Source organism: Rousettus aegyptiacus, unplaced genomic scaffold (genome assembly GCF_014176215.1).
Source record: "Rousettus aegyptiacus isolate mRouAeg1 unplaced genomic scaffold, mRouAeg1.p scaffold_m13_p_1, whole genome shotgun sequence".
NCBI classification, from domain to species: domain Eukaryota; kingdom Metazoa; phylum Chordata; class Mammalia; order Chiroptera; family Pteropodidae; genus Rousettus; species Rousettus aegyptiacus.
In genome coordinates, this window is record NW_023416284.1 from 87,143,551 (window position 1) to 87,215,639 (window position 72,089).

At 36.8% G+C, this 72,089-nt stretch overlaps 1 pseudogene; it reads right to left on the minus strand.

The window, feature by feature from the left end:
* Positions 1 to 22,719: 22,719 nt before the first annotated feature.
* LOC118612503 lies at positions 22,720 to 49,061 on the minus strand (annotated as a pseudogene).
* Positions 49,062 to 72,089: the final 23,028 nt, after the last annotated feature.

Below are 72,089 nucleotides of genomic sequence, written 5' to 3' on the forward strand. Positions count from 1 at the left end.
TTATTGTATAAAAGTTTTATGTCTTACTAAGCTACAGTTTTCTATCTATACTTTTTTTTGGAGGTTTTATTGCTTTTGTTCATACCTGTTAGTTTTTCTAAGGTACTGGCCTTTTAAGCTAAGTTTGTGATATGTGAGGCAAAGAAAGCTGAGGAAATTAGACACCATGCCATTTATTCTTTGGATTCTGAGGTCCTTAGGTGATCTGTCTTCTCTCCACATTTCAAAATCTTCTGTTGCTTAATTTATGTATTATTCTCAGGGTTTTTAGTTGTACTTAGCAGAAGAAATAGGGGAAATATGTCTACTGCATCTTCAAGATGCAGAAGTCTAGGTATGTTTTATACTGTGAAGTGAAAATGAGAATAACTACAATGTAGATAAAAATATATTTGTGAAAATTCTGATCAGGGAAGATAAGTGCAAACCAATTTCTGTCTTTCGAATGCTTGACTTTCACAGAGTAGCAGAGAATCCACCCATAGCTTGGTTCTTAGGGGTACAGTTAAAAATTAAAATGACTTGTGTGGTAGGACATCCATTAAGACTAGTGGTTAAAACAAGATCATGTTCATTATAAGAAACATCAGAGAAATTTGGAATGAAGCACTAGGCTTCTCACCCTTCTGCCAGTGGCTTGGGCATTTTCTTCAACAGCAGGTACCTTTTGAAGTAGACTAAAAACAAGAACTAGAGCAGGGAGAAGTAGTGAAGAATAAAAGTAGGAGATTCCTTATTATAACAATTCTAGTCAGATCCTCTGATTGTTTGGTCTCTTTATCCACCCAGTGACACAGAGTGAGCCAATAGCACCACTGCTCCAATTCCCTGTACAGGATAAATATGGAGGTAGATAGGAGGAAAATTGTGTCAAGATTCAAAGTGATAGTATTTATTAGTTCTTTTTGCAGAGGAAAAAGTGCATTTGGGTTTAAAAAACCCAATTTCACACTCACAAAAAAAGACAGTATTAGTGCCAAATAGGATCTCAGAATCACAGTGATTGCCTATTTCACTGGGGCTTTTCAGTCACCAACATTCTCAGGTAGTTGAGATGATACAGCTCAGGCCTCAGCTAAGACAACAAAGAACTGAGGAATGATATGGCCACAGTTTATCTCAGAGTATTCTTTATGGGCTTGATCTGGATGCTTTAGTGGTAAAAATATAAATATCTTTTATTCCTCTCAGCTTGAGTGAAAGATATGTAAAGAGAAGGACTTAGAAATAAGTATAACCCAGATATCTCCTTGAGGTCAACCCATCCTTGAATAGTAAAATAAAAATGATTACAGCCTCTTTCCCAGTTACTGTGGGAAATACACCACTTTTAATGCTTTCTCTCAGAGCCTGATGTCTACTTATTTGTCCACTGCAAGTTCCACTTTTTAGCCAGTTTCTCTAAGTTCCATGGATAATCACAGGAGGAAAAGTCTATGTTGGGTTATCTAACAGACAATTAAAACAAACAAATTCAGAGTCAATATGCTTCTTATCAAAGAAATGTACTGTTTGATTTACACTCAAAGAATAAGAAACCTGATGTCCCTGAAATGATCTTTCAAGGTATTTAAATGTGATATACTTAGCTATAGCCACAACTTACCAATTATCTCAGCCAAAATAATTCCTATTATACATCTAAGATTATCCAGAAGCACAGGTTTTTGTAGAACTAACCTTGACATAATTTTCCTAGCATAAATTTAAATTGGTTTCAAGAGTATTACTAGAAACCCGAATGCCTTTATTTTTAAAACCAAAATAGATTTAGGAAATCTTTCTTCAATTATCATCCATTTATGCCTCTTCTACTATAGACAAAATTCACCATCATGATCTCTTAAGGCAGGGGTCTCCAACCAGTACTGATCTATTAGGAACCAGGCCACGCAGCAGGAAGTAAGTGATGTGTGAGTGAGTGAAGCTTCATCTGTATTTGTGGCCACTCCCCAGTGCTAGCATCACAGCCTCAGCTTTACCTCAGATCATCAGGCATTAGATTCTCATAGAAGCACCAGTTTCTGGTACTAAAAATGTTGTGGACTGCTGTTTAAGGCTGTTATAATATTGGAATGGGGAGAGGGCTTCTCTTGCAATGCAGGAAGAATATGTGCTGTGATCTGAATGTTTGTGTCCCCCTAAAATTTGTCTGTTGAAATCTTAATGCCCAATGTGATGGCAGTAAAAGGTGGAGGTTTTGAGAGGTGATTAGGTCATGAGAATGGTAGCCTCATGAATAGGACTAATATTTTTTATAAAAGAGATCTCACAGAGCTCCCGAGCTCTTTTCACTATGTGAAGATACAGAGAGAAGGCATTGGTTATAAACCAGAAAGATAGTCCTCACCCAACCATGGTGGCATTCTGATCTTGGATTTCTAGCTCCAGAACTGTGAAAATTAAATTTCCATTGTTTATATGTCCCAAAGTCTGTGGTATTTTGTTATAGCAGCCTGAACAGATTAAGATAGAGTATTTCTGCAATATGTGTTTATTGGCTGCCTTGATCAGAGCATAAAATCCTAAAACCATCCTCATACCCAAACGTGGCTTTTGTAATGTCCCTTTTCCTTACCTTCTCTTCAGGAACCATGTTTCACAGTGACAGCAACTGTATCAGTGCTCCACCTCTCCCCTCTTATTCACCAAAGCTGTCAACCTGACAGGCAGGTTTTTTTCCTGCTATTGTCCTTTAGCTCGCAGTGCCACAAAAGAAGAGAAAAATAATTTCCACTGGGTTCATGTGACTCTGACACAACAAATGAGTAATACTTTAAAACCTGTGCTAGTAGCAATATTTTTATTTTTTTAAATAACTTTTATATTTGTTGATCCATTCAATGTTCAGAACATTTCCATAGTATATAAAACAAAGGGTTATTATTTCCATTTTACAGATAAGTGAAGACAAAAACAGATAATTATATTTTTCCAACATTATTCCCCCCATCGAAAAAGAAAATAAAATACAGTAGGGATCTAGAACCCAGGTCTTTTCACTTCCTGTTAGTTTAGTGCTTCTACAAATCACCTCTCTCTCTTCCATCCCCACATGTCTTTTAAAACCACAAAAGCCTCAAATGTTTTCCAAGTTTTATGAATCTGCAGAATTGGTGGACATGATTCCTGTAGCAAGAGTCTATTGGCCTACAGCATTTTGTCTTCTGCTGGAGTAGAGGGAGTAAGTTGGCCTGCCTGAAAATGCTGCATTCTGATATGCCTGAGGACAACTCAACTTGCTGTGGACATATCATCCTCAAAATTTAGGTAGTTATACATTCTGGTTTGCCTGGTATGGGTCCCAATTTGTGCTATTGTCCCAGGGAAATTATTAATGGAGTACCCTTCAAATTTCCAAAGTCTTGGTGGAAGATTTAGAGGCCTGAGTACAATCAATGAGTGCTTAGGCTAATGCTATTCTTTGGGCCAAATGTGATGTGAAAGAGTTATGGCATTTGTCTTCCTACCTACAATTAGAGGGCTTATGACTCTCTCTTCTTGATACCTAGGGATCCAGGTTTGTTCACATCTAACAAGAAACAAAAAGATTCTTCACTGGTATTAGAGCTCACCAGCCTTGTTTCTAGAGTCACGGAAGCCAACGAACAATTAGTCCTACATTGCTGTCATCTTGTTTCTATAAAACCATCCTCTATGGGGGGCCCTCCTGATCATGACTTCCCTCTAACTGGACTGCATGGTCCTGTGTATCCACCGACTGCATTGCCTTCAGTGTTCAGTTAATTTCTCTGAACCTCAGTTTTCTAGGCTGTAAAATATGGAGAATAATGCCTAAATATTGGGGTTGTTATAAAAGTACATGAGATACTTTATGCGACAGTGCAATGCACATTCAAAATTTGATATTGTCTATTAATTTTTTGCCTTTAATGTCTCCAAAAGTCTCTTCTAGCCATAACTCTAAATAAGTGTCCTACTTGGACCCAAATGAATCATCCTGGTGATGAATGGTGTTCTAACCTACAATGCCTAGTCTAGTTCTCAGCCTTCTGTGTTCAGAGTGACACTATTAAATTTATACTAGCAGGAGGTATTAACTTCTCAATCTCCCAAATCAGTCAAGGCTAGAAAACTAATATAGAGTATCTCACCAGTGCTACAACCAGGGGTTTGGAAATAAGAACCCCTTGCTGTTGTTTCAACACTGATCTGGTGCCTAGAAACTGATAAGGTGGCTCTCATTTTGTTCCTGAGCTCCGGAATCCAAGTGGCCAATACAGATGAATCCTGAGATAAGAACTAACAAATGAGAGGTAACCAGAGCATCTTCCTTATTTAATGTTAAACAGATTCCTGGTATTTTTGTTCACTCACTTATGACTCTGGAGCTCTGATGTGCTCTATCCCTGCCCTGATCTCTAAGACAGTCTGCCCTTTCCTTTAGTGAGGAAATGAGAAGGAGAGACTGTATATGAACAGAGATGTTAACCTGGACTTGGTTACACTGGATCTATGACCTTACACTCTTTCTCTGCTCCATACCTTTAAAGCCACACATTTAATATCAGGAAAAATCATCATTCATCCACACAGGAAAATCAGCCATAAAAAAATGAATACAAGACAATGGAATTAGACAGAAAAAATGTCTTAACAAAACTAAAATGACAACTTTGATAACATATCTGCATGATAAGTATCCTCTTTTCAAACACTGCAAACTACCAAACAAAGGCAAAAAGCCTCAGAAAAAAAAAATCAACCACTTCTTGGAACATAATTTCACACTATAATAAACAGAAAAGAGAAAATAATAAATGTATTGCATTGTCAAGTTTTTTAACCAAGGTTTTGATATATTAAAGAGTCCATTTTAGCATGATTGAAAATCACTTTGTTTAGAAAAATAAAAAATGGTTGGGGTGGGGAGCACAGAGATCTAACTATCTGAGGGAAGATATCCTCAGATATAAATATTTAATGTCAATCCTTCATTTAGCCACAAGCTTCCAAAGGACAGATGCAGACAAATTGGTTATATCTGAGGAAGCACAGAAAGAAAGCACAGAACATTAGCAGAAGCAAGAATATCAGCTACTGGGAGAAGAAAGCGACTATAAAGCAAAGAAGTAAAACATATTAATATATAATAATTTTTTAAATAAAAGCACCAATCCCTCCATGAGACTATTTTGCTCCTGCTTTGGTATTTGGTGTGACATCTTGGAAGCACGCCTGGTTTTCAATAATCGACTGGAGATAAGGAGAGGTTTTCATTTCACAACCTGTTATTTCTCCTTTCTCTGTTGGATGCATGGATTCTGTGTACTTATGGCCAAACCACCTAAGTCGTATATGATAGAAAAACACTTTAATCTTAGGGTGATTAGCTTTTATATCTTAGACTCATGATGGGAAAAAAATATAACCACCTTGACCTCTGAAACATAGGAAAAGAGATGTATTTCCTTCACAGTCTCCTCAACACTTTACCACTAGGTAGGTGACTTCAGGAGATGGGCACCAGAAACAGGGACTTCCTGTCCATAGGTTAAGTAGGCAGTATTCTACATGCAGTGGTTTGAGGGGTTTAGGAAATTCTTCTTTTTCTAAATATACCATTTTCTATTCTGGCTCATTGCCTGACATTCTATCATTAAAGTGCCAAAAAATTGAGTATTTGCTCCCCACAGATGTCTGCTATAAGGAGGACATAACCTGAAAATAGTTTAAGGTTTTCATATACTATTATGAATTAAGGCTTCTAGATGCATTCCTATAGGACAGGAAGCAGAAAGTGGTACTCTGCTAAAATGGAATAGAGAATAGATCCATTTTGATTTGGGAAGAAGAAGAAGTGAGGTTAAATAACCTAGGAGACCACCCAAAAGATGAAGTGAGAACTCCTAGACATTCAAGGAAGCATGAAAAGAGTGACTATGTGAAATCACCCAAGGGAACAGAAACATCAAAAGAGTAATAGAGAGGGCCTCAAAGACTGTAAAGGAGGACATAACTCTCTCTCTATTCTGAGTTCTTAAAGCTCTTTTCTTTCCATTCATGGATAATTTTTGGTCAAATTATTCCCTTGTTCCCCATAGCACCAAACCTAATTAAATACACCTTTAGATAACATCATTTTGTTCAGCGTCATTTCATTATAATGTTGATGAAATGCTGTAAGAAATTAACTTGCATTTATATCAATTAGGCTTTGGTAAAATCATTTTTGTTACACGTTGTTTTACTTAAAGTCACAAACTCTATTGACAAAGTTTAGTGAGGACATATACATTTTATTAATGCCCTCACTCTTTTCTCAAACTCCACAGGTCATTACCTTAATGAAATACCTCACACAGGTATCCCATCCTTCATCTACTGTGACAAAGCAGCACATATTTGCTAAAATGTCATTTATGTACTGTGTGGTTTATCTTTTGTACACTTACCACCTTCTTATAGGAAGTTATATATTTTATTATGTATTTAATGAAAATAAATAAGGTAAACATTAACTATGACTTAATAAATGTACTTTACTTAGAATATAACATATTTCAAAAATGGCATCTAGGGGTAAATAAGTGAATAAAATAAGATGAGACTGGGTTAATGGAAAGGTTGGAAATTACTAAGCTTCCATTGCTTTTTAAACATAAATTTTTTAAACATAAAACTATTTGAATTTAGAGATTTTGGAAAAAATAGCATAGATGATAGAGGCTTTGTTCATCCCTCTTGTGTCCAAGTCGAAGTTGTGACAGAAATATGGAGCAAATAGCAAGCAAAGTCACCTGGAATCTAGATGAACAGAAGAACTACAACTAGGGTAAGGAATAAGAAATCATCCTGTAATGGTTGGAGGTAGGATAGGGTGAAGATATAAGGCTGCCTGGTCTCAAGCAGCTGAGTGGGATAGAGGCTGCAGACACCTCTTAAAGGAAACATGTCTACAAGTGGACTTTCATGATGACGGATCTGCTTTCTCTGAACACCAGAACCTGGTCAGCTACTCGGGGAGGGGGTGGCACCAGGGACTTACAGGGGGACACTGAGTTGTCAGAGGGAGGGTGGAAGGTGAGGCTCTCTCCTGGGAAGAAGAGCTGGCAGTGTCTATTGTTGAGCCCTTCCCAGCTCCCAGTGTGTGGACACGGTGCTGCCATAGCTAAGATGACATCAAATTGGATAACAGAAGGATTCCCTGAAACTCCCCCTCTCCCAACTCATGGTCCCACCCAAGCCACATCCAGTTGTGTCCTTGTTGATACCTGTGCAACTCGCGGAGCAAACCACAAGACTCACACTGGCGGCAGCTGATCGCTGTTTCTGGCATGCCCTCTTGAGGCAACTATAAGCACAACATCTGTGGATTGCTCACTGAATCTTAACAGATGGCCCCAGAGGAACACAGTCTAAGTCTAAACTTGGCCGGCTGTCGAACACCTCTCAGAACTGTGCCACTTGACACCTACTACACAAAGCCGTACTAATAAGATTGGGAGATCTAGAAACTTTGCTTAGTGCGTGGAAACAGACACAGAAAGACAACCAAAATGAGAAGACAAATAAGCAGAAACCACATGAGAGGACATAACAGAGATCTAGGAATAATGGAGTCAAGCAATCTATCAGAGGCAGAGCTCAAAACACTGGTTGTAAAGATGCTCAATGAACTTAGGGGAAGTGCAGATGAACTCAGTGAGAACTTTAACAAAGAAATAAAAAAAAAGAAAATGGAAATGGAAATTATAAAAGGGAACCAGTCAGAAAGGAGGAATACATTATCTGAGATTAAGAGTATATTAGATGGAATCAACAGAGTGGATGAAGAAGAGGTCAAATCACCAACATAAATGATGAGGAAGCAAAGGTCACCCAATCAAAACAGCAAGAAAAATAAAGCCAAGAATATAATAATAATTTAAAGTGTCTTTGGGACACAATTAAATGTAAAAACATCCATGTCATGAGAGTGTCTGGAGGAAAACAAGAAGCTGAAGAGTTATTTGAAGAAATAATGATGAAAAACCTGGCTAAGGAAATGGACATACAACCTAAGGAAGCTCAGAGAATCCCCAAAAAGATAAACCCAAAAGAGCCCCACACCAAAACATATCATAATTAAAATACAAAAGATTAAATACAAAGAGAGAATCTTCAAAGCAGAAAGAGAAAAGCAGTTAGTTCCCTACAAGGAAGCACCCATAAAACTAGCAGCTAATTTCTCAAAAGTAACTATGCTGAAAACCCAGGATCTACAACCAAAAATACTTTATTCTGCAAAACTGTCATTTAGAGTTGAACGACAGATAAAGAGCTTCCCAGACAAAAATAAGCTAAAGGAATTTATCAACACCATGCCAGTATTACAGGAAATGTTGGAGGGACTACTTTCAGGAGAAAAAAAACATGTATTAAAAGAGAGAATAAAGAATGGGAATAACTACGTTCCTATCAACAAGTATCTCAAATGGAAAATACTTAAGTATTCCAACCAAAAGATAGAGCGGCTGAATGGATAAGAAAACAAGACCCCTATATATGCTGCCTACAAGAGACTCACTTCATATTAAAAGACACACACAGACTAAAAAAAAGGGGGATGGAGAAAGATATTTTTTTTGATAGACCTAGAGGGTATTGCACCAAATGAAGTAAATCAGATAGAGAAAGACAAATATTATATTATTTCACATACATATGAAATCTATGGAACAAAATAACAACAACAAAAACAGAAATAAACTCATAGAGAATATTTTGGGGGCTACTAAGTGGAAGACGGATTGGGGGAATGACATAAAGGGCAAAGGGATTAAAAAGTACAAATGGATAGTTACAAAATAGACATGGAGATGTAAAGTGTAGAATAAGGAAAATAGTTAACAAGGTTTTAATATGTAAGGGGGAAGGAGGTACTAGATTTAGTGGGGTCACCAACTTTGTGAGTTATATAGATCTCTAATCACTATGCTATACAACTGAAATTAATATTTCATTGTATGCCAACTATAATTGAAAAAACTCATTAAATTGTACAGTGTAAATATGAGCAAATAATTGTCTGTTATATTTCAATAAAGCCAGAAAAAATGATAGAAAACAATAATAAAAAAGTTTATTCTTTTAAATTACATTTCAAATTTTTATTAGTGTGGTTGAACATCTTTTTATATATTTATTAGCCATTTGAATTTCTCTTGTGAATTTACTCACATCTTGTGTTCATTTTCTCTTGTATTATTCTTATTAATTTAAAATAACTTTTTATATATGGTTGCACATATATGTGGAATCTAAAAAACAAAGCCAATGAACAAATAAAACAAACAGAAATAGACTCATAGAAACAGAGATTGAAGAGATGGTTACCAGAGGGGAGGGAGTGAGGGAATTGGTAGAAAGAAAGAGGAGGACGTAGTCAATAATATTGTGATAAGTTGAAAGATGACAGGTGATTACTAGAATTAGTGGTGTGGTCATGTTGTAGGGTGTAAAAACATCAAATCACTATACTGTATACCTGAAACTAATGTAACTAATATAATATTGCATACCAACTATAAATAAAAATTAAATAAAAAGTGAAAAAAATCTGAATTTACCTTTTAGCCTAAAATAACAAAATACGCATGCACACAACATGAAACAATGATTCAAGACACTAGACAGACAAAGGAAGAACAATGATCCTTGAGAGATAGAAAATCACATGGTAAACTCTATTATTGTCTCTGCCTTACTATACTCAAGGTTTTAGCACAGGTGGAGGAAAACCAGGTGGAAACTGGTAGATCCCTTGAGTTGAAGAGAACAAGGTGGCTAGAGTTTACAAGATAGAGTACTAGGAAGGAAAGAATTACAAAGAGATAAAATCTTGAAATTCTACAAAGGAACCCCCTTGAGCAGTCATTAAAGTGCTGATCACTGTATTCAGGTAAAGACACTGACAAACACAGAGGGGGAAAAAATTCAAAAGGATTAGAGGGAATAGTACTTGGTACTTATACAAGGCCAGGAACAATGTTTGTTCACATGAGTTAGACTGAAAAAACAAATTTAAAAACAATGAAATCTCTAAATCATCAAAAACAAAAATATACATAGAAAATCCATCAAACTACACTCTAAACTAACAAGACTCACAAACAATCTACAGTACAGTTGACTCAAAAATGACAGAATATATATGCTTCTCAAGTGCACATTGAGCATTCTCTTGGATAAACCATATGTTAGGCCATAATATAAACTTCAAATTAAAAAAAACCTCAAAATTATACAAAATATGTCCTCAGTTATAATGGAATTAATTTAGAAATTAATAGCAGAAGGAAATATGGAAAATTCACAAATATGTGGAAATTAAACAATACACTAACCAATGAAGGAAAGAAAAATCACAAGAGAAATTTAAAAAATACTTTGAGAAGCATGATAATGAAACACAACATATCAAAACTAATGTATACTCCTAAAGCAGTACTTTTTTACAGCTATAAATACCTAGAATTTTTTTTAAATCTCAAATTGATAACCTAAACTTCTGCCTTATGAAAGTAAGAGGAGCAAACTAAACCCAAAGCAAGCAGAAAGAAGCAAAGAATAAAAATAGACTGGAAATTAATGAAATAGAGGATAGAAACTATGCACAAAATAAACAAATCCAAAAGATTGTTCTTTGAAGTGATTGATAAAATCTACAATTTAGTAGATTCACTATGAAAAAGGAAAGAAAATACTCAAATTATTAAAGTCATAAATAAAAGAAAACATTATTACCAACCTTACAGAAGTACAAAAGGGATTATAAGAAAATACAATGAAGAATTTATGTCAAAAATTATTTAACATTGAAAAAATGGATAAATTTCTAGAAATATATAAATTACCAAAATTGACTCAAAAAGAACTATAACATCTGAAGAATTATATCATTCAAAGAATTGTGATATAATAAATTTATTTTCCCACTCTTGCTACTTCTTTTAGGCAAAAATATAAAAGGCAAGGCATTCAAAGAAAAGAAGTAAAAAGGTCTCTGTTTGCTAATGATATGATTTTATATATACAAAACTCTAAAGAATACATCAAAAACTGTTAGAACTGATATTCAGTAAAGTTGAAGGATACGATATCAACATAAAAATCAATTTGATTCTATATACTAGCAATGAGCTATTTGAAAAAGAAATTAGGGGTGGAGCATCAAAAACAATAAAAGTCTTAGGAATAAATTTAACCAAGGAGGTGAAAATCTGTATACCGAAAACTATAACATATTCATGAAAAAAAATTGAAGAAGACACAAATAAATGGAAAGATAGTCCCTGTTCATCACTGGCAGAATCAATATTGTGAAAATATCCATACTACTCAAAGTGATCTACAGATTCAATGTAATCTCCATTAAAATTCCAATGATATTTTTGGAAAGCCACATGCAAAAGAATGAAAATAGACTACTATCTACCACCACACACCAAAATAAACTCAAAATGGATCAAAGACCTAAATATAAGACCTGAAACAATAAATTACATAGAAAAAAAACATAGTTACTAACTCATGGACCTTGGTTTTAGACAGGATTTTATGAATTTGACCTCAAAGGCAAAAGAAGTAAAAGCAAAAACAAAGGAATGGGACTACATCAAACTAAAAAAACTCTGCACAGCAAAAGAAACCATCAATAAGACAAAGAGACATCATCTGAATGGGAGAATATATTTGCAAACAATGCCTCTGATAAGGGCCTAATGGCTTAATATCCAAAATACATATGTAAAAAAAAACCTCATACAACTCAACAATGAAATATATATATTCTAACCTAAAAATGGGCAGAGGACCTGAACAGACACTTCTCCCAAGAATACATACAAAGAACTAAAAGACATATGAAAAGATGTTCAACTTCACCAGCTGTTAGAGAAATGCAACTCAAAATCATGATAAGATACCACTTTGTACCTGTTAAAATGGTTATCATTAACAGGTCAAAGTAATGACGAATGTTGGAGAGGTTATGGAATAAAAGGAAACCTCATACACTGCTGGTAGAAATGTAAACTGGTACAGCCACTATAGAAAACAGTATGGAAGTTCCTCAGAAAACTAATAGAATTACCAGATGATCCAACAATTCTTCTTCTGAATATTTACCCCCAAAATCTGAAAATATTTATCCACAGAGAAATATGCACCCCAGTGTTCATAGCAACATTATTCATAATGTCTAAGGTATGGAAAGAACCGGTGTTTTGCAATAGATGATTGGATAAAAAGGATGTGGTACATATATACAGTGGAATATTACTCAGCCGTAAGAAAAGATGAAACTGCCATTTGCAACAACATGGATGGATCTTAAGATTATCATGCTAAGTGAAATAAATCAGAATGAAAAAGTTGAGAACCATATGATTTCACTTATATGTGGGATATAATACTGAAAACAACAAACAAACATGACAAACAGACATAGACTAATGGACAGAAAGTGGATTAGTGGTTACTAGAGGTAAGGGGGGATGGGGGTAATTGAGATAAAAGGGGTCAAATATTTGGTGACAGAAGGAAATTTAACTATGGGTGATGAACACAATGCAATATACTTATGACATATTATTGAACTGTACACTTGAAACTTATTTGATTTTATTAGTTAATATCATCTTAATAATTTTAATAAAAATAAATTAAATTAAATTAAAAATTAAGTACTTTACACTTCCTTGGCAAAAAAAATTTTTAAAAATTCCAATGACGTTTTTCACAGAAATAGAAAAACAATCCTAAAATGCATATGGAATCACAAAGGACCCTGAATATCCAAAGCAACCTTGAATAAGAAGAACAAAGCTGTAATCATTACACTTACTGATATCAAAATATATGACAAAGCTAAAGTAATTAAAACGGTATGGTACTAGCATAAAAACAGACAGAAAGTCCAATGTACAGAAAGATAGCTCAGAAATAAATCTACATATTTATAGTCAACTGATCTTCAACAAATTGCTAAGAACACACAATGGGAAAAGGATAGCCTATTCAATAAGTGGAAATGTGAAAACTAAATGATCATACATGAAAGCACAAAATTCAACCATTATTTCATACCATATATAAAAATCAACTCAAAATGGATTAAGAGCTTAAATGTAAGAACTGGAACTGTAAAACTTCTAGAAGCTCTGGACAATGATTATTTTGGGGGGATATACCCCCAAAATACAGGTAAATAAATAAAAAAGAGATTAGTAGGATTGCATCAAACTAAACAGTTCTGCACAAAAAAGGAAATAATCAACAGAGTAGAGAAACAACTTATAGAATGTATTTGCAAAGCATATATCCAATAAGAAGTTAATATCCAAAATATATAAGGAACTCAAACAATTCAATAGCAAGAAAACAAATAACCCAATTTAAAAATGGGCAAAGGACCAGAACATCCATTTTTAAAAGAAAACATAAAAGTGCCCAACGAGTACACCAAAAGGTACTCAATGTCACTAATTAGCAGGGAAATGCAAATCAAAACAACAATGAGATATCATCTCTCACCTGTTAGAATGGCTGTCTCAAAAAGATAAGAAATAATAAATGTTGGCAAAGATGTGGAGAAAAGAGAACACTTGAGTACTGTTGTTGGGAATGTAAGTTGGTATGGCCATCACTGGAAATACAATGGCTGTACTAGTATGAAAAACACTGTATAACCATTATGAAAAAGTATGGAGGTTTCTCAAAACAAAAACTGGGACTACCGTATGATCTAGGAATCCCAATTTTGGGTATAAAGCCAAAGGAAATGAAATCAGTATCTTGAAGAGATAGATGCACTTCCATGTTCACTGAAGCACTATTCACAATAGCCAAGACATGGAAACAATCTAAATATCAACATTAATGAATAAAGAAACTGTGGTATATATATGATGAAATAGTTTTCAGCTTTAAAAAATGAAGGAAATCCTGTCATTTTCAACAACATGGATGAACCTGCCACACAGAGAAAGAAAAATACTGTATAGTTTTACTTATATGTAGAATCTAAAAATGTCAAAATCATGGAAGCAGAGAATAGAATGGTGGTGGCCAGGGTTTGGGGGATGGAAGTAATAGAGGAGATGTTGGTCAAAGGGCACAAAATTTTCATTATGCAGGATGAATAACTTCTGGATATATAATGTACGGTATGATAACTATAGTCATCTATTGGTACTGAATTGTAGACTTGAAATTTGCTAAGTGAGTAGATCTTACACAAGAAAAAATGATAACTATGTGAGGTAATTAGTTTGATTATGATAATCACTTTACAATGCATATCAAAACCACCTTGTACACCTCAAATATATACAATTTTTGTTTGTTAATGATACCTCAATAAAACAAAAAATAAAACATCTCACTATATCAAAATTTTATATATATATGTACATACATATATATGTATGTATGTATATATACATATGTATGTGTGTGTGTATATAAATAGATAGATAGATAGATAGATAGATAGATAGATAGATAGATAGATAGATATAGATTTTTATACCTGGTTTCTGGTTTCTAGTGTGGAGCTCCTAAACTCTTAAAATTTCTGATAAGATAAATGGCTCAAAGCTTCAGGATAGAGACTGGTCACCAAAATAAGCCAACCTCATGATTAGAGAGTTAGAACTTTCAGCCCCATCCCACTTCCTACCACCTCCCCCACCTCTGTGGAGAAGAGAAAAGCCAAGTATTGAATTCAATCATCAATGGATAATGATTTAATTAATCATGCCTACATAATGAAACCACCACCACCACCACAACAACATCAAAACAAATAAATGGATCTGGAAAGCCTTCAAATTGATGAACACATCCAAATGCTAGGAGGGGTGGCACATCCAACTTTGTGGGGAGAGAGGTTCTTATGCTCAGAACCCATCCAGATCCTGTTTACCTCCACCTAGCTGCTCATTTGGACCCTTTGTAAGTATAGGGCTTTCCTAATTTTGAGTTGCTCTAGCAACTTATCAAACATGGGGATATAGGTGGCCATGGGAAGCACCCGCTTGGTAGTCACTGGGGCAGAAGTGTGAGTAGGCGGGAGATCTCATTTAGAGGAGCAGTCTTGTAGGACAGAGCCCTTAACCTGTGGAGTCTGTGCTAACTCTTGATAGTGTCAGAATTAAATTAGATTCTAGGACACTCAGTTAATGTGCAAGAATCAGATAATTGGTGTTGGAGTAAAGAATCTGCTGTCAAAAAACAAACAAACAAACAAACAAAAAGACAAAAAAAAAAAAACACCACAAGAATGAATCCCAATCCTTCACAAACTCTTTCAAAAAAAGAAAAGAAAACTTCCCAACTCATTCTATGAGTCAAAAATTACCCCCAAACAGAGAGAAGCAACAAAAATGGTGTAGATGATGGAGGCCCTGTTCATCCCTCTGGCGACCAAATCAGGGTTGTGGTGGACGCAGGGAGTAGCAGCAAAAAAAGATCACCTGAGATCTGGGTGAACAAGCCATGCACCCGGGGAGAAATCCAGGAAAGCACCCTGCAGCGGCGGGGGATGGGACGAGGCAAGGACACCTGGCTGCTCAGTCCCCAGTGGCTGAGTGGGATGAAGGCTGCAGCAGCAGCAGACGTCACACTCGCAGGTAGATCATCACAGTGGCAGACCTGCTCACTCTGGTCGCCAGTGCCCATTTGGCTGTGCACAGGGGGCACCAGGGACTTATAGGGAGACATTGTCAGAGTGAAGGCAAAAGTGAGACTGCTCTGTACAGAGGTGCCGGCAGTGTCCATTGTTCCCTTTTGAACCTTTCCTGCCTCTTAGTACATGGAACACAGCACCGCCATACCCCTGACTTCATCAAACCGGATAACAGAGGTTGCTCCATCCAGAGGATTTCCTGAAACGCCACCTCCCCTAACTCATGGCCTCACCCAAGCCACATTCAGGTGTGTCCTCAGCAATCAGGTCCTCCATGTTGAGCAGCCCCTAGACTCACACTGGAGGAAGCTGGCCTTAGTTCCTGGTGTGGCCTTTTGAGGCAACTATAAGCACAGCATCTGTGGATTGCTTGTTGAATCTTAACAGGGGGACCCAGAGGAATAGAGGCTTGGGCTAAGTTTGAAATGCAGCCAAACCCCTCTCAGGACTGTGCCACTGGACACGTACTTCACTAATCCATATTAATAAGACCTAGAGACTTGAGAGCTTTGCTTAGTACATAGAAACAGATATGGAAAGGCAGCCAAAAAGGGAAGACAAGCAGAAATCATATGGGAGAACAGAACAGAGGTCCAGGAATAATGGAGTCAAGAAATCTAACAGATGCAGAATTCAAAACACCGGTTATAAAGACGCTCAATGAACTTTTGGTTAAATTCAGGGAGAACATCAATGAAGTGATAAAAAAAAAACATAAAAATGTAAATGAAAATTATAAAGGGGAACCAGTTTGAAATGAAGAACACATTATCTGAGATGAAAAGTATATTAAATAGAATAAGCAAAGGAATAAGCAAAGCAAATAAATAAAGGATCAAATGCCCCATCTGGAGGATGGGAAAGCCAAGGACACATAAGCAGAATGGCAAGAGATAAGATGCCAATACTATAAAGGATCCAAATATCTGTCTGATTGGTATACCTGAAGAAAATCAAGATGTTGAACAGCTGTTTGAAGAAAGAATGATGGAAAACGTCCCTAAACTGGTGAAGGAAATGGACATAAAAACTCAAGAAGCTCAGAGAACCCCAAACCCAGGGATCCAAAGATGCTCACACCAAGACTCATCATAATTAAAATGCCAAAGCTTAAATACAAAGAAAGACTATTAAAAGCAGCGAGAGAAAACAAATAATTACCTACAAGGGAACACCCATAAGACTGGAAGCTAATTTCTCAAAAGAAACTATGCAGGATAGAAGGGCTTGGCACAAAATATTCAATGTGATGAAGACCCAGGATCTACCACCAAGAATAATTTATCCACAAAGCTATCATTTAGAGTTGAAGGACAGATAAAGAGCTTCCTAGACAAAAATAATCTAAAGGAATTTATCACCACCATGCCAGTATTACAGGAAATGTTGAAGGGACTTCTCTGAGAAGAAAAAACATATATCAAAAATAGGAATAAAGAATGGTAACAACTATATTTTTATCAATAAGTACCTCAAATGAAAAAAGAATTAAGTGCTTCAACGAAAAGAGTGGATGAATGGAAAGGAAAACAAGACCCCTACATGTTGCCTATAAGAGATTCATTTCAGATTTACAGACACACACAGTCTAAAAGGAAGTGGATGAAAAAACATAGTGCTTTGATGGACCTAGAAGGTATTTGTCAGACAGCAAAGATAAACACTATATTATTTCACTTATATACAGAATGTAAAGAAGAAAAAGAACAAACTAATCAAAAACAGACTCACAAATATAGTGGACAATTTGGTGATGACAGAGGGGAGGGGTGTTTGAGGAACTGGAAGAATGAGGTGAAAGATTAAAGAAGTATGAATTAGTAGCTGATGAGTGGTCATGGGCATGGGGAGCACAGCATAGGCAATACAGTTAGAATTAATATGTTGGCTAGGTGGAGGGTCAGGAGGTGGAGGGAGCAATTGGAGGGATTGTTTTACGAACTATATAGATGTCTAACCAATGTACTGTATTCTTGAAACTAATTAAAATAAATAGATTTTTTAAATACTGAATAACAAAGATCACTCTGAAAAAAATACCCCAAAACAAACAAAGACATCATATACCAAAAACATCACAAAGAACAAACTATAGACAATAACAAGTGTCAGTGAAGATGTGGAGAAATTGGAACCCTTATATATTGCTGGTGGGAGTGTAGCATGATGCAGCTGCTTTAGAAAACAGTTTAATGGTTTCTTAAAATATAAAACACAGAGTTGCCATATGGCCCCCAAACTCCTCTGCTAGAGAATTAAAAACATATGTTTACACAAAAAAAAACTTGTACATGAATTATTTACATAGTAGTAGTATTCGAAATAGTCAAAAAGTGGAAACAGAGATGTCCATCAACTGATGAGTGGGTAAAAATATTTTATATACCTGTACAATGGAATATTACTCAGTTTTAAAAACACGAAGTACAGATATAGGCTACAATATAGATAACCTTGAAAACATTATACTGAGATAAAGGAAGCCAGATTCAATGGCCACATATTATATAGTTTTATTTATATTGAATTTTCAGATTAGGCAAATTTATAAAGGAAGTAGATTAATGAACTCCAGAGGCTGAGAGGAGCGAGCATGGGAAGTGCCTGGCGCTTTGTTGTTGTCATTGTTTTTGAGGATGATAAAAATGTTCTGGACTTAAATAGTAGAGATGGTTACACACATTAAATATACCTGAAGTCACTTTAAAGTGATGAATTTCACGGTTTATGGGGGAAAAAACAATAATAAAAAAATAAACAACTGATTTAAAAATGGACGAAAGATTTGAAAAGCACTTTACCAAAGAAATGGATGCCAAATAAGCATATGAAAAGATGCTCAATACCATTAGTAATTAGGGAAATGCAAATTAAAATTGCAATTAGATCCTACTACACACTAAATAGAATGTCTAAAATTAAAAAACAATTTCCTATATCGTGTTGGCACAACCCTCATATAATGCTGGTGGGAATGTAAAATGGTACTGTCACTTTGGAAAATAGTTTGGCAGTTTCTTAAAAAGTTACGCATACATATACCACATGACCGAGCCTAGTAAGCATTTACTACAAACAAAAACATGCATCTCTACAAATACTAGCACATAAATGTTCACAGCAGCTTTGTTTAAAACAACCAAACCAGAAAGCATTCCAATGTCAATCAATAGAAAGAATAAAGAAATTGTGGTATATCACACAATGGAATACCGCTTAGCAATAAAAAGGAATGAACTACTAATGCACACAATAACATGAGTGAATCTCAAAATAATTGTGCTGAGTAAAAGAACTCAGATCAAAAAAGAGTATATACTGTATGATTCCGTGTATATAAAATTCTAGAAAATGTAAACTAGCCCTATAATGACATTAGGTAAATCAGTGGCTGCCTGGGGATGAGGGGAGAAGCAAAAGGAAGAGGTAACAAGGACACTTTGGGAGGTGGTGGACATATTTGCTATCTTGATTTTGTTGATTTTTCACAAGTGCATACATATATTAAAATTTAACAAATTATACACCATTAATAGGTGCAGATTATTCTGTTCCAATTACACCATGTAAATCTATTTTTTTTAAAAAAACTGTGAGTACACAGTGGTTTGGTAAGCACGGCTTACAGACAAACATGAAAAAGAGGAGTAGGTAAGAAAACAAGGCTTTCTATTTTCCCTGAGATGTGACCACTGAGGCAGGTTCCTTCATTTGCTTAAGATCAGCCTGTAAAGTCATTCTCCCCAGGTGATATGTGTGGACACAGAGTGTTGACTTCCCTGGATGTTCCCACTGAGATAGGAACAGGAGCAGCGGTACTTGGGCCCAACATGTTGCCTCTCAGGTAGGGTAGGTAATAGAACCAGTAAGCCCCACCACCTGTCACCCAGTGCCAACCCTCTGAGGATACCCTCTCTTGATCCTCCACCCCCACCATACCTCACTCAGAAAGAGGGACTCTTTCCATCTGATGTCTCAGGCTATCAAACCTAAGACCAACCAACTACAAAAATGTCTTATATCTGCTTTGCCCATTGTGGTTTTGAAAGTGTACATTTGCCTGAGCCACTATGTTAAGATAGATACTTCACAGACAAAGAAACTTAGATACATAAAAGTTGAGCGAGTAGTCTAAATGTTGGAGCCAGTACTAGAACCCAGAACTCAAGATCTAAACTTAGAGTTTCTGGCAGAATTCCAGTCCTGGCTGTTTAGCCAGGCCCCTCTGCTGAGAGGGCCCGGCCTCCCTTCCATCTGCCTATAGGTTGTCAACAGCAGAAGATACCATTTATTATTTCAGTGAGGTCCTCACATTCCAATATTAGAGGCCCTTAATTTAATGGTCCTCTAGAATAAGAGACCAGAAGTCATTACTGATCACTGTGAGGGCTTTTAGCTTAACCATGAGAGAGAGCCTCTACCAAATCCTCTGGTTTTAATGAAGCTGACTCCCCCTCCTCCATACTCACCTCCTGGATAGAGGTAGCTTTCTGACTAGCCAGTTTGTTTTTCATCTGCCAGGCACAGGCTCAGCCTCCCTTCCTCTCATCACAACCTGCTTCTCAACAGTGGCTCTTACAACCTCCATGACAGAGTGTGGCCTGCCCCCTAGAGGTGTTGTGGAGTCAAAGGAGTCAGCTGTCCTCCTGTGCACAACCCTCTGCACCTAAGCTCTCCCTTTCCCTCCAAATTCTACAGTTGGAGGAAGGCGGTCCTGCTGTATCAGTTGATCCGAGCCCCATGCCTAGAGTTTGCTGACACCTGCTCTTAGCCAGTTGCTAGGATAGGTAGGAAAACCCTGAGTTTGTTGTAGGGAAGGGAGATGTTCCCCCATGGCCCTAGGGCCCAGCAATGGGCACTGGGACAGCCCTCCTGGTTCCCCAGTCTAGGGTGGAGCAGGGATGGAAAGGGTGGACGAAGGCCCCAGGGGCTTGGGCCACTGTCACTGATCCATCTTACCTCCCAGAATGGATCTTCCTCTCCCCAACTGCACAGATATCTTCTTATTCTCTTTCTTTACCCCAGCACACACTCTTGGTAGCACTTGGCTTATGTGGTGTCCAGTGGTGCCCAATAAATGCTCCCTGCCTGGTTGGCTCACTGGTCTGACTGCACTCTCTCTACAGCCCCTTCCTGATGAGAACTTGCCACTCATCTTAGCCCACTGCACCTATCTTGCTTCTGCAGCTCCTGCACCAAGGGCTGATATGCCTATGGCAGGCAGAATCTGGTGGTCTCACCTGAGTGCATAGTGTATACCTGCTACCTTACTTTTGTCAACAAAGATCATCACCCTACCTGCACACCAGCATATCTGAGATAACACAGGTCACCACCCAGGAGTAAGGCCATAGTTTGAGAGAATTGGGAGAAACAAAGAAGCTGCCTCTCGCAACCAGAGCTCCCTGCAGGAGGAAGAAGAGAGAAGAAGGTGCCTCAGGTTCCTTGAACAGTGCTGCCTGAGAGCACCATGAGCTCAGATGTGCTGGTGTGCAGGTTGGGTGTTTTTTTCTTGGGTCTCAGATGTTCAGCTTATTATTGAGTGAGACTGAAGGTAGCAAGCGTGATTGAATATCTATAAGAAAAAAAACGGCATTGAAAACAAACACAAAAATATATGGGGTTCTCAACTTTTTCTGACTTGTTTTATGTAGCATAATTATCTCAAGATTCATTCATGCTATTGCAAATGCAGTATTTCATTTGCTTATGAGTAATATTCTATCATACCATATCTTTATCCAGTCATCTATTGAAGGACACTTTGGTTGTTTCCATGTCTTGGCCACCATGAATAATCCTGCAATGAACATCAGGGTGCACATATCTTTACAGATAAATGTTTTCAAAATTTGGGGGTAGCTACTCAGAAGAGGGATTGCTGAGTCATTTGGTTTCTTTCTGACTTTTATATTATCAATTGACAATTGAATTCTAATTAAAACTTCTGAATATGTTTCTTATGCTTACTATTTTATTTTTATCTAAAAAAATTTCAAATATTATTCAAAACATGCCACTCTCCTTTTTTCTACCCAATCACATATTTGAAATGACTAATTTTCTTCTTTGGATTTAAGGTAAAATGATAAAAACTTGTCTTTGCTATCCTGTAGTGTCTGAAATTTTATTTCTCCCCCAGATCCATCCTGGGCCACTTGCTGCAGAGTCACTGTTTTTTCTTTTTACTTTCTTGACCGATCTTAAACTCATCTTACACTTCTGTGTCCAGTTAATTACAGGAACATTTTAATTAATTGGTTTAAAGTTACATACTAGTATGAGCTTTCCATTGCCTCCAAATTAATAGAGGCTCTATTTTAAAATAAATTTATGAACTCTAAACTTCTACATTGCAGAATTTAATAATAAAAATTATGAAAGCATTTTGCAAAAAATTTGCTCTGAACCTGCTGTTTCTACCACATGATAAAATCTATGATGCAGAGACTCAGTGTGTTGTTCACACTATGTTACATAACCATTCACTGTGGTTCTTAAATTTGTACAAGGAAAATGTGAGTTAACAAATACACAGAAACCACATAAAATGCAGAACTATCTGACCATCTTAAGGAACTTGGTATTCCTTTTGTAGATTAAAAAAAGGGGTTCTATGGAAAGTAACTTCATAGGGTAATCTGATTATAAATTTCTAACTGGGCAGGTCATGATGGGTAGCATACCCCAGGCATAAAACTTTTTAGTAAAAGTCTTATCTTTGCCTTAAGTAAGCCCTGACCATTGTTTGAGTGCATCTAGGTTAACATACTTTTGAATATAAGCAGTAACCATCCTCAAGAGAGTATATAATCTTGTTAATTATCCAGTAACCCAATCTCTGCCTTGCTTTCTCCCACCTTCATGTACTCTTCCTTATGTTCCCTCCTTAATTTCAAATGCATAAAAGAAGCTGAAAAACTGTTTTTCAGGGAGCATTTGAGATCTCGCTTCTGAGCATGTATAATCAGTTTGGCTTAAATAAACTTATAAAAATTTTCTACAGGTTTGAACATTTCTTACCTCTATACTTTCATAGTGGGCAAAGCCCAGCTAGACATACTGAGGTCATGTCTCATGAGAACAAAGGCATTGACTATAGGGAAACATGCAGTTTTTAGTGCATATGTATTCACCAGCCAACAAATGGGCATATGAAAAAGAGCCAACTGTAATGAAAATATGAAAAAGAGTATGTAAAATGACATAAAGTGCTCACTAGACATGTATGCTTTGGGTGATTCTAGATTCAGGGATGGATCTGGGTTAGACATTGGTCCTATGAACGTGCTAGATCTGCCGCTTCTGCCTGCACAGGATGAAAACCATAAAGCTTCTGGTCCACATTATGGGTTCCAAACACAGAACATTATGATAGGATGATAACAGTGATATATGTAGTGATAGCGTAATTCTATATTAATGATCACAGAACAGTCTCCCAAATCCTTTTTCTTTGTGATATTTTTGCTATTCCATTAGCTGGTCACATACATAGGAAAAATGCTATTTACCAGAATATTCAAAGTCCAGCATAGGTTGTTGGAGGGTCCCATGTAGTGAGGAGCTTCTAGAGTTCCTAGAGCTGATGGTGATGGCTAGGATGATACTCAAAAGGAAGTGATGCCAGTGCATATGCCCCATCCAACTCTGAACACAGAAAACAACTTTGCATCCAATATTCCTGAGGAAACGTTTCAATCTTAAAATAGCCATTGTCTGGGGGCCTCCTTTAGAGAGGAGGGACAAGGAGTTGGCTACAGTCAGGTGCTTGAGGATAAAACCTATGGACCTTAAAATCTATCTGGTTAAACAAAAGAAGCTATAGTGGTAAAGTAGGAAGAAATGCTCCAGGAATCCAGTTACGGTCAGATAAGATCTTTTCTATCACCAAATCATTGGAGGCCATTAGTCATTTTCCAATAACTGATACTCCTAATCAGAGTGAGAAGATTCTGCAAGGAAACATGTAGTCTGTTTTACCATGGCAGCTGAAATTGCCGGCCCATAATTTTTTATATCTATTTCTCTTTTCTCTAAGAGTTTTGCTCCAAAAAGAGTATTCCTCCACTATATAACTATTGTTAATGTTTAACATATAACTTTTATAATAATTCAATGAAGTAATGGCTTTATTCTTCCCATTTTACAGGTGAAGAGATTTGAGACACAGGAAAGCTCTAAATGGCATTTCTAAAATCACTTCCTTGTAAGGGAAGAGCTAGAAGTTGACAATGTGCCTTACCACTACACTATGTGTCTCAGCTTTATGTTTTCCTAATATCCCACATTTATTATTTTTTTAATATCTTAACTTATTTTTAAATAATGGTTAATTATTTTAATTGTGTGTGGCAAGTTTTAATTTAAATCTAATTACTTATTTTATAGGCAAATATTTTCTATAATGGTTCAGAGATCCAAATAGAATACAAATGCCCTGACTTTAGTATAATCCTAAAAGAATAACCTTCTAAAACCAAAGGACTTTACTAAGTGTATAAATGATTCCATGTTGGCATTAAAAATGAGACCATTTTCTATCTTAACTAAAAGTAGCATATAAGCAAGGGGTATAAAACATGAATAGGAAATAAAATATTACAGAGAAGAAAATAATTATCATTAACTATACAAAAAAATAATTATCATTAACTATACAATAGCAAATACAATTATTTCAATGTCAGAATTGTTAATGATATTAAAATATAGGTAAAGATGAATCAGGAGGTGTTGAAACTTCTTCACTGAATAAATTCACATATTACTAAAATGATTATTATACCTTGAAATGGCATTAGAACATTATTTGAAATCAGATAAAATATAATTCTGAAAATAATATTTCTGAAAACTTCTGAGGTCTGTGACTTTTTTTCTAATATGAATATCCAAGGTTATTAAGTTGCATTTCCTTGAATGCCCCTTTCTGAGGGGTGTTCATGAAGGAAAACAGTCTCACCATAATCAGCAGAAACCAGATATTACCTTTAATCACATAATCACTGTCTGCATTAAGTATATAATATGCCCACAGGCTGTGAGTATATGGATGGAAGTCAACCAGGTCTGAGATATAAATTTGTGATCCTATGACCTCACCTCTCTGTAGATCTGCTATTATCATTTCACCTGTTGCAGCAATGACAATATATAGCTGGGGTGCTGAGGATTTTTTTAAAAAATCGTCCCAGTTAAAAATTACCAAAAATGATTACAACTTTCTAATGAGCATCTCCAGTGACTCAGATCACAGTCTTTGGGAGACATTCTTCTTTCCCGTGATTCCTAGAAGCAGGCAGGGTCTCACAAGGAAGGTGTGGGAATGCAGAGGTCTAAGACACAAAGATCTAAGACACGAGGGACCAATAGCAAAGCACATATATCTTACTGGATTCTGTGCTTTCCTGAGATGTTCTTCTTATGAAAATAAAATTTTCTGTTAAACCCCAAAATTATGATCAGAACCATTCTTTAATTATGAACAGAGAAATAAGGTCACACAGACAGCTTGCGAAGAATTTGTCAAGAGGTTAGAGTGGAGGAAAGACATGAAGTCAAATATTAGCATGAAAAACAAGTAAATTTATACAATTGAATGCACAGTAATGTGTAAATATAGATGATATATATTCTAAGAATATATATTTTTATCAACATTTATCCTTAGAGAGATATTCTAAAACGAATAATATTCATAGAGTAAATAGAGACATTTATCCAAGAATTCCTTCACACATATACAAAAATCAAAAAGTTCATATAGTCCAAGAGGAAAATTCTACTAATGAACTAATTGATAAGCCAATGCTACTTAAATTATTAAAGAATTTTGAAGTATACAATCACCCCAATAGATTTTAGGAAAGGTATGTAAGAGTGATATCAGAACCTTGACTATCTTGAACCATATAGAATATTACAGACAAATATGATGTACATGATATAAATATACAATATAAATAAAATATTAGATAACATTGGGTAAATACATGAAAACATTAATTCATAATCAAGTGCTTTTTATGCCAAAAATGCAAGTGTGATTCAGCATTAGTAAGTTTATTTACACAATTAATCACATTAATAGAATTAATGACAATATCAGGTGATGCTCAAAAGTGTAAAAAAGGCATTGGCAGAATTTATAGAAAATTATGTTTAAACATTCAATCAATAAGAAATAAGTGTAAAATATTTCTTTAAAAAACATGAAAATAGATTTGTATAAATGAAAATAATGAGACCACATGTTTGGATAGGAAAATTCAACAATATCAACAGGTCGATAATCCTCTCATCAAATTATAAACTGAGTTTGACTCCAATATAAATACCATCTGATTGTATTCTGGAGATAGAAATGCTATTGCCAAAAAGGATAAACAAATAAAAATATTTATGAAAATTCTGAAAAGAAAAAGTTGTTATACATTATACATTATAAAGACTTGGAAATTAAAATACTGTTCTGTCAATTAATGATTAGACTGAGACAAATGGAATACAAAATTAAAAATCGAAATCAAATTTATAGAGAAATTTAATATACCATAAGGCAGCAGTGGTGAAAGAAGACATGCAGACTTGGTGTGTCTCTCTGGAGATCACAGACCACAATATGCAGCTGAGCCATTGTTTGCTCTCTGTAGGGCTGGTATCTCCACATGTGCATGGAGGACATTTAAGGTTTCAGCCAGGAAGCATTGGCTATTGTCTGTGAATGCAGTTTCAGCTGGCTCAATGTACATTGTAACACGTTCTCAAGACCCCCAGTATGTTCCTTGTTGAGCTGAGATGTAGCTATACAAAGATTTTGTTCTTTATTCCGAGAGTCTGTTTCAAGTAGCTCATATCCAGTGTACTAGGTACCCCAAGTCAAAGATTAAAAATACAAATTATATAATATTTAATGTTTCTAATTGACATATTTGTTTCCTTAGAGCTCTAAATCTAAACAGGCTTAACCAGTTCTTGAGGTTTATACACACACACACACACACACACACACACACATATATATACATATATACATATATATACATATATATGTGTGTTTGTGTATATATATATGTGTGTGTGTGTATATGTATATCCAGATTCTATGATTTTAATATATATATTCAGAATCACTATTAAGGAATTTCTCATTCAATGCCATCCTATTATCATTAAGAGACAGTTTTATGGGAAAAGATGGTGGTCATGAAACATTTAATACTATATCCAGTTATATTTTAATAATTGATTAAAATATAACTATTACTATCATTACTCAACTTTAATAATTGGTAAAACTAAATTAAACTTCCAGAGAAATATTTGGACTTCAACAGCATCAGCATCTTTCAAATATAGTCAACTGATGGTGTACATTTAAAATTATGACTTTAATGTCACATTCCTTACAAACAACTTAAATTCTATATTCATTTTATATAATATTTATAAAAAAATTAAGATCATTGATTCAGTTTTTCAATGTTATTTTTTCTTCATTTTATTTATTTTATTATGCATATATAAAATATTTATGTCTCAATAGTCAAAATTATATTATATACTCATTTAACCTCAATTCCAAATTTACCTTTTTCAATCTCCCAATAAATAACCATTTGTATCATTTGCAAATTTATTTCTCATTTCTATACCTAATGGTAAGCTATGCAATATTCTGCATTCTGCTCTTTCACAAACAGTGAAGACCACTTCATCTTAGAATAATAGTCTTTCCTATCTTTTTCAAGCTCCACAGTATAGAATCATGAGTCTCCCTTCTTTCCCAGTCCCCTTGCATCAAGGCAAGGCCAGATGACAAATTTTGCCTAATAGGGTATGAATTGAATTGATGTCTCACTTCCAGGAAAAACAATCTAATATCCAATGTATAACTTCTTGCTCTCTCTCATCCTTTGCAGTCATAATGACTGACATGATAGAAGCATCTGCATCCCTGAATTACATGTGATAGTGAGTATTCCTAGAGTCAAACAACCCAGGGTGGAGATACTGAGAGAAAATAATAATAAACCTGTTGTGTCTTAAGTCTCTGGGATTTTTTTGTTTTGGGTTCTCAGAAATCACAGCACATTTGTAGCTTTATAACACCTGCCATAGAAAATTCTTAAAGCAAAGACATGTTATTTCATTTTAATACACCTGTAGAACATATTTCAAATATGACCTTGTAGTTGGCCACAGAAAAAATCTCAGAGTTGCAAAATTGATCTGTCAAATAGCCCACATGTTCTTACTATAATGGAATCAAAATAAAAAATGATAATCAGATATTAAAAATAAAACTAAACCATAAAAATATAGTTTATATTGTGAGTTCATTACCAAATTGAGTAGTTATTTTTAACGTGTTTTCCTCTTTTAACTTTATGCTAGACTTTAGTGATTAACCCTCTGTTCTAAAATAGCTTTGCCATTTTCTAATTCTGTCACATTAATCAAAGCTTTGTACACTTTTGCTTCAGGTAAAAGACCTCCATAATAATGATAAATGAATGGTTAAAGAAAATATGGTACACACACACACACACACACACACACACACACACACAATGACATACTACTTAGCCATAAAAAGGATGATGTCCTGACATTTGTGACAACACAGATAGACCTTGAGAGTTTTATACCAATGAAATAAGTCAGATGTAAAAAGACAAATACTGTATATTTTATATCTCACTCATATGTGGAATATAAAATAAAAGCATAAATAAAATAATAATAATAACAAACAAACAAAAAACCCTATAGAGGCAGACAGAAGATCAGTGGTTTCCAGAGAGGAAGTGGGTAGAGGGAGGGTAAAACAGGTAAAGGGACTCAGTTATATTGTGATCAATGGAAACTAGATGTTTGGTTGTGAGCATAATACAGTATACACAGATGTCAAATTATAATATTGCACACCTGAAACTTATATAATATTATAAACTAATGTTACAGCAATAAAAAAATCATGCTGAATGCGATTAAAGCAAAAACGTTATATAAATACTGTATAACATATAAGATAAAAGTTCATTGCCAATTATTGAGTCATTTATTATGAAGAATTAAAGGAATAAAACTGTGGGATGTGACCAAAGCAATGGGTTTTAATCAATTAATAGAGATAAAGAAGGTTTGAAAATGAGGAATTGATTGTTTAATTTTGTAAGCTAAAACATGGAGAAAACAAACCCAAATGAACTAGAAGTTTCAAATCATTAAAAATAAAGCAAATATGAATGCACATTTAAGAAATAATGGACTTTAGGAATGAAATAAAGAAATATTATTTAACTCAAAATATTTTTTAAAAAGCAAAACTTTGACAAAATAAAGAAATAAGAAAGAACATATACATACTTTGGGTTCCCATCCAGCATGCAAGGAACTTGGAAGTCATCACTCTGTCCTAACAAAAAATAAAAAGTCGAACAAACTGAAAAATCAACAATTCTTCTTAGATCTGTCAGAGAATGGAGGTCACAGGAAAAAATGCTACTCCCAAAGTTGGAGAGAGATTGATACAGAGAATAACAATTTAGAACAGAAATCTGAGAGCATAAACTTCCACGGAAATCAGGGCTGGTGTAAGAAATCTTCAACCATAATTGTTGAATTACTGGAGACTCAATGTAAACAAGTTATCTCACAGGAGCCCATGCCAGCCCTCAGGTGTCTCCATCTTTTATACCTGCATCCATTTCTGCCCTCAGAAGGCTCTATGCAATATGCCTTTTGCCAATATCTTCTCTTTGTGCCTGGAGCCTCTATGACTACAGCCAGCCCATGTCTCCTTTCCCATATCTCCATCTCCTATTCCTGCAGCTTATGTTTGACTCGAGGTCTCCAGTCACTGTGTCACAGTTTGGTTACCTGTTAACCTGTTGAAGGACACTTTGGTTTCTTTGAAGTTGCCAACTTATGCTCATCGTGGATAAAGCTGCCACATGTATTTTCTTGCTGGTTTTTATGTAGATATAACTTTTCATGCCAGTTGGATAAATACATAGGTATTGTTAATTTGGGAGTTTAAGTCTTTCAAATAGGAATGTATTGCTGTTTTATTATTATTTTATATATATAATGTGTATATATATATGTATAAAATTCAGGGAGTTGTTTTTCTTATCACTACGTTTTGTGAGTTCTTTGAATATTTTGGATACAAGTCCTTCAGATATGTGTTTAGCAAATATTTTCTTCGAATACTGTCTTTCACAGTCAAAAACTGTAATTCAATAAACTCTACATTATCAATGTTTGCTTTTCATGGATTGTGCTTTGGGTTGTATATAAAATCTAATCACCAAACCAAAAATCACAGAAATTTGTCCACTGTTTTTTTTTTTTAGAATCATAATTCTGGAAACATAATTTTATAGTTTTACATGGGCCGTGAATGATTTTAAGTAAATTTATATGTAAGGTGTGAAGTTTGTGTCTTTGTTCATTTTTTTTCCCCAAGTGGTCATCATTTTGTACTGTTACTGTTTGTCGAAAATACTTACTATCTTTTCTTCAATTACCTTGCTCCTTTGACAAAGATCAGTTGATTATTTTTTTCTTGTGTCTGTTTGTGGACTCCCTATTCTACTCTTTTTTGTCTATTTTTTTCTTTCACCAATGCCATGCTCTCTCTTTGGTTACTGTCACTTTAAAATAAATCTCAGAATTGAGAGTATGAGTTCTTCAGGTTAGTTTTTCAGTATTCTTTATACAACTCAATATTTAAAAACAGTTTGTTAAAGTCTGCAAAGATATTTGCTAGGGTTTTTATTAAGATTATGCTGAATCAATCAATCAAGCTGGGAAGGTTGTTTTCTTAAATTTTTGTCTTTGACAGTCTCCTACTCACAGATTTATGCATACTTTGTTGGATTTATACCTCATGATTTCTTCTCTTTTCTGTTTTAGTTCCTTTTTTTTTCATTCATTCCTTCCAGTCTCCCTTTCTTCCTTTCTTCTTTTCATTTTTTTTTTGGTGTTTTTTTGTCCATTACTAGTATATAGGAAAGTAATTAACTTTTGCATACTGATCTTGTTCTTTGCTTCTTGTTATTCCCATCAATTCCCATCAAGACACATGATACTGAGCTCAACTCCCTTTGAGTTTAGCAAATTACAGAAATAGAATAATCCTAATGATGAAAGTCTGTGCAGCGAAAGGCCTGGTGGAGGCGCCAGATGACCGCTAACCAGTGAGCTCTAAGGGTCGTGAGCTGCTCTTAGTGGCTTCTCTTTTCCGATCTGCGTGGAGGTATGCACGTTTCTCTGTGGACAGCGAGGAGCAGAGTTTGGTTTCCTTAGGACCTACCATGGCGCCACCGCGGCTTCAGGACCACTTGGGCAACGTCAAGCGGGGAAAACGCTTCTTACTCGCGCCTCTATGGTTGTGGAGGGGGCTGGACTGACTTCTCGTGGACATTTTTCTAAAATAGCCAGCACAGACCTTCTCATTTTTCTGCACGGTTCTCTCATGCTTTGTTCTTCTTTTCTCGACTTGGGCAAGACTTATTTTCTTTTAAAAAATTTCTTCATTGAGAGTTTGCATGGAAAATTATGTTTTGTTTTGTTTTAAATCGGATTCAGGATTATTTCTTAGGAGCAATCCCAATACAAATTCAGAGAGAGGAAAACCATGAACAATAATAGTACAACGTATAAAATATTGGGACCTTCCAGTGTAATGAGTTGAGGACAAAGCCATGCAAGCCAAGCCACAAAGGTAAGTGGATATCCTTTTACACATGCTTTCGCTAAATTTTGAATGGTTCATGTTTTCTACAACATCAAGTAGTTGGAAAAAATATTGCCAGATTGAAGAATAGGTGTATTATAACTCATGACACTACTTTAAGTTTAAATATTTTATATATACCAAAGCCAAAATATTTTCACTTTCTTTACTTTCTTGGTTTATTTTCAGATTCAGAAAGTGTATATGTTTTGTTAAAGTTTTACATTCATCCAACATACTCACAAAGTTACTTCTTCTCATTGATTGTAAACAAATGTATAGTCTCTCTAATCATCATGATGCTTGACATGTCAGGATTTTTCCTTAGAAAGCTTTATTTTTTATCTCTGCTTGATTCAAATTATTATCATACTCTGATAATTTGTACAAAATGTGTAATCTATATGATGCTTTTGATTTCAGTGTGGTATAGTTCCTATTTGGAGTTATATATATTATTGTTAATTTGAGTGGAAGTGCCTGACTGCTTTTATCCCCGCTCCAGGCTGGCACAAAAGGAGGAAATTATTGCATCTTCTCCGATCATTTCACCAGGTAATCTATGCCAAGACCATATCAATCCTTCATGCTCCAGAGGTACTAAAATTCCCCCAACAGAATTCTAGAGGGGACAGAGCTAGAGGGATGACCCTGAAACTCTGTCTAAGCATTTTTTTACATGACGCTCAAAACATACATGTACAGACAGACTCAGATCAGTGCAATCAAAGACAGAAAATTACAACTGAAAACTAAGCTTGCATCTGAGGAGCACCAGTGAGAAGTAGTGGTATTGATGGGTCATGAGGCTTGATTGATTGGAGGAGACAGCTACACAAGCAAACGGCCTTCTCCTTGGCCTGCCGCCTAGACAAAGGACAGTAGGTATCCATTAGAGAAAGGGCTTCTTGAGGAAAATGGACTTCCAAAATTTCACATTTCGCACAGCATCCTGAAGTCATTCAAGACATCAAAGACAAGATAGCTATTAATATAATATTTATGCAGTACCTCCTTAATAACATTCAGACTCTTATAAAGGCTATTAGTTTCACAACTCTGGCTGAGCTGGATTTGAGTAGGGCTTAGTGTCTCTATCAAAATTTTATGTTGTTTCTGTTTTACTGTCATGGTAAAAACAGATAGTTTAATTTTTATTTTATTTTTTAATTATAGCTCATTAAAGTGATTTCATTTATTTGTTTGTTTGTTTATTTATTTTTATTATGGTGACCATTGGTTAACGAAATCCAGTAAGTTTCAGGTGTGCAATTCAATAGTAAGGTGTGTGTATATATATTATATATTATATATATATAATATATAATATATATACACACACACACAAATATATATATTTATACATATATTTTATATATATACATATATATGTATAAACACACACACGTATATACACACACACATCGTATGGACAGATTGTTTAAAAAAGTAATTTATTTTCAAATAATCTCAAACTTATGGAATAATGCAATAGCAGTACAAAGTACCGATTCCTTCGCTCAGCTTCCTCAGTGATTATTGCTTTGCTACATTTACCCCTTCACAAAAATGATAGTTATTCTGATACCTTTCCCCAAATTACTCTTGGCATCAAAGATATCATTTCTCTTATCAGTGTTTTTTTCCCCCTAAAACAAAGACACTCCCCTAAGTTACCACCATATAACCCCAAATCAGGATATCAACATGGTCTAATACTTAAATCCCACCTATAGACCCATTTCAAATGATTTTCTTCCATTCCTGTTCACTTTTCCTTTTCTGGAACTGTCCTTGAGACTTTTCCGCATTTTTACATCTTTCACAGATTTAAAGAGTACAGATTACTCCAACTCAGATCTGCCCAATGTGTCCTCCCTGAGCAGATGTGGGCCCTGTAGGAGACTCCCAACCTGATGCTGCACTGTCTTCAGTGCATCCCTTCAGGTGACATGAGGTCCATCCACCCCATCAATTTTATAACTGGATGAAAATTCTGTCAGGTTTCTTCACATACAAAAGTGCTTTTCCCTCTGAGTTTATGTCAATATTCCATTCAACTTTCACCTAGAAGACTTTGTATTTATTGATGAGTCTTACCTGTATCAATCATCTCTATGATGGTTGCCAAATGGTGATTTTTGCTTCCATCATTGCTTCAGTATTTAAATTTGGCTTCCTACCATAAGAAAAGGCTCTTCTCCCTTATGTATTTGTTATGTAATAATAAACTGATGATTCTTATTTTATTCAATATGATTTAATCTTTCTTCATTATTTATTTTGATGCTTAAGTTGCCCCAAAGTTGACCACTGGGATCCTCTTCAAGATGATCACATCAGGACCCATGTAAGACATCTGTGCTTGGTTGAGATGGTGTCTGCAAAGGGAAGGTTCCATTATTCCTGTCTCATTTCCCCAAGTTGAGGTGCCATTTCTTTCATCGAGCTATGAGAGCAGCCATCACTGAACACTTAAAATTCACAGTACCTGTGTAAATTTTCTATGGGTATATTCTCTAATATTTACTTCAATTTAGTATGTACCTAAAGGCCTCTTTTACAAATAAGTATCTTATCATGTGTCCTTTCTGCTTTACCATTGTGGTTGATTTCCCACTGCCTTTAGAAAAAGGACCATAGGACCGACCATGGCTTCAAACTCTGAATACTCTGGCATGCAGCCCTCTAAAGTACAATCCACTCCAGTTACTTGCAGTTCAGTCTGCTTTCCCTTTATAGTGAGACAATGATCCACTTTTGTCTAGGGCATTTTACACATGTTCTCTTAATCTGTTAAAACAATTTCTACTCCTACCAAAATTTCCAAGACATTGTCCAGCTATATTCTCAAGGTCTCAGCTAAAATATCTTTCTTTCCAAGATTTTCTTACTGTCTTCACAAAGGAAGCCTTTCAGGAACATGCACCCAAACCATCCTTCTCTTTATTAATTATATCCTATAAAGTAAACTTTAAACTCCATGATGTATGTGGTCTGTTTTATTTCCCAATATAACCCCATTCTCTGGTTCAGACGTGTCTCAGAGTAGACCTGCCATAAATATTCTTTTATAGAAAAAAGGGATCAACACTTTTATCATGAATGTTGCATAGAGATAGATTAAAAAGACAAAAGGTAACATCAAATATAAAACCTACAGAAGGATAAAATAATATCAGGTAAGATTACCTAAAACATCTGCTTTTTAAATAATAAAGACCACACTTTCTTTGTTCCAATAGAGTGTATTTTTAAGACTACCTTTTGGAAATAAAAGCTTGTATTCAAAATATAAACATATTTTTAAATTTTTCTTCAGAAATAATTTATTCTTATATATCACCAGAATACTTTGAGACATTTTATTTTTTTTAAAAAAAATAAGCTAAATACATCCCATGTATAGTAACGTCAATGATATAACCTGGCTCTTTTGTTCTGAGAGTTCTTAATATTTTAATTCTTTGTAATTATTTAATCTTTAGAACATTGGCTAGAGCTGATATGGAGGGAGCCATGCTGGGTGGCCCCTTCTCTTCCTTGGTAGTAAAATAGGGACACTCCATAACTCTCAAAATGGTTAATCCCTTAAATATTTTATATTATCATAAACACTACTCATTATACAAAGCCACACTGAAGCCCACAGCCTGAGAGAATATTGGTAGATAATACCTGCTTATTAGACTGATCCTCTTGCTATAAACTCTGCAATAGTTTCCGGATGAGGTCAAAATCCACAAAGCAGTGAAACCTCTGGGAAAAGTCATGATTGCCTCTTGGATCCTTTGAAACATTGACAAAAGTAAAAACATCACTTCGTATCCCTTTTAGTGAGATGATAATTCACATAATGTAAAAATCATTTCAAAGTGCACAATTTAGACTGATGTCAAAGACATGGTGGAGTGAGAGATGTCTCCAGATCTCTCCCCTTTAAACAACAATAAACTGAACATCTAAAACTGAAGAAAAAACCACTCAACTTGAACGCTAGCACATCTGAGCATGGGATCTGTTCATAAAGCTACCACAGGTCAGAACCTTGTGAGTCAGGCAGTAGACTGGGAGAAATAAAGAAGCTGCCTTTCACAGCCAGAGCTCCTGAAGGAGGAAGGGGGTGGGAGAAGGTGCAGTGGGTTCCCTGAACAGCCCTGCCTGAGAACACTATGAGCTGCACCCAGTGGCAGTGCCCAGGGACCAGGGCAGAAAGCAGAGAAGTAGGGACAGCAGAGAACTACAGACAGCAGAGAAGCATCACTTGATTATTATCAGTCCCGGTTGCAAACATAAGGTTGAGCCACAGGTTCCATCCCCCAAAACAGAGGAATCCCCTCCCCCATATCTTCCAGACCGAACACTGTGGAGCCTCAGGGGAATCTGAACAAACACTATTAAGCTGTCGCTAACACTGACAGGAATTGATACTGAGGATAGCGAGTGTAATTGAAGATCTATTAGGGAAAAAAAGGCATTATTAAGATTGTATCTAAAGCAATAATCCAAGAGGTTTAGATGCCACCTAATGGAAACCAAAAGGAAAATGCAACCTTTGCAACAGGCTAAAGAGATACCTTTATATAATAAATCATTCTGGAAAAAAAAAGCATAATATACTTCCATTAATGCCCAGACAAAGAAATAGTACATTAAACACCATGAACAAGCAAGCTGACAAGGCAGCTCAGAAAGAAAGAGAAAAATCTCCAGAAAATAAGCTGACAGACATAGAAATATGTGACTTAAATGACAGAGAATTCAGGATGGTACTTCCAAAAACACTCTATGAGATCCAAAAAAAAAATCATATCAACAATTTTGGGAACAAAAAAGCAACTAGTTGAGCAGAATGAGTTCACTAGCAAGATTAAAAGCCTCAAAAAAAAATTGAACTTCTGGAGAAAAAGAACACACTGATGAGATGAAAAATGAAATAGCAAGCTTGGGAAATAGAGTCGACCAAATGGAGGAAAGGATTAGTGATATCAAAGACAGAAATCAAGAAATATGTCAGGAGGAAGAAGAAAGAAACTGAAGAATGAAAAATAACAAAAGAGAAATAACAGAACTAGCTGATACCATCAGGAGAGGAAACATAAGAATAATGGGCATTCTAGAAGGGAGAAGAAGGAGCAGGTATTAGAAAGCATTTTCAGACAAATAGTGGATGAGACTTTCCCAAATCTAAGGAATGAGTTGGAGCTTGGAATTCAAGAAGTCAACAGAACACCCAATTATCTCAACCCAAAAAGGCCTCTCCAAGACACGCTGTATTAAAATTATCAAAAATGAATGACAAAGAAAGAATTCTCAGAGCAGCCAGGGAAAAGGAGATGGTACCCTATAAGGGAAAAACCATTAAATTATCATCGGACTTCTCAGCACAAACCTTACAAGCCAGAAAGGAGTGGAACCAAATATTCGAACTAGTAAATGAAAGGAACTACTAGCCAAGAATAATGTATCCAGCTAAGCTCTCCTTTAGATATGTAAGAGAAATTAAGACCTTTCCAGACATACAAAAATTGAGGAAATTCTCCACTATGAGGAAATAATGAAAGGAGTCAGCTCACCTAAAACAAAACGACAAAAAAATACATAACTACGGGTAAGGCAATTAAAGCAGAGGAGTGTCACCTTTACTAAGAACAGGGCGTTATAAGCTTAAACGATGGGAAAATATTTGCCACAGAAAGATAGTATTGAACGTTCAGCACACATAGGGACAAATTGAGACAACAATGACAGAAAAGGAAAGGATGCAAAGATCCAAATTCGCAAAAGGGAATGGAGATAAGGCACATGCAGAAGAAAAAGGGATGAGTGTATATTTATAACTATCCTTTACATATTCGTAATGGTAACCAAATGCCAAAGATTCAGAACCAAAATATGTAACATAAAATGAGAAGGACCAGAGAGAAAACCCACAAAAGCCAACCTAAATAAAGAAAACAGAGACACAAGAACAAAGAAGCAATGGAAACACTGAGCCACCAGAAAGCAAAAGATGATTGGATCGAAAAAACAACACCCAACCATATGCTGCCTCCAGGAGACACATCTCAGCTCCAAAGTCAAATATAGACTGAAAATGAAAGTGTGGAAAATGATATTTGAAGCAAGTGGCATTCAGAGAAAAGTGGGAGTAGTGGTACTAATATCAGACAAAACAGACTTCAAGATAAAAAAGGTAAAGAAAGATACTGAGAGACTCTTCATGATGATAAAGAGAATTATGCACCAAGAACACATAACATTTCTTAAGATATACACTCCCAAACAAGGTGCCCTGAAATATATAAAGCAACTACTAACAGAACTAAAGGGAGAAACAGACCAAAACACTATCACAGGAGGGGACCTAAATGCCCCACTGTCAGATGTGGACAGATGATCCAAACAGAAAATCAATAAGGAAATAACATCCTTAAATGACACGTTAGACCAACTGGACATAATTGACATTTACAGAGCTTATACATTCTTCTCTAGCGCAGATGGCACATTTTCAAGGATTGACCACATACAGAGACACAGAGATCACCTTGAAATCTTACCAGCCATTCTCTGATCACAATTCTTTGAAACTAGAGATCAGTTGCAGAAAGAAAGCAGGAAGAAACACAAATACATGGAGATTAAACAACATGCTACTGAAGAATAACTGGTCAGAGAAGAAATAAAAAGAGAGATCAAGAAATGCATAGAAATGAATGATAATGATAATGATAATGCAACACATCAAAACTTTTGGAACACAGCAAAAGCGGAAATAAGAGAAAAGTTCATATCATTAGAGGCCTATATCATAAAACAAGAACGAGCCCAAATAAGCAACCTAATAATGCTTCACCTTAAAAAACTAGAAAAGGAAGCACAAATGAAATCTAAGGTTAGCAGTAGGAAAGAAATAATCAAAATTAGAACAGAAATAAATAAAATTGAAAACAAACAAACAAATAAGATAGAAAAAATAAATACAACAAAGAACTGGTTCTTTGAGACAGTTAATAAAATTGACAAATCCCTGGCTAGACTCACAAAAGAAAGAAGAGAAAGGACACAAATAAACAAAATCTGGGATGAAAGAGGAGAAAATACACCACGGAAATACAAAGGATCATGCAGGAATACTATAAAAAAGAAGTATATAATAACAAATTCAATAACCTAGAAGAAATAGACTGGTAGTTAGAAATATACAATCTTCCTAGACTGAATCAAGAAACTGGAAAATCTAAATAGGCCAATCAGCAGTATGGAAATTGAAACAATCATCAAAAATCTACCAAAAAGTAATAGTCCAGGAGCAGATGGCTTCACTAGTGATTTCTACCAAACATTTAAAGAAGATTTAATGTCTATTCTCATTAAACTCTTCCAAAAAACTGAAGAGGAGGCAATACTTCCCAACTCATTTTATGAGGCCAATATTACTCTGATACCAAAACCCAGTAAGGAAAACACAAAAAAAGAAAACTACAGACAAATATTTCTCATGAATGCAGATGCAAAAATCATAAATAAGATACTAGCAAACTGAATACGGCAACATATTAAAAAGATTATATACCACGATCAAATGGGCTTCATCCCAGAGGTACAGGGATGATTCGACATACACAAATTGATTAATGTGATACAGTATATAAACATATTTAAAAATAAGTATCATTTGATCATATCAATAGATGCAGAAAAAACCTTCAACAAGATACAGCATTCGTTTATGATCAAAATATTTAACAAAATCGGTATAGAAGGACATTACCTTTATATAATAAAGGCCATACACAACAAACCATCAGCCAACATTATACTTAAAGGTGAAAAACTAAAACCATTTCCTTTAAGACTAGGAACAAGGCAAGGCTGTCCACTATTGCCACTGTTATTCAATACAACATTGGAGGTCCTAGCGACTGCAATCAGGCAAGAGAAAAATGTAAAAAAGCATCCAAATAGGAAACAAATAAGTCAAACTGTCACTATTTGCAGATGAAATGATTCTCTATTTAGAAAACCCTAAAGACTCCACAAGAACACAAGTGAAAACAATAAGCAAATACAGTAAAGTCTCTGGATACAAAATCAATGTTCAAAATCCATAATGTTCATACACTATAATAATGAAGCATCAGAAAAAGAAGTGGAAAAAAATAATTCCTTTTGCAATTGCAACAAAAAATAAAATACCTAGGAATAAATCTAAAAAAAATATGTGAAGGACCTATATAATGAAAACTATAAGACCCTATTAAAAGAAATCGAAGAAGACACAAAGGAATGGAAAGATATTCTGTGTTCTTGGATTTGAAGAATCAACATAGTTAAAATGACCTTATTACCTAAAGCATTATACAGATTTAATGCAATCCCCATCAAAATCTCATTGGCATTTTTGAAAGAAATAGAACAAAAACTCATCATCTTGTATGGAAGCACGAAAGACCACAAATTGCCAAAGTCATTCTGAGTAAAACGAACAAGGCTGAAAGCATCACTCTGCCTGACTTCAAATTATACTAGAAAGCTACAATAATCAAAATGGCATGGTATTAGCAGAAAAACAGACACATGGGCCAGTGGAACAGAATTGAGAGTCCAGAAATAAACCTATGTTCATATGGGCAAATAATTTATGACCAAAAAAAGCCAAACACATACAGTTGAGAAAGAAAATTCTTTTCAATAAATTGTGCTTGGAAAACTGGAAAGTCACTTGCAAAAGAATGAACGTAGACTGTTGTCTATCACCACACACCACAATTAATTTGAAATGGATTAAGGACTTAAACATAAGATCTGAAACCATAAAACATGTAGAAGAAAACATAGGAACTAAACTCGTGGACCTTGGACTTAAAGAGGATAAAAATTTGATCTCAAAGGCAAGGGAAGTGAAAGCAAAAGTAAATGAATGGGACTGCATCAAACTAAAAAGCTTCTGCACAGCAAAAGAAACCATCAATGAAGTAAAGGGACAATCATCCGAATGTATTTGCAAGCAATGCCTCTGATAAGGGCCTAATACCAAAAATATACAAAGAACTCATACAACTCAATAACAATAACAAAAATAAAACAAATAGTCCAATCCAAAAGTGGGCAGAGGACTTGAGCAGACACTTCTCCCTAGAGGACATACAAATGATCGACAAATATATGAAAAGATGCTCAACATTGCTAGCTATTAGGGAAATGCAGATAAAACCACAATGAGATACCATCCCACTCCTGTTAGAATAGCAGTTATCAACGAGACAAGTAATAACAAGTGTTGGAGAGGATATAGTGAAAAAAGAACCCTCATATACTGCTGGTGGGACTGCAATGTATGGTGGGAAATAAGCCAGACAGAAAAAGTTGAAAACCACATATCACTTATATGTGGGATATAAACCTAAAAGCAACAAATAAACTGTACAAACAGAGATTCATGAACATGGACAATAGACTAGGAGTTTTCAGGGGAAGGTAGATGAGATAAAAGGGTTCAAGTATGTAGCGACATTAAAGAATTAAAAAATAATTAATTAAAAATAATAATAAATTAAAAAGTTAAAATTAAAAAAAAATAAAAAACTCAAAACAGAGTTGCTAATTCCTCTAACACCAGTCTTGCGTGATCTTGGAGCAAGATATTGCAGGATATTGTAAGCTATTTCATGCATAACCAGGGCTACATGAGATGCGAGATGTCTGCGAATTATTGTCAGAAAAACCCAAGGCCCATAGGAATAGAAAGGCCTTATGGAGTCTGATAGTAACCACCATCAAATCTCACCCATAATGTAAGAAATTTCTGCCCCCGAGTATATGTCCTGGTATGTTAAATATGTCTTATCTATTAGGCTAGGGGAGTCTGGTAACTGAAGGCAGGTGTGTGTGTGTGTGTGAAAAGTGTGTTTGCATGAGATCTGATGATTTGGCATTCAGTTTCTTTGAGATAGGTCTCTAGATCTGAGCCATGTAGGGAAACATCGAACCAGAGGCAGAGACTTTTGGAGAAAACTCTGCATTGCTATGGTCCAAAGATGCTTGTTTTCTTGAAGCCAGAGCTCATGGGAACTCTTTAGCCTTGCCATCATGTGCAATGCAATGGAGTCAGTTTCTCAGATATACCTGGGGGAACTGACTCCCATAGAGGCCCTGCATATCTTCCCAGCACAGGGCCATAAAGGATCTAGCTCATCAATCTTCCTCACACCACATCTGGAGTGTAGTGGGGAAAACTGCTGTTCCCAGAAAGATGGCTTGCTTGGCTGAGATGCCCCCTGTTCTCATAAGCCTAGAGGTCCTGAATGCCTAAGGCAGGTGCAGCTGGAGCAAAATACTCATGCACCTGTAGCACTGTCTCTGCATCAAGGTTCCCTAGGAACTGTCCTGGGTCTAGGACTAGTAAAGATACAGCCAACTATAGGCAGCGACTTTTGGAAAATACCCAGGGCTACCAGTGTTTATTGCAATCCAAAACAGATTTATTAATTCCCAGGAGGTAGATGTTGCCGATCTTGGAGGCAGATCTAGTAACATCATAGAAAGTATTTTCAATCTGACCAGGGTTCCAAAGGATAAGAGCTAGGAATTGATTGCCAGACAGGTCCCAGTGAAAAAGATAGCAGGCCCTTATGATGTCTGAGGGTAAGCACAACTCAAAAGGCATGATGCAGGAAACTGCTGGTCCCAGGATAATGCCTGCTGGGCTAAGGCAGGCCCTATATGATATGCCTAGAGAACCTGATAATTGAGGACAGGTGCTTGTACTGCCTACATGAGTGGCGATGAGACTCAGCATCAGGATTCCGTGGGATCTTTCCATGTGTTCTGACTATACAAGGAGAGGACTGGCCACAGGCAGGGATTTATGGGAACATGCAAAGCTATAGAGGTCTAGACCTTTCTAGAAAAAGAGATTGCTGTTTACCTGGTGCCAATTCTCATAGGTCTTCCTTAGGCTGGGCAGTGCTGGGAGTCAGCTCATAAGAAACACCTGGGAGATCTCAAACCTACTGGTGCCCTGTGTATCTTCCCAGAACAGTGTCATTAAGGGTCTGGCTGAATCAACCTTCCCCATTCTCCATCAAGAGTGAGGTGCAGAGAGAACCACTGACATCAGGATAAGTTCTTCAGGGCTTGGGTGGCCCTGTTTCATAGGCTGAAGACAGGTCTCTGGGAACCAACTGTGCATGTGCTTGCCTCACTGACTAGGCATCCAGACTCCCTGATATTGATCCCTGGGTCTGGGACATGTAATAATAGCCTAGGAAACAGCTGGAAGCTTCTGGGGAATACCTTTGGCTACCAAAGCCCATCCAGCTTCAAGACAGAATTACTAATTCCCCTGAAGCCAGATTTTGCAGATGGTAGGTTTCTGAAGGCCCTGTACAAAGAAATGAGGGTCTGGTAAGTGAGGGTATATTCTCCAGTAAGAAGTTTCCATGTTTGGGCTGTCATGACTCAACATCCAGGCTCCATGTGAACAGTCCTGAAGTCCAGAATGAGTAGGGACAGACCAGCACACAGGTAAGGATTTACGAGGGGGCACAACATGCTACTAAAGTCTGCACCCTCCCAACAAAGAAGAGGCTGTTTTCCTGAAGCCAGATTCCATGGGAACACTTTAGCTGAGCTTTATATAGGGATATGCTGACTGTAATCACGAGATACACCTGGGAGGCCTGGCTGACAGACATCTAACTATCATAGAGGCCCTGTGTATCTTCTTGGCATGGAGCCATAAAAGAATATAGCTAAAACGGCCTTTCTCATTCTGTATCAGGAGTGTTGAGCTGGGACAACATCTGTTTTATAGAAGTCTTGGACACCTGGGGCTAGATGCTATGTGTTCCAACTGTGTATATATGTGTAGCACTAACTAGGCAGCTGGGGGCCCTGGTATCAGTCCCTGGGTCTGAGCTGTGTAGTCTTAGACACAGCCAGGGACCTCTGGGGGACACCTTGGCTTTCCAAGATCCATCCAGCTCCAAGACAGAGTTACCAATTTGTCTGAAGTCAGATCTCTCAGTCTCAGAGGGAGATCTCCTGACACCCTGGAAGCCATTCCAGGCCTGACCATGGCTCAATGGAATAAGTAACAGCTGGGAATCATAACTGCCTGGGGCCTCAGGGCAGAAGAAGAGCAGGACATTATGAAGTCTGACCATAACCACCATTCAAACCACTTCATTAATGTCAAAGTACTAGGAACTGCTGGCCCCAGAATAATACTTGATAGACTAGGATAGGCCCTATTCTATTGTCCTGGATGTCCTAATGACTAAGGGCAGGTACTCAGATGTGATCTTTGCATGTACGGGGAAGCATGATCCAGCATCTAGGCTCCCTGAGATCAGTCCATAGGTCCTGGTCTTTTAGGGACTTACCTGGGCACAAGTAGAAACTTCAGGGAGCAGACTGCACTAACAAGGTCCTATTCCACAAGAGAGATGCTTGTACACCTGAAGCCTCATCTCATGGGAATACTTTAAACTTGCCATCCTGGGAAATGCTGATAAGTCACCTCAAGAGAAACACCTGAGAAACTTCATTCCACAGAGGCTCCGTGTATCTATTTCCCAGGTAGAGGTTCATAAAATGTCTAGCTAAAAAGACTTTCCCTGCATCCTCATCAGAAATGCAGTGCAGGAAACTACTGGCCCAGGAAGACGGCCTACTGGCCAGGGTGGCCCCTGTACACACAGGCCTATATATCTTGGAGGCCTGAATGTCAGTGGTGTGGGAGCCAATTGCACTTGGCTAAGATAGCTCTTGGGTCTGGCCCATGTAGTAAAGGTGTGTCTAAAAGTAGGTGCATCTGGGGGGACACACCAGGCTGCCTGGGTCCATTCAGCTCCAAAACAGAGTTGTTAATTCCCCTGATCCAAATCTCCTTGGATTGCAGAGCCAGATCTCATAGGATCTAGTACATGATTCTGGTCTAATCAGTGCTCCATGGGTTGAGAAAAAGCTGAAAATCATGATTTCCAGACAGGCCCTAGGGCAAAATGACACCAGGCCCTTATGTGGTCTGATCATAATTACCATTTAAACCTCTCCACTAATATTGAAGTGTGGGGAACCACAAACCCCAGAAATATGGACTGCTAAGCTGTGGTGGCACCCTTTTCACAGGCTTAGAAATCCTGGATGTCTGAAAACCAGTGGGATGGGAGCCAACTGCACATGTGTGTGCTGCACTGGCTGGGCTTTGTAGTCTCTCCAGTATTGGTCCCTTGGTCAGGTCATGTAGGGATATTCTGGGCCACAAGTAGGAAGTTCTAGGGGACACCCCAGTCTTCCAGGGTCCATCTGGCTCCAAAGCAGAGTTACTAATTCCAAAGCCATATCATGCATAATCTTAGAGCCAGATCATGTGCAATCTGCGAAAAAATTCCAGGTTAATCAGGGCTTTAAGGGATACGATACAGCTAAGAATCATAATTACCAGACAGGAGGGCAAAAGGACAGCAGGACCTTATGGAGTTTTAGGGTAAGAACAATTCATCTGTTCATCAATGGCACAATGAGGAGAACCACTGGCAGGTAGACTAGGGCAGGCCTTGTTCAACAGTCCTGGAAGGCATTATGATTAGGGCAATTGGTCTACCATGAATTGCACATGTGCAAGCTATTAAAACTAAAACATTCAGTTTCCTTAGAATCAGTCCTTGGGTCCTGTCCATGTACAGATAGATCTAGCTACAGGCAGGGATTTTGGGGAGACACACTTTGTTGCTGAGTCTAGCCTATTTCAGTGGCTGCCATGCAGTCATCATCAATGGAGAAATTAAAGATGAAAAAGAATAAATTTGGGGGAAACTAGTCCTGAATGCAAGTTTCAACTATCAATGCCTAGTGCAGAGGAATAATGACACTATGTTACCTGAATCATATTACTAGGTTTAAAAGCCCTCTTTCTTTCTATTTCCCAACAGCTTGCTCTGGATGTTGTCTCCTGCTCACACACTACACACACATACATCTACTTAGTATAAACTTTATTAAAATCTCAAACATTCATTGATCATCTACTATCTGCTGAGCACTGGGAGGAGTGCTGTGGAAGTACAAAAATCAGAAAGATAAGGCACATGCCATCAATTTTAAAACTCAAAGGAAGAGTAGAAGAGTAGATTAACACTGGATGTGTAAGACCAGGTAAAATTTTACAGAAAGGCCATATGTGAAGATGATAACTATAGAGCCTTACTCAACTCACTTAGCTTTCAATGTTTTAGTTTCCTTATCTGTAAATTGGTGGTGAAGATACATAAAATGGGTTCAAGGGATAAATAAAATGTCCTCTGAAGGGTTATGCAAATATAAGGGACAAAATTATACACACACTCTGCAGGAATCATTTTAAAAAGTGTAATTGTGGAGAATGTAGCTGAGGCAGGTCCTGAATTCCTGCATTAGACAAAGGGCTGAGAACATATTACAGGCAAATGGGATGACATGAGCAGAATTAGATGACAAAGTGCTAGCTGCTTGGACGAACAGCCAATAGCAGAGTTAAAAAGGAATGTGGGATGACATATAAGGGAACAGAAGGAAGAAGAAATTGGGAAGGCAGGCTGGAACCAACCTTTGGAGGACCCTGTATGCCCAGATTCCAGGGAAATCTGGATATTCTCACATAACTAGATAGAAGACATTGAAGACTTTTGAGAAATGCATTTTTGAGTAAATTATTCATAGCAGGGTTGGTTACAAATTCACAGACCACAGGCTGGGGTCAATGTACACATGTTTGATTTGCTCAGAACTATGTTTTATTATCATTTGAAAATTAACTTTATTAACAGGCCTGCTTAACTCTGATTTGCTACAAGAATCACCCATTCTATTGTTTTATAACCACAGATTTACACATTTATGTTATCTATGCATTTGTATAAAGCACAGGGGGTTTTAACATCTGATTAAGTAAGGCTTTGAGAAAAATTAATCTAGTGCCAGGATAGAAAATTGAAAAAGGAGAGATAGGAGGAATGAAATCCACACATCTGTACATGGACTTCCCAGTACCTGTACCTGGACTTCCTATCCCATTCTTCTAGATAGAACCTGGTTATGGTGTGGCAGCATTTAGACTGGAAAGTCAAGTGTGTGGAACTCTGATACATCAATCATCCATTTATCTAACAGCCAGCTTTGATCACTTACACCAGGACAAGTCCTGTATGGCACATGGGGTACAGAGGGATTTAAGAAGGAATGTTTCCAGATGTGCAGCCCAAATTTAAGTTTTTTATAGAGAATCAAATTGAATAAATAAATATATATATTTTTTGTCCATTACTCCGTTTAGGCCACATGCAGGGATTTGGCCTTCAAGAAACTGACAATCTAGGTGAGGAAGAAGGGCACAAATATACAGAAAAACATGTAAGGAGGGGTTAAGTTATGATAGAAGGGATATCTCAATTAGAGTATTATTAATTGCTAAATGAATATGAGTCCCAGCTTCTCTACTATTTATATATGTAACCTTAGACACAATCTCTTTGAAATTGTTTTTCTAATTTATAATCTGAAAATTATTGTCTTTTCTTCCTTATTAAATAGTTATAATAATCAAGTAAAATTAAAGAAACAGATTTTAGAGTATATGAGGACCTTTATAGTATCCAATCATCTATCTCTTCAATTTCCAGATTTAAAATAAATTGAGATATAGGGGTTCTATAGATATTTTCCAAGGTTACTGAGCTGGCAATAATAACTGATATGATAAACTTATTTTTTAAATTTACACAGATTTATTATATAAGTATTTTTGAAGGCCTGTGATCAGAGTCCTGTTTTAGGCTCTGCAGAGTAGTGAATAAGACTGGCATGATATCTTCTGCCCTCTAAGATCTTATGGTCTCTCTGAGATGACAAACAAACCCATAATTACAACTGGGATAGACCTACAAAACAGAAAATCCATGGCACTAGGAAAGCATATGACAGAGGTACCAGGCCAATCCAGTGAGGTCAAGAAAGGCTTTTTTGAGATGGTACATCTAAGCTCAGAGGAATGGTATTGAAGAGGAATTTTCTACTCAAATGGCTAACCTTGTAATCATGTAGACATGCTTGCTGCATAGGCTGAAGGGCAGAGTGATCTCGAAATCAACTGAGGACTCGCCTTCCCCTTTGATTGTTCTGTCTAGATAACAGATGTATTGCCTAAATTCCTGTCTGAAAATCTTATGCTCTGTTAACTGTCCATAGCCCATAGAAACTGTTCCCTCAACCCACCTGTACCCCATAGCAACTCCTGTGGTCTCTAATCACCTAAGGACAAATCAATCAAACAGCCCAAACCAAGTCTAGTAGCTCAGATAAGCCCTATAAAAGGAAAGTTGCCCCTGAGCTCGGGGCCCAGATCTTCAGAGCGCTAGCTCTTCTCGGATCACCAGCGTAATAAACCTGAGTTCTCTAACTCCTAGTGGTGGTTGGTTTATTGTCAGTCTGATTTTGCAATATTTCTGCAACATTTCAATACACCTGTGATTGTGAATAATTTGAGACTAGAACACATGCCATCTGGATTGAAGTTCAATGCTTTTTCTTTAAAAGTATCTTACAGACTTTGGACTTAATCTCCAAATATATACAATTACAAAACTACACACACACACACAGACACACACACTAATTTTATGTATTGGACATGCAATAGACAACTAATTCCTGAAATAAGGAAATGTATGAGGTGAGCCCTACAATCGCCCTGGCTTTCTCTTTGAAGGCAATTTCAAGACCACAGCACAAACAAAAGGGACCAAACAGAACATGAAAAACTTTTCATAGTAATACAAAATTCAGTACTCGCAAATGTAAAAGTTCCATCAATGAATCAAAAATTATTAGATAGGTAAAAATTAAGAAAATTTGATTCATAACCAAATATCTGGAGATATCCAGAAGGCAGGCAGGCATAATGGAATTATCAGATAACTATATTAAAACAGCTAACATAAACATGCTAAATATATATATGTACATATATATAATAATTTAATGGCAAACATAAATATAATAAGAATAGAAGATATAATAATGAATCACAAGAAACATCTAAGGAGGAGTACTGGGAAGATGACAGACTAGGTAAATGCAGGGTTCACCTCCTCCCAGGTCTGCATTGAAATTACAACCAAATTATAAAATAATGTGGAGAATCACCTGAAATCCAGCTGATTTCACCAATCTCTGATAATATAAAGGAGCCACATTGAAGCCGGTAACAGAGGCAAAGCCGCAAAATAGGCTGGACCTGCACTCACGGGTGGTGGAAGATTACCAGGAGGGAGAGTGAGGCTGCAGAAGTTCTCCTGAAAGAAGAGGATCTTGGCCGCATTTGGGGGCTTCCCAGCCCAGGGAAGAGGATATTTCAAAAACTCTGTAAAAACTAGAGGGGATTTCTGCCACCTGGGTGAGAAGGAAGGAGACTGAAACCTGACACCCCTTTGAAGGACCCACTAATAGGTTTTCTGACCTGAGGATACTCACCTGGGACACTGGCAGTGTGTCAGAGGTGCTCACAGGATTAATACTGAGAAAGTCTGCATTACTAGGCAACAGAACGAGGACTGGAAGGATAGCCACCATTGTGCCTTAATCCAGCTCCCCTTCCAGGCAATCCATAGATCTTGCCAGGTAAACTGTACAGACCCCTCCCACAGGGCTATTAGGAAGCTGCTGGCCTGAGGATTTCAGCCTGCCCCACTCAACCTGCAGATTGCCTGGGGCTTTTGTTGCTGGACTGCTGCCTTGCCCTGTGCCTATTCAGGGCCACACATTCTCAGCTGGTGGCCAGCTCTGTGAGCCCACATTTCCAAGATAGTTTTAGGCAGATCACTGCAGCTAAGGCGATCTTGGGGCAGGTATCAGGGATCAGTGGGCAGGTCCCAGGCAGCAGTTGATCTTGCTGTGATCTGGGACTTCTGCCAGAACATGCGAACAGTTACTGAAGTTGCAGCAAGACTGAAGCTGTATTGATTTGATTGTCATTGTCTCCTTGAGACCCTGCTGCACCACAAATTGCCCCAGGTGGCCCATTGACAGTGAACTGCCACCACCCTGCCTCCCGCCCCTCAATTCACAAGACAACAAACTGGCTAGCACAGGGCTGGCACTGCACGGAAATCAGTTACAGACAGACCTCTGCTGCTTGCAAGAGTTGCAATATTGCATTGGGGGAGGAAAGGGGTCTATGAGACTGCCCCAGACAGCAACTGGTCTCACTGTGATCTGTGACTTCAGTGGGAATGTCTGGGCACAGAAGTTGCAGCAACCCAAGTCTGTATTGACCAGACAGACCTTGGCTCCTTGAGATTCAGCTTCACCCAAGCCAAAAAGTTCCTGCAGCCCATTGACAGGCAGCCTCCAGTGCCCTGCTTGGCTCTGGGGTTGCACAGTCTGCATAGGCAACAAACCTTGGCTAGAGCAATGAGCTCTTTTCAGGGAAAACAGTTGTGGGCAGACCACTGCTGCCTGTATGAGCTACAATATCTCTTGAGGGGATTGCAGGGGTCTGTAGTGGCCTGGTGGCTCTTGTCTCCCTGAGATCCTGTCACATTCTATACACAAAGTGCCCGTCTCACATTGATAGGCAGCTTCCACTGCCCTGGGGTAGTGCACTCAGGCCCATGGTGGGCAGTAGCTGACTTTGCTATGACTGGAAACTTGTACAGGGAACCACAGAGACAAAACTGGCATATAAGCTGACACTGAAATATCAGGGGAAATTTACTCAGTAGACCCAGGAGACTCCCGGGGTCCCTGCATCACCCAACATGTGTATCACCCAGAGGCTTTTCAAGTTTCAGAGACTTATGGGCAACTGACAGGCAGTGTCAGACCTGGAGGAGCACTGGTACCCTCTCCCCTAGGTCAGGGATGGGGGTTAACCAGACTGCTGCCTATAGCATTGTCTCTTTCACTTACCTATAGATAGAGCATAAGCAACAATCATCTGCATGCAATCACTTTGTAGTTCCCATTGGGTAGCCCTAAAAAATCAAAAGCAGCATCTGACTTGGCCTGCTGGGGATCCCCTTCTGAGGGGCCAGAAAATCAATGCATTTGGAGGCTGGCACCAGACCACAAAAGAGCAACTCCTGACAAGCCTCATTAGTGGTATACACAAAGGGTGGTTGCAAAAAGTACATAAGCATGCTCGGGCAAATTCCACTCAGTGGGGTCAGCTTCCGCACAGCAACTCTTCACCTGTGGGTGCAGCCAATTCCCCCAATTAGTTAGCCCGAGTGTTAACTCCATCTACTTATGTACAAACAATAATAAAGTCTTGGCAGCAAAAGAAGATCATGCACAACCCATACAAAGATCAGGTCCAGAGCCCCAGGGAGAGTGGGCCACACAGGATATCTTCCACATAAGGCCATCTGGCTAAGGCTGAGAGATGGAACAAATATTCCTGACACATAAAAATGAACACAGAGAGTCTAATAAAATGAGAAAACCAAGAAACATGCCACAAATGAAACAACAGGAGAAAATTACAGAAAATAAGCTAAATGGAGTGGAAGCAAGCAGACTACCAGAAATAGAGTTTAAAATAATGGTTATAAGGGTGCTCAATGAACTTAGGGGGAGAATGCATAAACACAATGAGAACCTCAACAGAGAGATAGTAAGAGATAAAAAAGGACATAGAAACAATAAAAAAGAACTAGACAGAAATGAAGAATACAATCATTGAAATGAAAATACACTAGAAGGATTCAACAATAGATTAGATGAAGCAGAAGATCAAATCAGCAAACTGAAAGACAAGGTAGCAGAAAACACCCAATCAGAACAACAAAAAGAAAAAAGAATTTAAAAAAATGAGGATAGTTTATGAGACCTCTGGAACAACATGAAGCATAACAATATCCACATCAAAGGAGTACCTGAAGGAGAGGAGAGAGAGCAAGGGACTGAGAGTCTATTGGAAGAAATAATGACAGAAAACTTCCCTAACCTGGCAAAGGAATTAGAAATACAAGTTCAGGAAACACAAAGAGTCCTAAACAAGAGGAATTCAAACAGATCCACAACAAGACACATCATATTTAGAACACCAAAGGTCAAAGATAAAAATAAATTCTTAAAAGCAGCAAGAGAAAGGCAGCTAATTGCTTACGAGGGTGCTCCCATAAGAATGTTTGCTAATTTTTCAATGGAAACTTTACAGACCAGAAGGGACTGGCAAAGAAAGAGTCAACATTATGAAAAAACAAGAATCTACAACCACAAACAATCTACCCAGCAAACCTTTCAATTAAAATGGAAAATAAGGTAAAGAGCTTCCAAGACAGGAAGAAGCTTAAGGAATTCATCACCAATAAGCCAGTATTATATAAGAATGTTAAAGGGACTTCTTTAAAAAGAGAAACTGTAAAAAAGAAAGTAGAAACAACAAATATGAATGGCAGTAACTATGTATCTATCAGTAATTACTTTGAATATAAATAGTTAAATGCTCCAATCAAAAGGTATAGGGTAGCCAAATGGATAAGAACACAAGACTCATGCATATGCTGTCTACAAGGGACTCACTTCAGATCACATGACACTCACAAATTGAAAGCAAAGGGATGGAAAAAGATATTTCATGCAAATGGAAATTTAAAAAAAAGCCAGGATAGCAATACTTATATCAGATAAAACAGACTTTAAAACAAAGCCTATAATAAGAGACAAAGAAGGGCATTACATAATGATAAAGGGATTGATACAAAAAGAAGACATCACCCTAGTAAATATAACAGCACCCAGCATAGGAGCACCTACATATATAAAGCAATTATTGACTGACATAAAAGGAGAGATTAACAGTAACACACTGATAACACCCCATTGACACAGTAATGCCCCACAGACCCAGTAACACCCCATTGACACCAATGGACAGATCTTCCAGGCAAAGAATCAACAAGGAAACAATAGGCCTAAAAGACACACTAGACCATGTGGATTTAATAGATATTTTCAGAGCATTTTACCACAAAGCAGCAAAATATACATTCTTCTCAAGTGCACATGGAACATTTTCCAGGATAGGCCACACATTAGGACACAAAACAAGTATCAATAAATTTAAGAATGTTGAAATCATATCAGCGGTCTTTTCCGATCATAATGGTATGAAACTAGAAATCAACTACAGAGAAAAAAACAGGAAAATACACCAACAAATGGAGGCTAAATAACATGCTACTGAACAATGAATGAGTTATTAACGAGATCAATTAAGAAATCAAAAGATACCTAGAGACAAATGAAAATAAAAACACAATGACTCAAAATCAATGAGACACAGCTAAAGCAGTCCTAAGAGGGAAATTCATAGCAATATAGGCATACCTCAAGAAACAAGAAAAAGCTCAAATAAACAATCTAACCTTACACTTAAAAGAACTAGAAAAAGAGCAGCAAACAAAGTCCAAAGTGAATAGAAGGAAGGAAATAATAAAGATCAGAGCAGAAATAAATGAAATGGAGTCTAGAAAAAAACAATAAAAAAGATTAATGAAACTAAGAGCTGGTTTTTTGAAAAGATAAACAAAATTGGCAGACCCTTAGCCAGACTCATCGAGGATAAAAGAGAGAGAACTCAAATCAATAAAATCAGAAATAAAGGAGGAGAAATAACTATGAACTCCACAGAAATACAAGCTGTCATAAAAAATACTAAAAGTATACAATCTCCCAAGCCTTAGTCAAGACAAAACAGATAATCTAAACTGACTGAGTACCACCAATGAAATACAATCAATAATCAAAAAACGAAAGTCTTGGACCAGATGACTTCATAGACAAATTTTACCTAACGTTCAAAGAAGAATTAACACCTATTCTTCTCAAACTATTCCAAAATATTCAAGAAGAGGGAAGGCTCCTTAGCTCCTTCTATGAGGCCACTATTACTTTGATTCCAAAACCAGACAAAGACATCACAAAAAAAGAAAACTATAGGCCATTATCTCTTATAAACATGCAAAAATCCTCAACAAAATGTTAGCAAACTGAATTCAGCAATTCATTAAAAATATCATACACTGTGATCAAGCAGGATTTATTCCTGGGATGCACGGTTGGTAGAGTATCCACAAATCAATTAATGTGATACACCACATTAACAAATTGAAAGATAAAAACCATATGATCATATTGATAGATACAGAAAAAGTTTGAAAAAATACAGCATCCATTTATGATAAAAACTCTCAGCAAAGTGGGAATAGAGGGAACATACCTCAACATAATAAAGGCCATTTTTCTTCAACATTGTACTGGAAGTCTTAGCCACAGAAATAAGATGAGAAAGAGAAATAAAAGGTATCCGAATTGGAAAAGAATAAGTAAAACTCTGGTTATTTGCTGATAACATGATACTATATAGAGAGAACCCTAAAGATTCCACCAAAAAACTGTTAGAACTGATCGATGAATTCAGAAAAGTAGCAGGTTACAAAATAAATATTCAGAAGTCAGTGGCATTCTTATACACCAATGACGAACTTTCGGAAAGAGAATTAAGAAAACAATCCCATCTACAATTGCATAGAAAATTATAAAATACATGGGAATCTAATTAACCAAAGAAGTAAAAGACCTGTTTTCAGAAAATTATAAGTCATTGAAAAAAGAAATTGAAGAAGATACAAATAAATGAAAGCATGATAGGAAGAATCAACATTATTACTATACTACTGAAAGCAATCTATAGATTCGATGCAATCCCTATGAAAATACCAAAGGCGTTTTTCAGGGAGCTAGAATAAATAATCCTAAAATTTATATGGAACCATAAAAGACCCTAAACAGCCAGGACAATTTTGAGAAAGAAGAACAAAGTTGGAGGTATCATACTACCTGATATCAAACTATACAACAAGGCTACATTAATCAAAACAGCATGATACTGGCATAAAAATAGATATATTTACCAATGGAACAAAATAGAGAGCCCAGAAATAAATCCATACCTATACACTCACTTAATATATGGCAAAAGAGGCAAGAATATACAATGGGGTAAAGCTAGTCTCTTCAATAAATGGTGCTGGGAAAATTGGACAGATACATGCAAGATAAAAAAAAGATAGAAACTGCAATATCTTCTTACACCATATACAAGAATATACTCAAAATGGATTAAAGACCTAAATGTAAGAACTGAAACCATAGAACTTCTAGAAGAAAACACAGGCAGTAAACACTCTGATATTACTAACAGTAATTTCTTTTCAGATCTATCTCCCTGGGCGCAGGAAACAAATGAACAAAATAAACAATGGGACTACATCAAACTAAAATGTTTTTGTTTGCAAAGGAAACCATCAACAAAACAAAAAGACAACTGACTGATTGGGAGAAGATATTTGCTAATGATACATCTGCTAAGAGGTTAATATCCAAAATATATAAAGAACTCATACAGCTCAAAACAAACAAACAAACAATACAATGAAAAAATGTGCAGAAGACCTGAACAGATACTTCTCCAAAGAGGAAATACAGATGGCAAATAGACATTTGAAAAGATATTTGAGGTCACTAATCATCAGAGAAATGCAAATTAAAATCATAATGAAATATTCTGACACATGTCAGAATGGCTATCATCAATAAATCAGAGAGCAACAAATGTTGGCGAGGATGTAGAGAAGAGGAAACCCTCATACATTGTTGGTGGGATTGCAAATTGGTACAGCCACTATGGAAAATAGTCTAGATGTTTCTCAAAAAATTAAAAATAGATTTGCCTTTTGACCCAGAAATTGTACTTCTGGGTATTTATCCAAAGAAAACCAAAACAATAATTTGTAAAGATCTATGCAGCCCATATTTATGGAATCACAATTTGCAGTAGCCAAGATATGAAAGCAACCTAAATGTCCATCAACAGACAATTGGATAAAGAAGTTATGGTTTATATCTACGACGGACTATTACTCAGCCATTAAAAAAAATGGAATCCTACCATTTACAACAACATGAATGGACCTGGAGGTTATTATGCTGAGTGAAATAAGTCAGACAGAGATAGATAAATACCATATGATTTCACTTATATGCAGAATCTAAGAAACAAAAAGAACAAACTAATCAAAACCTGACTCACAAATAAAGAGGACAATTTGGTGATGGACAGAGGTGATAGGGGGTTGGGAAGTTAGGAGTATGGGGTGAAGGGTTAAAGGAGTACAAATTAGTAGTTGATAGATGGTCATGAGAATGGAGAGCACAGCATAGGGAATGCAGTTAGCACTAGTATATTGACTAGGTGGAAAAGCAGAGGAAAGAAGGAGCAATGGATCATTTTATAAATTATATAAATGTCTAATCAATGTACTATATATTTGAAACTAAAAAATGGTTAAAATGGTAAAAAAAAATCTAAGAATAAAAACTATAATGTAAAAAATAAAATTTTCATGGAATAAGAATAGAATTAAGTGGAGATTAAACTGCAGAAAAAAATATAAATCTGAAGATATAAGAACTTACCCAAAATAAAACAGAAAATAAAAAATACTGGAAAATAAAAAAGTTACAGAAATCCATGAGACAGTACTAAAATGTCTAACATATATGTAAGTGGAGTCCTATAGAATAAGAGGAGGTACAGAAATATTTGAAGAAATAATTTTAGAGTGTTTAAAATTGGATGAAAATTATAGATCTACACAACCAAGAAGTCTAAGCAGAAAAGAAAGAAAGAAAACCAAAGCAAGGTACATCATAACCAAATTATTGAAAAACAATAATATAAAGAAAAAATTTTAAAATATCAAGAGAAAAGTTTATTACTTATAATTAGATAAAGATAGAATGGATGAAGATTTGTGGTCACAAATGAGGCGAATGAAAAACAAGTGAAAAAAGATAGTGTTAAAAGAAAAAAATCATTTAGAATTCTCTGCACTGCAAAATATCTCTTAAAGGAGAAAAAATAAAATTTCAAACAGAATAAAGCTTTTGAAATTTGTTATCGGCAAATCTGTCTATAATAAATACTAAAGAAAAGTTTTCAGGAAGATCTATGGCATCTCTAAAAAGAATTTAAAAAGTGCCTGGAATCAGCATTGAAAAGAAATGAGCTATTAAAACGAGAAAGAAGCCAATATGAAAGGCTACATATTGTATGATGACAACTATATGACATTCTGGAAAAGGCAAAACTATGGAGACTAAAATTTCAGTGGTTGTCAGGGATTGGTAAAAGGGGAGGGGATGAATATGTGGAGCATAGAGGATTTATAGGGCAATGAAACTACTCTGTGTGATACCATAATGATGAATGCACATCATTATATATTTGTCCAAATCCATATAATGTACAACACCAAGGGTGAACCATAAGGTAAACAATGGACCTTGAATGATTATGATGCATCAGTGTAGTTTCATTCTTGATAAAAAATGTACCACTCTGGTAGGAGATGTTGATAATGAGGGAGGGCTTGCATGTGTGGGGGTAGGGGAAATCTGTGTACTTTCCTCTCAATTTTATTGTTAAACTAGCACTGCTCTAAAAATTAATTTTTAAAAAAAATCTAATCTCAGTCCAATCCCATGGAGAATTCTGAAGCATCAATTACATCATAAAGATCAACCCGTCTAAAAACAGGTGGCAGAAGTTTACGCGTGGCACCAGTTAATGGACTCTGACAGCCCCCAGCAGGATCTCCTGGCATGTTAAAGTCTTTTCACTTGCTATTTTGGCTCCTTCAGGAACCCACACATGTCATCATGAAAGGTCTGACCTCTCCCTTTGAGGAGATATTACTGCATCCTTCAATCATTATTTTCAAAATCAAAAGTGCATTTCAGGAGCTAAGAGAGTCTTGGGACAAGAAATTGTTTCCCCAGACACTGATTACTGATTAGTATATATATTATACTACCTGACATTGCTATAGAAGAAAAATGAATGGTTTGCTTTTAAGAGAACTTTATAAAACTAAAATAGTAACTGACCAAAATGTGCCAGGGACCTTGTTAATCACTTTAATGTAAGGTATCTTGTTAAATCATGCACTAATATGGAGAAATAATTATTTATAAAGTCAGTTTTTAAATGGAGAAATTGAGGTTCATAGAGTCAAAACTAGAATTGCAACTATGCTGTTTAATTCCAACACCTGGTTGGCATGGGTGATGTGTGAGCAATTATGTTTACCATCATAATGGATACTTTGGCCTTATCAGTCCCTTGGATGCCTCTAATAACCTTTGAAAATGGTGAAGCCTGACAGGTCTATAACTTATAGGGAAAGACTGCGCTACAGATAGGGACTTCTGGAGAACATATCAGCCTCTCAGTGTCCATTCTGCTCCAAAATAGCATTGTTAATTCCCCTTGAGACAGAGCTTATGAGATTTCAGAGTCAAATATCACAGGATTTTGGAAATATCACAGAATTTCATGGCTGCTTGTCAGACAAGGCCCATGTCCCATAAGGACAGAACAGCCATTTTTTGGTGTCTGATGATTACCACCATTCAAAAGACCTCAACAATGGCACATTATGGGAAAGCACTGGCCCAGGAATATGGCCTGGTAAGCAATGTAGGCGCTATCCAACAGTCCAAGAGGGCCTGGTGACTGAGGCAGGTGCTCAGGAGTATACTGACTGTATGTGCCAATGCTACATGACTCAGCATTCAGGCTCCCTAGAGTTTGTCCCAGGATCCACTGCTGTGGGGTTAGACAGGGCCACAGGTGGGTAGTTCTTGGGGGTATACTGAGCTGCCAGGGTCTATCATGATCCAAATCTAAATTTCTAAAATCCATGAAGCCAGATACCATAGGAATTCCTTTGCCTTTATGGCTAGTCATTGGAAGCCCTGTTCATACAAGCCTAGAAGTGCAGGATGCACAAGAGTGTGGGAGCAAATTGCACATGTGTTTGCTGTGTTGACTGGCATGCAGACTCTATGGGATTGATCTCCAGTCCGGATGGACCAGGCTACAGCCAGGGACTTTTGGGGTACACACCATGCTGTCCAGGTCCATCTGCCTCTGAAAAAGTTTCTATTCTCCTGAAACCAGATCTCAGGGGAACTCATTAGCCTTAAGCTGCTGGACATTGCCTAGGAATACACTGCTGATAATTACCTAGGAAATCTGTCTCCAAGAGAGGACCTGTGTTTCTGGAACTGGGCCATAAGGGGTCTGGCTCAAACAACATTCTCTGTTGTGCATCAAGAGTGCTGTATGGTAACTGCTACTTCCAGGAAGATGCTTGCTTGTCATGGCTGGCAACAGTACTCACAGGCCTAGAGGTCCACGAGGCCAGAGGGCATGTGCAAGAAAAGGAATCATTCATACTCATGTCACTTAACTCAATGTCAAGGCTCCCAGGGATCAGTTTCTTTGTCTGGACCATATAGGAATATACAGGGCCACAGGCAGGGATCTGGGGACACACAGATCTCCCAAGGTCTATCTCACTCCTCAGCATAGCTGCTAATTCCAAAAAAGCCAGAAGTCATGGAAATTTCTTAGCCTTGTCCTCCCAGGCAGTGGCAGAAAGTCCATGAATGAGAGACATTTGGAATGTCTTCCTCTTACAGATGGCCTGTGTATCTTCCCAGAATGGACCCATTAAGTGCTCTAACTAGAAGAAATTGTCTTGCTCCTCATCAAGAGTAAATTGCAGGGAGTTACTAACCCCAGGTAAATGGCCAGATAGTTATGGTTGGCCCCTATTACACAAGCCTAGAAGTCCAGGATACCTGAAGGAAAGTATGCTTGAGCAAACTGTGCAAGAGCATGTTGCAAGACTCAGCATCCATGTTAAAGGGTATGGTCCCTTCAGGAATAGACCAGACCACAGGTAGGGACTTCTGAGGAACAAAACTAGAGGTGATTGGAGTCCATCCACCTCTAAACAGAGTTTCTATTTTCTTTTGAAGCCATATCTCAAGGGAACTCATTAGCCTTTACTCTGGGACATTGATGAGGAGTTCATTGATGACAGACAATTGGAAGACCTGTCTCCAAGAGGGCCCTTGTATCTTCCCAGAATCTGGTCATGAGGAGTCTGGTTCAAATAACCTTCCCTACTCTGGAGAACCGCTAGCCCCAGGAAGGTGACTTATTAGTCACAGTCATCCCCTCTCTGCACAGGCCTAGAAGTCCAGGATACCTGAGGGCAAATGGGTGGTATGGAACCGTGCATGTGCTTACTACTCTGACTCTGTAGCCATGCTCTCTGGGATTGGTCCCTGGGTCCTCGCTGTGTAGAGCTTGGATGTGGTACCAGTGGGGATTTGTGTGGAACATGCTGGGTGCTCAGGGTACATACTGCTCCAGAACAGTGTTACTAATTCCCTTGAAGCCAGATCTTGTAGGATTTTGGAAGCTATTCCAGGTCTAACCAGGGATGTTTGGGACGGGAGACACCTGGGAATAATTCCAGACAGTTTCCAAGTTGCATAAGGACAGCTGGGACAAACGGGGTCTAAAAATTACAATTAAAATTACAATTACCATTCAGACCTCATTATCAATGGTGCATTGCATAGAAGCCCTGGCCCCAAGAAGACATGCTGGAGTGCTGATGCAGACACTATCCAACAGGCCACAAGAGCCTGAAGACTGAGACAGGTGCATTGGGGCAAACTTGGTATGTGCATTATATGCTGACTGGGCAGCCTGGGTTGTTGCAATAGGTGTCTGGGTCTGGAAAATATAGTAATAGCCTAGGCAAAAGGAGGAGCTTCTTGTGGACATTTGGCTATCATGGTTTATCCTGCTCTAAAACAGAGTTGTTATTTCCCATGAAGCCAAATCTCCTGGGATATCAGAGCCAGATGGCATAAAATTTCTGTAGCCATTCTTGGCCTGGTCAGTCTCCTTGGAGACACCTAAGAATACTGAATGCCAGATAAATTCTATAAGGACAGCAGGAACATATAGATCTGATGGTTACTACCATTTAAACCTCTTCATCAATGGCAAATTGCAAGAAAGAACTTGCTGTAGGAAGATGGTCTTAGGCAAGGGTAGGCCCTACCCAATATTCCAACAGGACCTGATGACAGATGCAAGTATGCAGGAGTAAACTGTGTATGTGTGTATCATGCTAATTGGGCATGCACGCTCATAGGTTTTGGTCCCTGGGTCTGAGCCATTTAGAGATAGGGAACTACAGAGGGATACACTAAGTTTCCAGTGTCCATATGACTCCTAAGTAGAGTTGCTAATTACTATGAAGACATATCTCATAAAAACTCCTTGGCTTGCTCCCTTGATCAGCACAGGAAGGTCTGGGGATGAGACACCTGAATAATTATCTCCAGAAAGGGCCTGTGTATCTTCCCAGAAATGGGACCTAAGAAATCTGGCTAAAATGACCTTCTCTGCTCATTATCAAGAGTGCAGTGCAAGAAAAATCACCTGCTGGTCATGGGTGGTCACTGTCCACAAATGCCTAACAGGTCAAGAAGCCTGAGGGCAAGTGCTTAGGACTAAACTGCACACATACTTGCCTCATGACTAAGTATCTCAGCTCCCAGAGATTGGTCTTTTAATCCATGTCATACATAGATAGATTGGGCCACAGGAAGACTTATGGATGGCACATCAGGTTGCTGGGGCTGTCCCACTCCAAAACAGAGTTGCTAATTCCCCTGAAGCCAGATCTCATGAGTCCCAGAGCTAGATCTTGCAGTATCTGAAGTTATTTAAACCTCCTCATTAATAGCTCATTTTAAGAAAGAATTGGCCTCAGGAAGACAGCCTGGTGGGCGAGGGCAGGCCTCATCCAACAGTCTAGGAAGGCCTGATTGAGGCAGGTAGGCGAGAGCTAAATAGTGAACCAAGTATATGAGAGCTTTACTGACTGGGCATCCAATATCTCTTGCTGTATTCCCAAGACCCAACAAGTATAGGAATAGATAGGGCCACAGCTAGGTGTTCTAGGGGAAACACTAGGTTACCTGGGTCCATTCTATCCCTAAATACAGTTGCTAATTCTCCTGAAGCCAGGTCAAACAGGAACTTTTTAGCCTTACCCTCCCAGGCATTGCTGGGGGGACTGTACATGAGGGACACTTGGGAGATCTGACTCCCATGGGGCCTGTTTATTTTCCCATAACTGGGCCATAAGGAATCTAGTTCAAACAATCTTCCCTGCTCCACATCAGGAGTACAGTGCAAGAAACTGTTGACTCCAGAAAATGACTCATTTGTCATGGGTGGCAGCTATCCACATAGAAGTAAGTATAGGTCCAAGAAACCTGCAGTGAGGTGAGTGAGAGCAAATTCTGTATGTGCATGTCACATGAGTCAGTATGCAGTCACCCTGAGACCCTTCCCAGGGTCACAGCCCTATAGGAATATACAAGGCAACAAGTGGGAAATTCAGGGAGACACTTTGGTTGCATTTCACTCCTAAACAAAGTTGCTAATTCCCATGAAGCCAGATGTCATGGGAATTCTGTAGTCTTGCTTTCTTGAGCAGTGGCAGGCAGTCTAAAGATGAGAAATACCTAGGAAACCTGTCTCCTACAGAGGGCGTATATATCTTCCAGAACTGGATCATTAAGGATCTGCTCAAAAGACTTTCCCTCTCCAATTCAGGAGTACAATCCAGGAAACCACTGTCCCCAGGAAGATGACCTCCTGGTCTTGGGCGATATTATCTCACACAAATCTAGAAGTCCTGGAAGTTGGAGGGTAGATGTGTGGGGTTGAACTATTAACGTGTGTCCCACGTGACTAAAATCTAGCTCTATTTTTTAATTTTTGAGGAATATCCAAACTGTTTTCTATAGTGGCTCTAACAGTTTGCAATCCCACCAACAGTGTGCAAGTGTTCCCTTCTCTTCACATCCTTGCCAAAACTTGTTTTTTGATTTATTAATGATAGCCAAATGAACAGGTATGACATGATATCTCAATATGGTTTGAACTTGCATTTCCCTGATGATTAATGATATTGAACATATTTTCATTTGTCTACTGGCAATCTGTATGTTTGCTTTGGAGAAATACCTATTCAAGTTCTCCGTCCATTGTTTTTAATTGGATTGTTTGTTCTTTTGGTGTTGAGTTGTATGAGTTCTTTATAAATTTTTGGATATTGACCCCTTATTTTCTCCTATTCTTAAGTTGTCTTTTTAGTTTTTATTTTTTGTCATTTAAGTTTATTGGGGTAACATTGGTAAATACAATTATATAATTTTGATGTGTACATTATAATTTAACATCTGTATATTCTATTGTGTGATTACTACTCAAAGTCCTGTTTCCTTTAGCTACCATAACTTGATCCTCTTAATGCACTTCACCCTTCCCCTACCCTCTAAATTGACCCACTGTATCCCATCTACTTCTCCCCTCCTTCCCCACACCCCACCCTCTGGTAAGCATTAGTTCATTGCCCATGTCCCTGAGTCTCTGTTTCTTTGTCCTGTTCCTTTGTTTCTTTTAGGTTTATATCCCACATATAAGTGATATCAAGTGATTTTCAGCATTTTCTGTCTGGCTTATTTCGCTTATTATGATTATTTTGAGGTCCATCCATGTGGTCGCAAATGGCAGTATTTAATCTCTTCTTATGGCTGAGTAATATTTCATTGTATATATGTACCAACCATCTATCGTAGAACACTTTGGTTGCTTCCATGTCCTGGCCACTGTGAATAATGCTGCTATGAACATCAGTGTGCAAATATCTTTACAGATATGAGTTTTCAAGTTTTTGGGGGTAAATAACCAGTAGAGGGAATGCCGGATCATATGGTAGATCAGTTAGTTTTTTTGAGGAAACTCCATAATGTTTTCCATAATAGCTGTACCAATTTGCACTCCCACCAGCAGTGTATGAGGGTTCCTTTTTCTCCACATCCTCTCTAACATTTGTTATTACTTGTCCTGTTGATTATAACCATTATAACAGGTGTGAGATGCTATCTCATTGTGGTTTTGCTTTGAATTTCCCTAATAGCTAGTGATGTTGAGCATCTTTTCATGTATTTGTTGGTCATTTGTATGTCTTGTTTGGAGAAGTGTCTGTTCAGGTTCTCTGCCCATTTTTTTTTATTGGAACATTTGATTTTGTTGTTATTGAGTCATATGAGTTCTTTGTCTATTCTGAATATTAGGTCCTTATTGGAGGGGTTGCTTGCAAATACATTTTCCCATTTAGATGGTTGTCTCTTTACCTTGTTGATGGTTTCTTTTGCTGAGCAGAAGCTTTTTAGTTTGATGTAGTCCCATTCATTTAGTTTTGCTTTCACTTCCCTTGCCTTCGAGGTCAAATTCATAAAATCCTCTTTAAGTCCAAGGCCTTTGAGTTTAGTTCCTATATTTTATTCTATGTATTTTATTGTTTCAGGTCTTATATTTGAGTCCTTAACCATTTTGAGTTTATTTTGGTGTGTGGTGATAGATAGCAGTCTAGTTTCATTCTTTTACAGGTGGCTTTCCAGTTTTCCCAGCACCATTTATTGAAGAGACTTTTCTTTCTCCACTATATGATTTTGGCTTTTTTTGTCAAAAATTATTTGCCTATATAAATATGAGTTTACTTCTGGACTCTTAGTTCTATTTCAGTGGTCCATGAGTCTATTTTGCTGTCAATACTATGTTGTTTTGTAGTATAATTTGAAGCCGGGCAGAGTGATGCCTCCATCCTCATTCTTTTTTCTCAAGGTGGCTTTGGCAAATCTAGGTCTTTTGTGCTTCCATACAAATCTGATGCTTCTGTTGTTCTATTTCTTTAAAAAATGCTGATCATATTTTGATGGAGATTGCATTACATCTGTATAATACTTTAGGTAATAAGGTCATTTTAACTATGTTGGTTCTTTCAATCCAAGAACATGAAATATCTTTCCATTTCTTTGTACCTCCTTCGATTTCTGTTAATAGGGTCTTATAGTTTTCATTATATAGATCTTTCACTTGTTTATTTAAATTTATTTCTAGGTATTTTATTCTTTTTGTTGCGATTGCAAAAGGAATAATTTTTTCCACTTCTTTTTCTGATACTTCATCATTAGAGTATAGAAACTATGGATTTTTGAACATTGATTTTGTATACAGAAACTTTACTGTATTTGCTTATTGTTTCTAGTAGTGTTCTTGTGGAGTCTTTAGGGTTTTCTATATAGAGAATCATGTCATCCACAAATAGTGAGTTTGTCTTTGTTTTCTACTTGGATGCCTGTTATATCTTTCTCATGTCTGATTGCACTCATTTGGACCTCCAATCTTATATCGAATAACAGCAGCAATAGTGGACAGTCTTGTCTTGTTCCTGATCTTAGGGGGAAGGTTTTCAGTTTTTCAGCATTAAGTATAACATTGGCTGAAGGTTTGTCATAGATGGCCTTTATTATGTTAAGGTACTTTCCTTCTATACCAATTTTTTTAAGTGTTTTGATCATAAATGGATGCTGTACTTGTCGAAAGCTTTTTCTACATCTTTTGATAGGATCATTTGATTCTTATTCTTTAATTTGTTTATGTGGTTTATCACATTAATTGATTTGTGTATGCTGAACCATCCCTGTGCCCCTAGGATGAAGCCTACTTGATCATGGCATATAATCTTTTTATTATGTTGCTGTATTCGGTTTGCTAGTATCTTATTTACGATTTTTGCATCTGTGTTTATGAGAGATATTGGTCTGTAGTTTTCTTTTTTCATATTATCTTTACCAGGTTTCGATATCAGAGTGATACTGGTCTCTACAATGATTTGGGAAGTATTGCCTTCTTTTTGATTTTTCAGAAGAGTTTAATGAGCATAGGTATTAAATCTGCTTTGAATGTTAGGTAGAATTCACTGGGGAAGCCATCTGGTCCGGGACTTTTACATTTTGGTAGGTTTTTAATGACTGTTTCAATTTCCATACTGCTGATTGGTCTATTTAGATTTTCCAGTTCTTCTTGATTCAGTCTAGGAAGGTTGTATTTTTCTAACTACCAGTTCATTTCTTCTAGGTTATTAAATTTGGTGTTATATACTTTTTCATAGTATTCTCGCATGATCCTTTGTATTTTTGAGGAGTGTGCCATAATTTCTCCTCTTTCATTCTTCATTTTGTTTATTTTTGTCCTTTCTCTTCTTTCTTTTGTGAGGTTAGCCAGGGATTTGTCAATTTTATTAACCTTCTTAAAGAACCAGTTCTTTGGTGTATTTATTTTTTCCGTTGCTTTGATTTTCAATTTCATTTATTTATGCTCTAATTTTGATTATTTCTTTCCTCCTGCTGACTTTAGGGCTCGTTCGTTCTTCCTTTACTAGTTTTTTAAGATGAAGCATTAGGTTGTTTATTTGGCCCCATTCTTGTTTTTTGTTATAAGCCTCTAATGACATGAACTTTTCTCTTATTGCCACTTTTGCCGTGTCCCAAAAGTTTTGGTATGTTGTACTATCATTGTCATTCATTTTTATGCATCTCTTGATCTCTCTTTTTATTTCTTCTCTGACCCAGCTATTTTTTCAGTAGCATGTTGTTTAATCTCCATGTATTTGTAGGTCTTCCTGATTTCTTTTTACAGTTGATCTCCAGCTTCAAAGCTTATGATCAGAGAATATTGTTGGTATGATTTCAACCCCCTTATATTTGTTGAAGCTATCTCTGTGTCCCAGTATGCAGTTGATCCTTGAGAATGTTCCATGTGCACTGGAGAAGCATATATAAGCAGCTGTTTTGGAATGGAAGGCTCTTATATGTCAGTTATGTCCAGTTGGTCTTAAGTCTCACTTAAAGGTATGATTTCCTTATTGATTTTCTGTTTCGATCATCTGTCCATATCTGACAGTGGAGTATTTAGGTCCCCTTCTATGATAATGTTTTGGTCTGTTTCTCCCTTTAGTTCTATAGTAATTGCTTTACATATTTTGGGGCTCCCTGATTGAGAGCATAGATATTAATAAGTGTTATGTGTTCTTGATGCATAATTTCCTTTATCATCATGAAGGGTCCCTTAGTATCTTTATTTATCTTTATTTTTGAAGTCTATTTCATCTGATACTAGTACTCCTGCTTTTCTTTCAATGCCATTTGCTTAAAATATCATTTTCCACCCTTTCACTTTGAGTCTATATTTGTCTTTGGAGCTGAGATGTGTCTGCTGGACGCCGCATATGGTTGGATTTTGTTTTTAGATTCATTTGGCAACTCTGTGCCTTTTTATTGGTAATGACATTCAGTCCATTTACAATTAGGGTGATTATTGAAATATGAGGTCTTTTTATAGGCATTTTGTGCTTTGCTTTCTGGTTGCTCAATGTTTCCATTTCTTTCTTGTCCTTGTATTTCTGTTTTTTTGTTTGTTTGTTTTGTTTTTGTTGGGTTTTGTGGGTTTTCCCTCTGGTTCTTCTTGTTTTATGTTATATACTTCAGTTCTGAATCTTTGGTGTGTAGTTACTATTATGAATATAATATGAAAATGATAATTATATATATACAGTTGTCAATTTTCTTCTGTGTGTGCCTTATCTCCTTTCCTCTTTGCGAATTTGGATCTTTGAATCCTCCCCTTTTCAGTCGTCATTGTCTCAATTTGTCCCTATGTATGCTGATCTTTCATTACTATCTTACTATAGCAATTCTCTTATTATTTAAGCTCATGGTGCTCTTTTCTTAGTAAGGATTGTACTTTTATGCTACTATTTGCCTGGTAGTCACTTTACTTTTAATTATGGTTTTTTGCTTGTTTGTTTGTTTGTTTGTTTGTTTTGTCATTTTGTTTTAGGTGAGCTGACACCTTTCAGTATTTCCCACAGTTTAGGCCTTGTAGTGGAGAATTCGCTCAATGTTTGTATGTCTGGAAAGGTCTTGATTTCTTCTTCATATCTAAAGGAGAGCTTAGCTGGATACGTTATTCTACACTGGTAGTTCCTTTCACTTAATAATTTAAATATTGATTTCATTCCTTTCTGGCTTGTAGGGTCTGTGCTGAGAAGTCCAATGATAATCTAATGGGTTTTTCTTTATAAATTACTGTTTTCTTCTCCCTGGCTGCCCTGAGAATTTTATTTTTCTCTTTGATTTGATAACTTTCATAAAATGTGTCTTGGAGAAGGCCTTTTTGAGTTGAGATAATTGTATGTTCTGCTGACTTCTTGAATTCCAAGCTCCAGCTCATTCCTTAGGTTTGGGAAAGTCTCGTCCACTATTTGTCTGAAAATGCTTTCTGGTCTCTGCTCTATATCCTCGCATTCAGTAATGCCCATTATTCTTATGTTTCCTCTCCTGATAGTATCAACTAGTTCTTGTATTTCTCTTTCATTATTTTTTATTCTTTGATTTCTCTCTTCTTCCTTCTGATTTATTTCTAGATTTCTGTCTTCCATATCAGTGATCTTTTCTTCAATTTGTGGGACTCTATTTCCCAAGCTTGCTATTTCATTTTTAAACTCCTGCAGTATAATCTTCATCTCCAGAAGTTCTATTTGGTTCTTCTTGAGGGTTTCAATCTCCTTGCTCTGTTCATCTAGTTGGTTTTATAATTTCCGAAATTGTTGATATGACTCATTTCAGAACTTACTGAGTTTTTTTCAGAAGTACCATCCTGAATTCTCTGTCATTTAAGTCACATATTTCTGTGTCTGTAACCTTATTTTCTGTAGATTTTTCTCTTTCATTCTGAGATGCCTTGTCACCTTGATTGTTCATGGTGTTTAAAGGACTATTTCTCTGCCTGGGCTTTAATGGAAGTGTATTCTGTTATTTTTCCAGAAAGAAGATTTATTATATAAAGGTCTCTCTTTAGCTTTCTGCAAAGAAGGTGCTTTTCTTCTGGTTTCCAGTAGGTGGTGTCTAAGCCTCTTGGATCCCTGCTTTATGTTAAGCCTAATTTATTTTCTTGTAGCTATTTAATAATGCTCACTACCTTCAGTTTTATTCCTTGTCAGTGTCACTGACAGTCTTGGCAGCATTTACGCAGATTCCTCTGAAGCTCCATGATGATCGGTCTTGAAGGGTATGCAGGGAGGGGTCCACTGGGTTGAGAGTTGGAGGCTGTAGCTTAGTCTTGATTTTGCAATCAGGTCCATTAAAAATCAACTGTTGTTTCTCTGCCATCTTGCTTTTCTGCTTTTTGTTCTGATGACTTGGCCGTGCTGCCACCTGCATAGATGTCACAACACTTTCAGGCAGGCTGATCAGGGAAGTCGCCCCACCTTCATCCCTCTCCCTCCTCCTGCAAGGAGCTCTGGCGACTGCAAGAGACAGCTTTTTTATTTGTTTTAGTTCACCACCCAACACCTGGGATTCTGACTTGTGGTAGCTCTTATGCACAGAATCCACGCTCAGATGTGCTGGTGTGCAGTTAGTGTGGTTTTTGTTCATTTTTAGATGTTCGGTTTGTTGTTGTTTCAAGGGGAGAGATCTGAGGACATCTCTCACTCCACCATGTTTTCCTAGTTACACTTATTAATTAAAACAAGCAGTGTCCAATTCTTTATTCCCACCACTTTCCCTATGAATTTATGTTCAGTTTGTTCTATTCAATTTTGTTATCTTTCTATCCTCTTCTGTCATTCGATTTTATGGATCTTGACTTCTTCTTGCTTCATTTTGTATTTAAATTATATGAGACTCCAAAGGGAATATGTAATTTGCCCCAATCATGTAACTGGTACTTTCCATGGCATAAAACAAGATAAAATGGGTTGTGTCTGGCAGCTCATTTAATTCTAGCTCAGAGAAAATTGCATTGTTATGGTATGTTTTGATTCTGGTAGAAAGAAGTATGTTGGAACAATTAAGACAAAGGTTAATGAGGAGATATTTTGTCTAGAAGTAAATCTGTTTTAAACATTTACTAACAAATATAATTTGAAATACTTTTAATGTTATGAACTGGATTTAAATTCCTTTTTAAATTTTGCCAGTTAATTTGTTCATCATTAATCATTTCTATCCAGATTGTACAAAAATACACACGAAATGTTAAAGTTTGAAATAAAATATGGAATTTTTCTATGTTAAAGCTGAAAGTTCCTTAGCTGCAGACTTTATATTTTTATACTTTATAAGGATCAATAAACTACATATGGAAAGCACAAAATCTAGCTCTTATTTCATGTAGTAACGAGACAGACAAGTAAACAATTTAAGCAATGTTTAATTCTACAAAAAAGAAATTTAGTTTATGAAAATTATTCCAGAATATGACTATGTTTTGTTATATCAAACTTAAGTTGTATCCAATTCGATCTGTCACAAGTTAGCAATTCATTACTCTTGTTATTGAAACTATGTGTATTAGCTGTCTATTGCAGCAGAACAACATTAACACAAACTTAACAAGTTTAAAAACACATATATCATCTTGAAGTTTCTGTAGCTTAAGAATTAGTCACCTGTGTTCTCAGTCTCATACAGGTTTGAAATAAAGTATTCCCCACTGTTAGGGTCTCATCTGAGGCTTGACTAGAGACAGGTACATTTCTAAGCTCACGTGGTTTTTGGTAAGAATCAGTTACTTGTGGGATATTGGACTGAGGGCCTAAGTTCCTTGCTATTGGTCGTTGTCACCTTCAATATCCTGTCATTTGAATGATTTCATGTATTCACTTCATTAAATCCAGCAAAGGAAATAGAGTCTACCAGAAAGAATAAAGTTATAAGCAATAATCATATGTTACATAATCACTGAGGTGACATCCCATCTACCATGCCAATTTCTATTGGTTAGAAACTAGTTACTCTCTGGCCCATAATCAAGAGGAGAGGAAGACTTAAGGGTAGGAATACCAGCAGGGGGCAGATTATTGAGGGCCTTTTTAGAGACTATTGTGTTTCCATAGCTCCCTAATTTTAACCCTTTTCATGTTTTTCTTTCACAATTGCCATGGTCAACCACTAAACAATGTGAACAATGGCATATTGTCTTAATATCTCTTTATAATCTAAAATGTCATAAAATGCATCTATTCATAACCAATCTTGGTGTTACTCTTGTTAAGTGCCTTCCTTTTTATGGTAGCCATTTATATTTTTTGTTCAAAGTTAATAAAGTTATGCTTTGTTCAGTACATTAACACTACAACAATGACTAAATAAATTGCTTATAGAATATAATTATGTTATCTCAGATATCTTTCTTAAGAAGTGTCTAAATATGTTTTACATAAAGTACTTAGGACTCTTTGATTGGAAGTGATAGAAATCTTAAATAAAGAAGAAATAAAAGTTATTTTTTTCCCATAAATGACATGATGAGTTTACCAAGCTTTAAGTATTTAAAATATTAGTCAAACTGGAGGGGATCTATTTTCAACCCTAAGTTATTTTATTTGTGTTGGTATCATTATCATCAAGAACCTGCTCATGGGGTGCAAACATTAAAATCCTAGCCAAAAAAACAACAACAACAACACAACCAAAAACCAAGAAACTAAAATAAATACCTTTTCCCTCCTAATAGTTAACAGTAAAAGTTTTGACTTTCATTGGCTTTGTATGAGACATATATCACACATGAACACTGAGTAATGAGAACAAATAAAGTGTCCTCATTGGCCAGAGATAGCTAATGTATCTATCTATATACTCTAGAGATTGGGTCAACCCTACACAAACCAATTAGACTGAGAATGGAGGAGGCACGATTATCCAAGCAAGATCTGAATATTGTTAACAAAAGAAGGCAGAAAAGATACAGAAGAGTAAAATAAATTGAGATATATTTATTGACCATATAATTAATATATAGACTACCATTAGATGCTAGAGCATCTATAAATAAGATATATTGCTTCATACTTAGTCAATCAATATATATACTATAGTAGCAAGGAACATAGCATTTTGGACAAGCTTTTTATGAAAGGTTGTATGTAATTAATTTTCCTGACTATATTTGTGTCTTGGGTTTTGTTATAAAAGGTTTCCATGTAGGCACGCTATAATTGCCCAGTGCAATCTAGATTAGAAGAACTGACCAAATGAAGATAAAAATTTAGGGTAGTATTAAAAGAGTAAGTATGAAAAGTAAAAGACAATGTGAAAGAAATGGCAATAGGATTAATTTTATCAGTTTGGTAAAAGAAGCTAAAGGTTATTAGAAATCAGATGGGTTAGATAGATCGACTAGACTACAAAAAGGATCAGAGACATGAGAAATTGCTGTTCCTGTACCAAGTGCTCAACATTATACTTTTATTATTGCTTTCCTCTTTGTTTCTACTGTGCTGCTGTGCCTCCTCTCTAAATATTCCTAAACTGCCTCTTCTTTAGACTTCAAACATCTGACTTAAGTTGTGGTTTCTCAATCTGTTCTGATACTTTCTTTCTCTTTTTTTTTCTTTTTGTGGTAAAAGAATACTAGAAGTCAAGGTTTTTATTTCAAATAAACAGATACTATAGCTATAGCTATGACAGAAAACTGAGGGCAGCTAAGATGGGACGTGATCAGCTCCCTTTTGAATATGTTGAATTTAAGATGTGCCACATCCAAGTAAGAATATTCAGGAAGCAACTGAATAACCTAAACGTGCTCAAATTACGCAAAGTAGTTTTACAATGGTCCAACTAATACGAGGCAATGTGATACTAGGGATTGAGACCTGATTATAGAGCCAGACTGCCTGGGCTTGGATCTTTGCGCATCTGGAACCTTGGGCAAGTTAACTGTGACTCAGT